A 72,089-nucleotide genomic window follows, 5' to 3' on the forward strand; every position below is an offset into this window, starting at 1 on the left:
AAAACAACAAAAATAAATGAAATAAAGAAAATGATACAACATAAAAGTGAAGCCAAATATATTAATTTTGCTTAAACATCATGAAAATTTGAATAAAAGAATTTTCACATCACATTATTGATAAGAAAGTCAATTCTATTAATGCTTTAATTTGCTCTAAGTCAATTTATAAATATGCTTAAATTCAAATAGAATTTCCAGCAAGGATATTTTATAACATGAGAAATTATTCTAAATTATGTGGTGAAAGAATATACAATAAGAACCAATATTATAAAATTAAACTGTGAGATATTTGAAATCATGATGACTATTAGAAATTAAACAAATCTGAAATGACACTCGAATAAACGTGCAAATGGGAGCGAATAGGAAGCAACAGAGACAGACCCAGATGTAAGAATTTACTGGAATAACAGATGACATTTCAAATCACTAAAACCTGAACAATTGTTCTATTTATGGGGTTAGGATATTTGCTCATGATTAGAAAAAAAAAAGATAGAGTTAAATCACAGTCTCATGCCTTATGTTGAAATTAATTCCAATATACAATATTAAAAAATTATACAAGAAAGAAAAATTAGATCTAGTGGGTGGTGGTGTTTTCTTACCTAGAAAGGAGACATCTTTTAAAATTATAATGTTAAAGAGAAACCATATACAAAGTATGATAAACGATATAAAATGTAAAAAACACTATATAAAAAGCAAAAGACAAACTGAAAAAAATTATAACAAATACATTACACAAAGTTATATTATCCATATAAACATGTATAAAGTAAAATAAAACGTTCATTATTTTATTTGGTATTACAGCACACAATTTGGTATTACAGCGCTTTTACAGTAAAGACATAGCACTACTCCTTTAGAAATATTGATTGATGCAGGGGTGGGAACCTCAGCCAAGGTAGCCCAAACACCTGAAAACTGACCAGCAATCAAATGGTGTTAGCTAAGCCAGGGCTAAGGAATCCTCCCTGGAATGTCTCAAATACAAACAGGAACAGTTGTTACAGAAAGTGTCACTTTCTGTCTAGATACGTAGAGAAAGCTGATCTGAAAGAATGATACTGATATGCCAGGACAAGCAGAAACACACACACACACACACACACACACACACGAACACACATATATAATAACTAGAGGCCCAGTGCACAAAATTTGTGCACAGGGGGAGGGGAACCTCAGCCCGTTCTGCAACCTCTCCAATCCAGGACCCTTCAGGGGACATTCCTCTCGCTATCTGGGACTGCTAGCTCCTAACGGTTCACCAGCCTGCATGCCTGATTGCTCCTAACTGCTTCTGCCTGCTGGCTTGCTTGCCCCCTAACTGCTCCCCTGCTGGCCAGATCACCCCCAACTGCCCTCCCCTGCCAGCCTGATCGCTCCCTAACTGCTCTTCTGCTGGCCTGATCGCCCTCAACTGCCCTCCCCTGCCGGCCTGATCATCCCTAACTGCCTCTGCCTCGGCCCCTGCCACTGTGGCTTTGTCCAGAAGGATATCCGGAAGATGTCTGGTCTAATTAGCATATTACCCTTTTATTATAGTACTAGAGGCCCAGTGCACAAAAATTTGTGCACTCGGAGGGTAGGGGGGGTCCCTCAGCCTGGTCTGTGCCCTCTCGCAGTCTGGGACTCCTCAGGAGATAACGACCTGATAGTTTAGGCCTGCTCCTGGGTGGCAGAGCCTCTGGTCGAGCTCAGAACAGGGCCAATTGGGGAGTTGGGGCGCCGCCCCCTGTCATGCACAGAGCAGGGCGATCAGGAGGTTGTGATGCCACCCTCAGTCACGCTCAGGGTAGGGCCGATTGGGGGTTGGGGCACCGTCCCCTGTCACACTCAAGGCAGGGTTGATGGGGAGGTTGCGGCGCCACCCCCTGTCACGCACAGAGCAGGGCCCATCAGGGGGTTGGGGCGCCACCCTCTATCACCCACAGAGCAGGGCCGATCAGGGGGTTGGGGCACCGCCACTCTCACACTCAGGGCAGGGCCGATGGGGAGGTTATGGCTCTACCCCGTCACACACAGAGCAGGGCCCGTGGAGGGGGGGAGGGTTTGGGGCGCCGCACCCTGTCACACACAGAACAGGGATGATCAGGGGGTTGGGGAGCTCCCCCCTATCAGGCACAGAGCAGGGCTGATCAGGGGTTGGGGCGCCTTCCCCTGTCACGAAGAGAGCAGGGTGGATAGGGAGGTTGTGGCTCCGCCCCCTGTCACACACAGAGCCGCAGGGCGATCAGGGGGTTTGGGCGCTGCCCCCTCTCACGCTGATCCCAGTGCCCGGAGGCCTCACGGGCTCCGCTGATCCCAGTGCTGGGAGTCATATTACCCTTTTACTATATAGGATAGAGGCCTGGTGCACGGGTGGGTGCTGGCTGGTTTGCCCTGAAGGGTGTCCTGGATCAGGGTGGGGGTCCCCACTGGGGTGCCTGGCCAGCCTGGGTGAGGGGATGATGGCTGTTTGCAGCTGGTCACACATCCTTCAGGGTGGGGGTCCCCACTAGGGTGCCTGGCCAGTCTGGGTGAGGGGCTGAGGGATGTTTGCAGCTGGTCACACATCCTTCAGGGTGGGGGTCCCCACTAGGGTGCCTGGCCAGTCTGGGTGAGGGGCTGAGGGATGTTTTCAGGCTGGGGGTGACTGAAGCTCCCAACCGCTCCTTTTTTTATTTATTTTTTTATTTCATTCTGGGCCAGCTTTAGCTTTGAGGCTTTGCTCCAGCTCTTAGGCCTCCGCTGCTGAAAGTAGGTTTCTGGCCTTTGTTTACAATGTTGCGATCCTGCTGGCTGAAGCCCGGCGGACTAAAGCAGGTTTCTGGGGTTTTGTTTAGCTTCTATATTTGTTACGTAGTTGCTTAGAGTTGCAGCTCAGAGGCCTACAGCGGCAGGTGGGGAACGTTGGAGTCCTCCGTCACTGAAGCAAGCAAGCCTCATGTTAGTTTCAAGCTGCCTGGCTGCCGGCCGCCATCTTGGCTGGCAGTTAATTTGCATATTGCCCTGATTAGCCAATGGGAAGGGTAGTGGTCGTACACTAATTACCATGTTTCTCTTTTATTAGATAGGACTAGAGACAGTGCACGAAAATCCGTGCACTTAGGGGGGTTCCCTCAGCCCGGCCTGCACTCTCACAATATGGGACCCGTCAGGTAGGGTCCCTAGGCCTGGCCTGAGATCAGGGCCAATCAGGGCTTTCATTCCCCTAGCTGCAGGCAACTGGCCCACTCCTGCCGCTGCCAATGCTTGCCATCTGTGCAGCACTACCCCCGCTCCCCTGCCACCAGTGACCTCCCTCTGCAGGCAACAGGCTGGAGTGAAATGGCTTGGCTGTCCTGGGACTCCCTCTTTCTTTGCTGGGAGGTAGGGCCAGCCCTGAGAGGGGCTGTCTGCCTACCTGATCATCCCTAAGCACTGGCCTGCCTACCTAATTGCCCCTAACCACTCTGCCTGCCTTCCTGATCACCCCTAACCACTCTATTGCCTACCTGATCTCCCCTAACCGCTGGTCTTCCTACCTGATCACCCCTAACCTCTCTGCCTGCCTGCCTGATTGCACCTAACTGCTTGCTGGGGGGTAGAGCCTACCCTGTGAGGGGCTATGGTGGTCTGGTCTCTGGTCGTTCTGGCTGTGACACCTCTGGCCTTTTATTATATAGGATAGATAAAAGCACAATATGCAAATTGACCGAAGAGCAGAACAACCATGTGGATGATCTTCAGGACAACCACCTATGACACACACTGGTGCCAGGCCAGCCAAGGCAGGTGAAATGAGATTGGTTGGGGTGCTCCACCATTGCCCCGCAGAGGGAGGCCCAGGCCACCCTCTGCAGAGCAATCAATGGAGGGGCTCTGCGATTGATCACCCCAAAGGGGGAGGCCCAGTCTACCCAGCTGGTGGTGCTGTGGCACGTGGGTCGGGCCTCCCTCTGCTGGGCAATCGATCTCAGAGCCTCACGATTGATCATCCTACAGAGGGAGACCCAGGCCAGCGAAGCAGTCGCACCCCATGCCTGTTGCAAGCAGAGGGAGGTGACCAGTGGTGTGGGAGGGGAGGACAGCACCACACAGATGGAAAGCAGTGGCAGCAGCAGGGGTAGGGCTAGCTGCCAGCAACTGGGGGAAGGAAAGCCCTTATAGGTCCTGATCACCCGCCAGGACTAGAGACCCTATCCAAGGGGTTCCAGATTGTGAGAGGGTGCAGGCCAGGCTGAGAGACACCCCCCCTCCAATGCATGAATTTCGTGCACCGGGCCTCTAGTAGTACTATAATAAACTCAGCTTTTAAAAAACACGATAGCAAAAATACTCTATTGATATTTGAATGAGCCAAGAAAACATATATAAACATGCATATATAACCAAAATTCACTGGTAACACTGAAAATCAAAACTCACTTAAATTGTGTAAATTACTTAACATTTTTAAAAGTCAAACTTTGCCCTAGCTGGTTTGGCTCAGTGGATAGAGCATTGGCCTGCAGACTGAAGGGTCCCAGGTTCAATTCTGGTCAAGGGCACATGCCCAGGTTGCTGGATTGATCCCCAATAGGGGGATAAAGGAGGCAGCCAATCAATTATTCTCTCTCATCATTAATGTGTTTTTATCTCTCTCTCCTTCTCCTTTCCTCTCTGAAATCAATAAAAAAATATTTTTTTTAAGTTAAATCTTTCTTATTTTAGTGCAAAGTATTCACTGGGGTAGATGAAAGGGAGTCTAACTCAGGTCAAAAAGATATTTTGGGAAAACTTTCCCTTTATGAAATTTACTTAAGAAACTTCACTTTCGCCGAAACCGGTTTGGCTCAGCGGATAGAGTGTCGGCCTGCGGACTGAGAGGTCCCAGGTTCGATTCCGGTCAAGAGCATGTACCTGGGTTGAGGGCACATCCCCAGTGGGAGATGTGCAGGAGGCAGCTGATCGATGATTCTCTCTCATCGATGTTTCTAACTATCTCTCTCCCTTCCTCTCTGTAAAAAATCAATAAAATATATTTAAAAAAAAAAAAGAAACTTCACTTTCATTGTTAAGTATCTCTAAGATTTTTTGGTGTCTGGCTTGTTATATAGAACTGTCAATACTAACTTTAAAGGGAAATTTGAGTTATTTCCACCTATTTTCTCTAAAATATTTAAAGGGGGGGTGGTAATCCTCATAGTCTCTGACTAGGAGGTATAAATCGAATTCTTTACTCTATACTCACAAGATTTCCCTGCTGAAGCATATATATTATTACAATTTGTAATGATTGAAGAATTTTATTCCATAAAATCTACATTTGTTTTATAAAGAATTGAAAGGTAATTATCATATTTAAGACAGATAAATTTAATCTTTTCAACATGCATATGTTTGAATGATTTTCCAAAGCATTCTAATTTTAAATTGCATTTATCAAATGTATCTATACTTCTATACTAATTCACATGAATAATATATATTTTAAATTATTGAAAGTCATGTGTTTTTAATGAGTTGTAACAGTCATTAATATTCTTTATCACATCCCCCCAATGATGAGCTAATCACTGTGTTTATTTGCAGTTAAAAATATAAAATGCATAACCCATTCTTGATGTCTTTGAAACATAACTCTTGGGATATAGTCTCTGTGTGAAATACATAAAATGAATTGCCTGTCAAACAGTATGCAACTTTCCTGTAATGAAACTTTTCTCTACAATAACATCCATCTTCTATTACCTGATGGGCCCAAAATAGTCAAGCCTTCTAACATTGTTAGATGTTATTTATTTTGAACTTGTGCCAGCTTCAGGTACCACAGAAAATGGGCAAGAGGCCGCAAAAAGCACATACCTCCACACACATGCACAAAGTCTAACATTATAGAAGAAGCTCAGAGGTGGGTAAATATGTTAGGCTTCCCTAGAACAATGCTTTCTTTGACGAGGTCTAATGTAAAGTATGACTGTGGCTTGAATGAGATGCCAGTCAGAGATATCATAATTCAATTTAGCCGTTATTTATTGTGGATCTAATTTTGAAAATAGTGACAGTGGGCCTATAAGATAGAAAGTCCAATCTAACTATGTGAAGAATATACTGCTGGATATTAGAGTATGAAAGGTTGTGTGGAAATTTGTAAAAACATATTGAAATATCTATACCTTTACTTCCTTACTTGAAATTCTTATGGGGTGATTGTGTACGTTGATTTGAATTTTCCCATGAACAAAAATAAATGAATGAGTGAGTGAATGAATAAATAAGTGAATAATAAATAAATAGCTCCATAAGATTAATCATTAACTTTAGTTCACATATGCTATAGTTTCTCCCAAGCTGTTTTCACTTTTTGAGTTGATTATTATATTTATGATTTGATATCAGTTTTGAACCACATGATGCCATAGATTTTTTTCCAGCACTTATGGACAATTGATTTTGCTGTTGGCATTATGAAGCTGCCTGTCACATGTAAATATTTTATTCTCATTTGTACGTAAAGCAGATAGGCATCACTTAAATTATTTATAAAGTTGTATTCATTCTGATAGTTACTGATTTATTATTCTACTTCATATGATGTTAGTAGTCTTGATCCACTAGCTGCCTTATTCACCACTGTTTGTAGTCTAATTAAGGTAAGTTAGAAGGAAGAGTGGTAGCCAACATGTGCCCAGAATATGAATTTTATAACGGCACATTAAGTATTAAAATAGCTTACAGAGAATATCCTGACACATGTAGCAAATATATATAATTCAAATTCATTCTTATCTTAATCATATATTCTATAAATTGGAAAACATTTAAATGTGTGAAAAGTAATGACACTTTTATTAACCAAGAACACATAATTAATATCTCAAGAATGTTGTTTATGTTTGTATCTTTGCAAAATTTAGGAACATTTGGGTAGAAGAACAAATGTTTATAGTCACAGAGGATATATATAATGCTAGGAAGTGGTTTTGACAAGAGAGGGGATTTGTATCTCCTGGATATGCTGTTGCCATAGGTAAGTGGGAACATGATCAGCTCTGTCCTTGTCACTCTCACAGGGCAATATTCAGTTCACAACACTGGGAAAACACTCACCAGCCTGGTCAGGAGAGGAAGGATATGCTGCGTTCCACTGGGCACAAAGCCCCTGTAGGGAAGAGACAGTGAATATTTTACTTCATATCCAAGTGTCTAGTCAATGTCCAGAACACAACAGACATCTATACAACTTTCATAGTTGATGTATGTTTCTTTTCCAGCAAGAAGTCCCAAATCTTGATTCACGTGGGGTGAGCCAGTGCCCAAATCTCAATAGAATGTCAGCACCATCCTCTAGACCAGCGGTTCTCAACCTGTGGGTCGTGACCCCTTTGGGGGTCGAACAACCCTTTCACAGGGGTCCCCTAAGACCATCGGAAAACACATATATAATTACATATTGTTTTTTGTGATTATCACTATGCTTTAATTATGTTCAATTTGTAACAATGAAAACACATCCTGCATATCAGATATTTACATGACGATTCATAACAGTAGCAAAATTACAGTTATGAAGTAGCAACGAAAATAATTTTATGGTTGGGGGTCACCACAACATAAGGAACTGTATTAAAAGGTCACGGCATTAGGAAGGTTGGGAACCACTGATCTAGACACTCATTTCAGTGCTCTGACCCCCTATCCTTGAAGGTCTAAGTGTAGTCCATGGGTTTGCAATTTAATAAGATTCCCAGGTGATTCCCAGGAACGTTCAGTGGGAGAAGCACTGCCCTATGAAATATGTGCCTGTCATCAATCTCCAGTCACCAGCAAGACGCAGCATACTGGATCTGTACCCTTGAGATCTCTACTCAGACCACTTGCCCCCAGGACTCACAGCCCGCCTGTTCAGACACTGTTGTCACTTCCCCCAGCCCCTATTGACACAGCAGCCTCACATCACCCCTATGTAGGCTTGACATAGGCCTCAGGTGTGGTGGTGGGATTCTCAGAGACTACCTTGTAGAAACAGACCTCTCTCAACAGCACCTTGTGCCAGGTTATAGTCCATTAATAATAGTTCTCACCTTGGAGGCAAGAGCGACACTTTAGAATGGAACGAGATGGCAGCACCTGAGAGAGAACAGAATGCTGTGTGAGCGACAGGCCCTCTAGCAATTGGGTTTTGTCCCAGGAAGCCTTCCCCGTAACAGGAGCCAGTTAGTTAGACAGAAGCAGTCAGTTAAAGCTGCCCAGGGTCCCCCATTGTGGTGGGGCCATTCTGTTCATGACACCATTTGTTTTGTTCATCAACTCCTCACCCGCTTGGTGAGTGAGGAAGTCCTGGCCTCGGACCCTAGACATGGCCATACATGACGCCTGACACTGGACAGATGAAATGGTCACATACGGTCACAGCCCAGGAAGGAGGACATCATATGTCGTGCAGGGCCACACAGGGGTGTCACTCGGGAATAGCTGGGGTTGTGGGAGGCAGGCTTTGTAGTGACAAGATATCCATGTTCCCAACAAGAGGATGTTTACTTGTCTAATTCCTCACCTGGAAGCCCATTGGGTGAGTCCAGCTGGTCCAGCTGAAAGGCACTAGCCAGAGGGAGTCTTCCCACTGAGTGCTGGGGACTTCTGATGAGGGCAGATAAACTTACACTAGGCCTTGGGGCCCTCTGAGGCCCAAAGATATCAACGTAGCACAGGAATCTTTAGTTCTTATACTACAGTACTTCAAGGGAGTCTACGAGAATTTAGACCTATGAATGGTAGCAACCAGCAGTAGAAATAGAAGTTATGGCAAGATTCTAGATGAAAATCGAAAAAAAGAAAACACGTGTCCTCCCATTTCTACTCTACTTCTAAGAAAGGAGGAGGAGCATGTCTGTAAGTCCAATATTTCTGTAAATATCAGGAAACGCACCATACCTTACAATATACTGTCTGTTTTCTAAGACAGTCTTCTAGAAGGCTGGGGCTGACATCAGTGTTGGATAATTAGGCACCTATTTTTATTTATAACACAAATTTATTATTACAGAAAATGGTCCCTTCATATGTGGGTAACTAAAATGTGGGTTCATCTTAGTGACTCTTATGTAGCAAGAGGAATGCTGAAGGAAGCAAGAGAGGAAGAAGAGGAAGAAAAAGGAATAGAGGAACACTTTAAAATTATACATGTGAAAATATTACCATTAAAAATCTGTTAGCAATCCCCAGTTTTGTGCACTTGGACCCCAAATATGACAATTTATAATTTCTGCATAAGTAATATATTAAGGTTCTAATGTTGCATTATCTTTAGATTTTTTAAAAGAAGAACTGAATGAAGCTGACTGAGAGGAGAATTCTAAATGAGCTCAGCGCTGTCAAGAGCGGTGTGAGCAGAGTTTGGAGGTAACGTGAAAGCCAACCCAAGGTGTGGGCTGACATCGCCAAGCACAGTGTGTCTCAGTGGCAGCATTGTTGAAATTATGGTGGAGGACTGTCCCACATGCTGCAGGATGTGCAAGGTCCCTGACCTCCAAGCACTAAGTATCAGTAGCATCCTCTAGTCATTGTAGTAGCCCAAACAACCCTCCCCACCACATCCCACACATTTCTAAATAAATCAGAGAGGGGCAGTGAGTAATGTTTGAAAACACTGCTTGGAGCCACTGTTTCTGACCAAGTTCCCTTTGGATATTTTCCTTAGTTTAAATTTTTCCTGAAGTCTAGCAGATCATAGACTAATGAGCTTGGTTTATCATGCTCTTGTAAACATATCTTTTGTGTTTATGTATATTGGTGAGAAGGCAAGGACATTCCCATTAGTTATCTCAAGCAAGCTTCCGTATTAGTCAAGAAACCTAAAAAGGTAAAAAAAAAACCAAAAAAATCTAATGTTTACTGAACACAACTGATAATAACTCTCTAAGGAGAGACAGGGATTCCAATCACTATTTATTAGTTTATTGTAACAAAAGTTAGCATCTTCAAGTGATATGCCTAACTTTCAGTGTAGAAGATGTTTTATACCATCTATAATAATAAGAGAGTTATATGCTAATGAGACCGGACAGCCAAATGACCTTCTGGCTGTCCTTCCAGACAACCCTCTAGACATCCTTCCAGATGACCTTCCAGATAAAGCCAGGCTGCAAGGGCCGAGGCAAACTACCATGGCTGTGAGGGCCAAGCCCCTTGCACAAATTTCGTGCATCGGGCCTCTAGTCCTATATAATAAAAGTGTAATATGTTAATTAGACCAGATGTCCTTCCAGACGACCTTCCTGACAAAGCTGGGGCTGCGAGGGCCAAAGAAGAGGCAACCACCACCACGGTGGGAGCCAAGCCACTTGCACTAATTTTGCGCATTGGGCCTCTAGTTTATAAATAATATTTGAGCTTCTTTATATCAAATCCTGTTCACAAATTAAAGTGTTCTTAAGAAAAGCTAGATCCTGAGGTTTAATGCATGAATCGAGGGTCTGAATAAATGACATTAAACTGAATGCTTTTGTTATCGCATTGCAGTTGTCTTCTCATGCAACAAAGACTCCCTCACCTCTGGACATTCAATTTTGCTGATTGCAGAAGAAAGAAAAATTACTTCTTTTGTTGCTTGTTATGTTTCCTCACACCCCTGAGATTGTTGTCACTTTACAAATTGAGTGTAAATAGAACTATGGGTTTGCAATTCTATTAATATTCATTTTCTATGCGACCATCCTTTATTAGCTTGGGGAAGCTCTATTATTCAAATTGTGAGATAGCATGGAGACTTGGATGATTACAAAAAGTGACTTTGTTCTTAATAATAAAGTATTTAATAATGTGAAAGAGTTACTGACACTGAGTAAAAGTTCAAATTTAACAACACATATTATGCTCTGACTGAGTTTGCAGTCTCTAAATCGATCAATTCTCATTTCAATTTCTGTCCATTAAGTAGAAAGGTCATTTTTAATATTGTTGTAAGTCTTTTCACGCATTCATGATAACATGATGAGGCTATATTTGGCTGGGGTTCCAGATCTCATTATCCTCTATCAACCCTAAAAGTGCCACAGATATTCAATACAAATATAGAAAGGGGAAATATTTGGGTAATTTACTTGGTGTATAACCTTTATGATCTCACAATGAGCCAGGCTGAGGGAACTGAAACCAGGAGGGAGTTTTTTTGTTTAGGTGCAAAAAATCTATATCGCCTTTCTAGCCCCTCCGGATCAGCACTGCCCAATTAAAATATAATGTGAGCCACTTGTGTGATTTAAACTTTTCTAATAGCTACATTAAAAAATTAAAAAGTAACACGTGAAATTTAATTACCATTTCATGTAACCCAGCATGTCCCAATATTCTCTTTTCAACTAATAGTCACTTTCGTGAGATGTTTTAACATTATTTCTTCATACTGTCTTTGAAATCCAGTGTGTATTTTACATTTACAACACATATTGATTTGGACGAGTCACATTTCAAATACTCAATAGCCACCTGTGGCTACTGGCTCCCTTACTGGACAGTGTAGCTCCACATCTACTACTATAAAGGGGAGGAAAAGGAAACCAAAGGGTAAAATCAAAAGAAAAGAGAGCAATCAAACCAACAGAGTCAAATACACTTCTAACATTCACATCATTGAAACTATGCTTCAATGTCCTCAGTAGACTAGACTAGATCAGTTCAAAGCAGCTTTTCTTAAGGGGCTCAGGAGATGGTGAGTGGGAACAAATGCAAGAAGAGAGAAGAGCTACGAGCAGCTCTAAATGGCCACATATTATACTAAATATAATTGGATAAGAATAAGACACACTAACGACTCCCCAAGAAATCACAATGTGAGACTGTTTTAGTTAATTTACAAGCTATTAGTAAACTCAAACTTTAGTAATGAGTTTAGTAACACTCACAGCTCCTAAATTCAAAAAATAAACAATGACAGTTTAGTACTTAAAATTTTTAGGCAAAATTAAAGAGCTCTAATGTCCAAATGCATCATGAAAAAATTTTTTCAAATTTATGCCCAGCATAGGGAATATAGTTAATATTTTGTGCAGTGACAAATGGCTACTAGACTTAACATGGTGATCACTTTGTAAGGTATGTCAATGTCAAATCAGTATGTTCTACATCTGAAACTAATATTGTATGTCAACTATATTTTAATAAAAATGCAAACATATGTATGTTAAATAAAAATTAGAAGAAAAATGTTATCTAATGGAAACCTATTGCTGCCTTTTAACCCTTCAGAATACAATCCTCACAAGTGTGATGTATGCTGTGCCTTTACAGTGCAACAGTATCTTAACAACTAGAAAAGACTTTACTAATTTATCTGTGGAGTTTTCACCAGTAGCAACAAACCTGTATTTCCCCAAGCAAGTACAATCTCAAAATTGCCAGGAAATTAAAATACCATTGAAAGGTTCTGTCTACTATTTAAAATGTTTTCCTACTTATTTATAAAACTTTTAAAATGAAAAATTCCAAGATTATAAACAGAGTACTTAGAAATCTAGCTTAGAGAGTCCAGACACAAATGACAATACAACTCCCAAATTACCAATGAGAAGAGATAGTATGGATTGGATCCTTGAGGGTAACTAAATATATTCAGATTCCTGACTGACCTGCCATTGGAAAAGCACACCCCCCCCCAAAAAAAAAATGGAAAATGCATTTTCCCCTGGAAAAATGATATGTAGTTCTGAATACAGAGCATACTTTCAAATAACCACTATAAAGCATTTGACATAAAGAACCACCTTCGTATGCCATAAAATAATTTAAATAGTCATTGTTAGAAATTCTAACCACATCATGACAACAATGAAGGTTTTCAATCTCTCTGAAACTCTTTTTAGAACCAAAAATTTTAAAAAGGCTTCAAAGCACCAAAAAATAATAAAATAAATGAAAAAAAACAAAGGAAACAGCACAAATGGACTCCCAACATAGATGGCAGGAAATCCCCCACCTGCCAGAGTGCTGGTGAGTGTGGGTGAGTCGGCATCAGTACTAGAGTTTGAGGAAGATCAGACTGTTCGTGGTGGGAGAAGAGGCACGTTAAAGAACACTGCTGTCTTACCCTACAAACCCCAGGTGGGGAAGCCAATTAATACTGATCTTAAAAGAGAGGACATCTCCTGAGCATGCAAATAACCTTCAAATGAGTATTATGCCCCAAATTTGTTAGTGAGTACAAAAAACTATGCACAACTACCTACAACTAGTAGAATCATCAAAATCCAGAACGCGGAGAACACAAAACGCTGGTGAGGTCATGGAGCATCAGGAACTCTCATTCATTAGCCTTAGAAATGCAAAATGGCGAACCCACTTTGGAAATCAGTGTGACAGTCTCCTAAAAAAAGTAAAGATGCTCTTACCATATGATCGAGCAATGGTGCTCATTGGCATTGACCTAGTGAGTTGAAAACCTATATATGCACAAAAATCTGCTCATGGATATTTATAGCAGCTTTATTCATAATTGCTAAAACTTGGAAGCAAACAAGATGGCCTTCTGTAGGTATTTGAATAAATAAACGGTGCTCCATCCAGACATTGGAATATTACTCAGCACTAAAAATAAATGAGCTATCAAGTCATGTAAAAATATTAAGGCACCTGAAATATATACTAGTCAGTGAAAGAAGCCCACCTGAACAGGCGACGTTAGCATAAATTAAGTATGGAAGAAAAGCGCCCTTCGTTGTTTCCACTACCCAAAGAATAAAATTGTCAACAAAGGAGGGCAAATATCACTTATGTGCTCAGTTTTAGCAGAATAAGATTTCCAGGAGATGTCTGAATGTCTGCAGTTGGCCATCAGCACAATATTCTCTGTTTTGTAAACTGTGTTAGGAAAGCTTTGAGCTTCTCCTCCATCTTGCTAGGCAATCTCTAGAACATCGGTTCTCAACCTGTGGGTCGCGACCCCTTTGGGGGTCAAACGGCCCTTTCACAGGGGTCACCTAAGACCATCAGAAAACACATATATAATTACATATCGTTTTTGTGATTGATCACTATGCGTTAATGATGTTCAATTTGTAACAGTGACATTGGGGGTCACCACAACGTGAGGAACTGTATTGAAGGGTCGTGGCATCAGGAAGGTGGAGAACCACTGTTCTAGAATGATCTCACAACAATGCCACTTCAGCTTCTCTCATCGCCATCTCTCAGTCAGAACCTGCCCATCGTGGTTCTGTATGTATTTGTATCTGCCCACCCTCTCTCACCCCCCCACCCCCCACCTGCTCTTTTAGATCAGATTCTTGGGGGGAAACATGATTATATTCTTCTGTTGACATATCTTCATGACTTTCATCTTAACACATATTAGCGTTACCTAATATATCATGATGACTTTCTTTTGTTAATATTGAATGGTTCCTTATATGTTCGGAAACGAAATTGTCTGCAGTTTCCTCCTGAAAATTACTGTCACTGTCTTATCAATTGTTTCCCTTTCTATACAGCAGGTGTAAGTTGCTACAAAGTGAATTCTTCACAGTAGAATGTATCTCCAACTCTAGCCACAAATCTATCGTTTTATAAGAAATCAAAATTCATTTCCAAATAGACAAATTTTTGTATTTGACATCTATGTCATAGTTGCTACATTACGATCTCTATCTGAAGCTTAAACTTGAAAAGAGATTAGAAAACCACTTATTTCCCCAAATTCTTTAGTTCTCATTTCAAACTTTAAAAATGTAGAGAATAGTCAAAGCAGATGAGGGAGCATCATGTAAACACATTAAAAATAGCAGAAAGCATCACGTTTAGTAATTTCTCAGAACTGCTAGACTATCATGACATAGAAATGCAGTAGTTGTGCTAATGTATTTGAATTCTTAAAAATCTTTTTAGAGATTTGCCTGCTACTTAGATTAAATCATGAAACTATTAAACATGGGAAGACACTAATTCTGGGAGGTAGGATATAATGCCAATTTCAGCAACTTGGCTGCAGAGAACAATGAAGCCAAGATCACCCTTCCTAAACGCAGTCTACTGAAGACTGGCTTCTCTCTCTCCATTGTTCAAGAGCAGATGATGAAATGTCAGCCCTTTGAAGTCCTGTGTACCCGTGTTCACCTCAACTCCAAAAGATCTTTCCATTTTCAAATATAGTATCTCACACATACGGCTTATTCATTCTACTCAGAAATCAGAGGCCGGGACACTGTTAAATATTTTGTCCTGCTGTATTAAGTTGAATATACTAGTTTAACTTGTTTGATAATAAGTTTTACGGGCTCATAATTTCTGGAAAATTTCAGACATTTGTCTACACTAAAGCGCGTGTCTTTCCTAAGCCCGCATTTGCATTTTGACAGTTATCTATGGTGGGAATGAGGGGAAAGAATTGTGGATGCCCTTTGAAGACTACTCAAGAGAGCAGACACTATTTAGTTTCTGGGCAAGCTCGACGCCAGCATGCTTCAAGGATTTCTTGGTGTTTTCCCAGTGAAGGATGTAGCGGCCTTTGCCTGCTGCAAACTGTGAGCGTTGAAAGTGCACAGGGAATGGAATCCTTTCGCTACCAAATATATTGGAAAACCACAGAGATGATTAAACTTGGTGGTTTTATGTGTTTTATCAGCCAGTGACATCATGACAGATGAGAACGTTCTGCCAAGAAAAGTCAAAATTTCTTAACATTAAGGATTTCACAGACAAATCACATGAACTAAATGTCATTTAATCTATACAATGATTTGAACATAATCCAGACCTCAGGCAAAAAATAAATTTAAAAATCCTCACCCACCAAGCTCATTATCGCAAGATGTTTGATTCAGAGCAACACACTGTCCCGGTTTGCAAACTACTAAAAGTTAAATAAAATACTTTTGATATGTTCAAAAAAGGATACATTCTTTCTTTTTACTATCTCATTTGATGAAGCATCAAACTCCCTACTGGGAAAAACAAAGAATTCTAGTAAACAGTACCTTGCTTTTAATGGTCCTCTTTTATCTATGAATCACAAAGTAATACAGGAATAAGTAAATTAGTTGAATGATGTACGCAAAGCACAGATCATTCTACCAAAATTGCTTAGAAATAAAAACTCGAGGATAAATAAGTGCAAGGGGAGATTAAAGCAAGTCAGCGAGCTCCACTGAGACAAATAGCATTACACTTCCCAGGGAAGGGCTGTTTATAAAATGTAGTCATTTAGATAAAATACAATCAAACAAATAAAAACCCAATGTGCTCGTCACAATTTTCCTGTTAACACTGAGTTAATCTTTAAAGGATCCTAGTCAAAAACAAGTTCCTTAAAAGCCATAGTGGGTGGACAATTGCCTAAGAGGACAATGACCCAGGGCTCCTAAATGGGTTCAATGAGCAGAATGAGGCCATGATTGGGTGTTTATTTATGAGACATGGAAGAGCAGCTGCAGGGCGTGTGCCACTTTCTGAAGCGCTTCCGCCTCCAGCAGTTGTCCAGACCAGATGGAAGAGTGACAAGCTCCACTTCATAATGTCAGAGCGTCAGCATGGTCACAACAGAGTCCCCAGCAAGTCTCCTACAGAACAGGAGCACCTGTTTAAATGCACCTCTTCTTTCTCAAACTGTCATTTTAATTTGCAGCTCGCACCTGAAAGGTAGCACACCTTTGGGTTCAAAGCTGCCAGGCCGCAAGTCAAACATGACTGTTGGAGGAGTTCAAATCTCTGTGGTGGAATTTGGGCAGTTTTAAAACTTTCATGTGTCCGAAGCTTGCTTTAAAAATGACCCAATCTCCATCTTCTTTTTAGAAGGAGATTATATATATATATATATATATATATATATATATATATATATAGAGAGAGAGAGAGAGAGAGAGAGAGAGAGAGATTATATATATATTATATATATATATATTATATATATATATAATTTCAGTTGGCATCTTATTTGGCTCTGGCTTCATTCTAGAACCAAGCTGATTAGCAACAGACTCATTACCCCCTTTAGTTATTAGAAACAGACTCTCTGTGAATTCTACTTTCTCTCAGTAGCAGAAATCTAGGCTGAAAAACTAAAGATTTGACTCTAGCCTGTGGCTATAACTTCTTCACAGAAAAGAGCATTTCATCTGGAATCTGGAGCCCCTTGCTGTTCATTATGGGAGTTCATTGGTGTCTCTAGACATCTATGATGGTTTAGCAATGATCGTATGTCTCATAGGAGAGGAAAAATTACTGTAAAAAATTGGAACTAACACATAAATCTAAAATCAAAGATAACTGACATCACTAGAACATCGATTCATATTACTCTGCTATAAATCTTTCACAGTAGACACACACTCTCTCTCTGAACCAAGACATTCAGCACAGAAATGAAGCAAAAGCAGAAAAAAATATTATTTGGATGATGAATTCTACACGAAATTTATGGTATAGCTCAGTTTTTCTATTACAGGTTTTATTAGGAGTCTGGGATTAAAATTGGGTCCCTTCAGGATCTAATATACAGAAAATATTTCTTGTGCTTTTTCATTTTGGCTACAAACTTACCCACTAAGATTCTAATGCTAAATCCAGGATTCTTTGTGTAGGAATATTTTTAAAGGGGAGTGAGAGGAAGTTTCATCGACAGAGTTGGAGCATTACATAAGTTAATTGGGGATTTGTGTAGTTGCCTATTTTTATTTTTTATTTTATTTATTGATTTATTTTATTTTGGTGGAGGGCACGAATTTAGAATGTTGTGTCCTGTATCATGTTGACCTGTCTGCCTATGCTACAGGGTCTGGAAGGGTTCATTAGTCACAAATATGTACATCTGTTCTTTATTCTTGTTTTAAATTTCTATCTATGTCATATTTATTTTTTCTTTTACAGAATCAACTTTTCTGCTCTAACATAACCAAAAAGAAAGAAAGAAAAAGATGCAGAGAAATCATTGGGATTGTTATAAGGACAACTGATTACTTAGAGCAGCGGTTCTCAACCTGTGGGTCGCGACCCCTTTGGGGGTCGAATGACCCTTTCACAGGTGTTGCCTAAGACCATCGGAAAACACATATATAATTACATATTGCTTTTGTGATTAATCATTAATTATGTTCAATTTGTAACAATGAAATTGGGGGTCACCACAATATGAGGAACCGTAGTAAAGGGTCACGGCATTAGGAAGGTTGAGAGCCACTGGAACTTAGAGTCTGAATGGCAGTGCTGCTGTGGGAGCTCAGATTGTCATTCTCTGGTTGAATTATGCATTATCAGGCGATCCACATCCCCAAATCATGCATGCCATTCCATTCACCAGCATCTTTGCTATAAGAATAAGCTAGAGACAACATATTTTAGAAGACAGAAATGCATCAGTTTAAAGTAAATGATTACAATGGTCACAGATAGAGTACACACACACACACAAACACACTTTCTTGCTCATGCACTCTCCCAAACTCCCATCATAAAGACTCCAAGGTCCGGGATAAAAGAGAAATTAGCAGGTAGCCTAATGCAGGCATGCAAGTTACGCCGTAGGCTGCGCTATGATCACCAGGAACCACCAGCTTTCTATGTTGGAACATATTTTTATCTTCCCAGCTAAGCAACTCCTACGGGGCCCGCAGCCATCATTTTGCACAAACAGGCTTGCAGTGAATCACTTGTCATCCCTTCACAGCAAGCCCTGCAGTGCTATTTCCCTACTTATGAGAAGCAGAAGGAACTCATCAGACATATCTTCAGGATAAGTGGTGAAAAATAAAATGTTCCTCATTGTTATGCATTCGCCCAAATCACACTAAAGTATTTCTGAATATTATGTCACAGAGATTCAAAGTATAAAAGAAAAACTACGTTTCTTTGGTGGGAAATAGGCTATCTCTCACTTAGAGAAAAACTTAAGAACAGTATTTCTTTTTATAAAAAAAAAGTTCAGGTTCCTTTTTTTTTTATTTTTGCCTTAACATTAGGTATTAGAGTCAGTTCTCTCATATATATAACAAGTTCATCATTTGTCAGAACATGACTAACAAATCTTTCTCTGAAAGGGAGAGTTGCTCTCACAATTAAACAAGGATTTGTTTGCTTAATACATCTATTTGGTTAACTCCTGATAATGGGAGTAAGACAATTTATTTTTCTCAAAAACATAAAAATGAATATCATTTTTATTGTTTGATATTTGCAAGGTGGTTTACAAGTCATTAACACATCCTCCCAGTATTTAATAACATTCTAATCTATGTCTGAGAAAGCAGAAAATAAAATATTTATACTGAGTAAATGCCACAGACTAAATCTTGTGCAACACAGCATCACTCTTGAATTGAAGTAATTCATTACCTTTAATTTAAAGTTTTTCCAAAATAAATAAGAAGTGGTAACCAAAACATTTTCAGATTGTTATTGTTTTTTGTGTGTGTGTGGTTTTCGTTCTATTTTCTTTTGTTTGGATTTGGTTTTCAATATGATGCGATAACTACAAGTTTATGGTAAAGTAAATTTTGCTTTAAAATTTCAAAGAAGAATATTTATTTTAAAAGTTGGGTTATTTTCAGAAAATATTTATTATATGTTTTATATCTGTGTATAATTAAAAATAAGGGTCATATTTTTATTTAATTATTCATGCCATCTTTTTGTTTTAAATAAATTAAATTACTTCAAAGTAGTTCTTAGAGTCTATATTGATCCAGTACCCACCTGAGACTCTTTAATACTATCTAATAAATGGTATGTTACATAGGTTTTATGATTGTTATCTACAGGGATCTTGTCTAAGTGTACTAACTAGTAGTGTCATATTGAATTGCTCTAATCAACTGAGCTCCCCGGCCAGGGCAGTAACATATTTTTAAAAAACAATTATCTGAGCCCTGGTTGGGGTGGTTCAGCTGGTTGGGCATAGGACCATGTGCCAAAGAGTTGTCAGTTTGGTTCCCAGTCAGGACCTATGCTTGGATTGCAGGATTGATCCCTGGTAGGGGGCATATAGAAGGCAACCTAGGGTTGTTTCACATCAATGTTTCTTTCTCTCTCTCCCTCTCCCTTCTTCTCTCTCTAAAAATCAATGACAACATAAAATAAAATATTTTTTAAAAAACACAATTATTTGAAGGCACTGGTTGGCAATCAAAATTAAGCCAAAACAAGAAATAAGGCCACGCTTAGCACACAATTACAAGTGGTGAGATCTGCATCTTTTTGCCACTCTCCAAACTAGACAGATCAGGATGGCAGAAAGCTACATTTTTTACTTCAAGCTTCAGAGAACAGAATTTCAGGTTGACAAAAATGATGGGAACATTCTAGAGGAAAGGAAGGAGCTACACAAGGCTTGAACCTCAAAATCTGTGTTGAAGAACGGCCCCCGTCCTCCTGGACAGATCCGTTCCTGGGTCTTCATTCCCACGATGATGCCTGTTCTACAGTGAATTCCTATCAGTCTGTCATCATCCAGCACCGATGCTTCATCCACTGCTTGACTACCGGATGCTGCTGGGGACACAGAGAAGGAACTGATGCGTGCGTCACACACGATGAATTCACTCCCACATTGCTATATAATTCTTCACTGTCAAATCCTCCTATTTTACCAAGGCAGAAATAGCACCTCGACTTCATTTGCCACAGGCATCTATAGCTTCTAGGAGGCAGCACAGTCCACACAAGCGATAGCACTCCCCGCTGCCTGAGCGGCTGAATGGAACATAGACTCTCTGGTGAGGGCGGCCTTGTGATAAGTCCAGTCCAGCCAAAAGCTAGGCTTCTCTTTCCCCTGATCTAAGGAGGGTGCGCATCCTAAGAAACACTCCCACATACATTTCCCAGAATTTTGATAGAAGAGACCAGCACCATCTTCGCCTTCCTTCTGTTACACCAGCCGTTTCCCAGGCCGGCCTCTGTAATGGACTCCTTGGGGCACGCTAGCGTACGGAGGCAATGAAGTGTGGCTGAATAGCACATTAGAAGAAATTGCTTCTTTTGCAGCGTGGCTTCCTCCGGCCGGATTGTCGCGGGGCATTCCAAAGTTTTGTCACATAGAGAAGGCGAGACTGCTTCTGCCGATCAAGGAGGCGTGGCCAGGCTCCAGAATTCGGGCCATTTGGAGACATTTGGATCTTCCCAAGTGTCCCATTCTCGCCATCAGCTCCCCATCCTTTCCTGGTCAATAATCTGGCTTTGATTTTTTTTTTTATTTCCACTCTTCTCTGCAAAGGATATTATAGAATGGTAACAAGGGCGCTGTGCTTTTTTCAAGACTCTGTACTTCACACTGAGATCTTGAAGAGTTAACTTCGCTAATTTATTTCTAGTTAAACACATCCGGCACGCCCCATATATGTTCCTGGCATGCTTCATGCATTTATGCATGACTCCAGGGGCTCAGTTTGCCACTGGGTGTTCCCGACGGCCAGAGTCCTATCCACAGCAGGAAACCAGTCCCCAGTTTCCGGAGATCAACTACTGTGCCACGGAGGGTTCTCTGATGGAAGCAACAGAATGCATGTTTTGCTTTATTTCGAAAATGAATTTATTTAAACATTGAAATTACTACACGTCATTCCCAGAAGGGCCTAAGAATCAGCTAAAAGTCATCCACGTAGGACCATTCCCAAGCTGACCTGCCAGCTTAGTTTACAGTTAATCCCCAGCCCTTAGTCACTGGTGTCTGATGCTGCCATGTCTGACTCTTGTCTTGGAAAGCTCTTTATCTCTCCCCCTGTCCTCTACCATTCAGAGACTTTCCTTGCCTTTCTCTCTTCCCAATCCACGTTTCATGTTGGTTTAGGACCAGGGTGGAAATTAAGTCATGCTTGAGCAGGAAGGCTGGGGAATTGGGTTTTACTGGGGTGACCAGGAGGAGTAGAGAAGTGAGAATGCTCCAAAGGGAAAAAAAGCCATTTAAAAGGTGAACAAACTACACATGTGACTGAGTCCTCTAATCGGCACAACCAAATGGTCTGCTCAGACTTCTGTTTCTTGGTTGATCATGTTTAAATGTTACAGAATTTACCAGGCAACCGAACGATTCACAGGAGTACTCAGAGGTCCAGGATCAACCCATTTATTTTCAGATGTTTCACACGTACCAGTACAGTGACTCAGGGGGTCCTTCTCCAAATCCTGGGTGAGTGTCTATGGAGGAAGCTTTCGCTTTATACCCTTCGGTTTGTTTTCTATCTGCTTCCTAACTACCAGGCTTTTGTGGTGGCTTCCACAGCCCCTCCCGAGTCAGTCAGAATGGGGCAGTTAGACTGGGTCTAAATGCCCATCTGGGTGGTGTCAGTGACCTCCCCTGGAGCCAAGCTGGTACATGCTTTGTTTATGGCTCCTTTGTAAATTGGGAGGAATTAGGAAAACAGGTCTTGCTAGAACAGATTGTGGAGAAAGGGGCAGTGACTTAGTTATAGGCTATCAAGGATGCACATTAGGTTATGGCACAGATTCAGATTGATAGCCCCCCAAAAATGTCTTATTTTCCCATCATAAAGAGTATCCTTAGAGTAGATGACTGTGAAGTGGCGGACAGGAGCCTGAGGTGGAGGACACTGAGCATGCTGTTCTCCAGAACAGAGATCCTCCGCCCTTTGTTCCCTTTTTACATTCCTCCCTCGTACACCTTTTATCCTGGACTCAGTAGGCTCTGCTTCTCTCGCTGTTCCCCAACCTTCCTGTAGGAGCTCTCTCTAGGCAGACAGTTCCCTTGTTTTCCAGGGCTGCACTCAGTTTAAAATCTGTGGAGAGCCCGAGCTGGTTTGGTTCAGTGGGGAGAGTGCTGGCCTGTGGACTGAAGGGTCCCTAGTTCAAATCCAGTCAAGGGCACATACCTTGGTTGCAGGTTTGATCCCACACATGCACATCGATGTTTCTCTCTCTGTCTCACCCTCTCCTTTACTCTCTCTCTCTCTCTCTCTCTTTCTCTCTCTCTCTCTCTCTCTCTCTATATATATATATATATATATATTATATATATATATCCTATCTAATAATAGAGAAACATGGTAATTAACTGTAACTTCGCTACCCTTCCCATTGGCTAATCAGCAAGATATGCAAATTAACTGCCAACCAAGATGGCAGCCAGCAGCCAGGCAGCTGAAGTGAATAGGAGGCTTGCTTGCTCCAGTGATGGAGGAAGCCAAGGTTCCCTGCCTGCCGCTGCCGGCCTCTGAGCTGCACTCTAAGAAACAATGTTGCAATTATAGAAGCTAAACAAACCCCAGAAACCTGCTTTCAGCCTTCAGAGCTGGAGCAAGCAGGACCGCAACAGTGTTACAATTATAGAAGCCAAACAAACCCAGATACCTGCTTTCAGCAGCTGAGGTCTCAGAGCTGGAGCCGAGCCTCAGAGCTAAAGCCGGCTCTCAGCTCCAGTGACAGCCATAAAAGGTAAATAAATCCTAGAATAAAAAATAAAAAATAAAAAAAGGAGAGGTTGGGAGCTTCAGTAACCCGCCAACCTGAAAACGGCCCTCAGCCCCTCACCCAGACTGGCCAGGCACCCCAGTGGGGATGCCCACCCTGAAGGGGGTGTGACCAGCTGCAAACAGCCATCATCCCCTCATCCAGACTGGACAGGCACCCCAGCAGGACCCCACCCTGATCCGGGACACCCTTCAGGGCAAACCAGCCAGCCCCCACCCCTGCACCAGGCCTCTATCCTATATAGTAAAAGGGTAATATGAAAACTGACCCTAACAGCAGAAAGACTGGGAATGACTGGTCACTATGGCACACACTGACCACCAGGGGGCAGACTCTCAATGCAGGAGCTGCCCTCTGGTGGTCAGGTCACTCTCACATGGGAGGAGCTCTGCTCAGCCACAAGCCAGGCTGATGGCTGCCAGTACAGCGGTGGTGGTAGGAGCCCCTCCTGCCTCCTCAGCAGCACTAAGGATGTCCGACAGCAGCTTAGGTCTGCTCCCCGCTGGCAAGTGGACATCCCCCGAGGGCTGCCAGGCTGCCAGAGGGATGTCTGATTGCCATCTTAGGCCCAATCCCCTAGGGAGCAGGCCTAAGCCAGCAGGTGGTCATCCCCTGAGGGGTCCCAGGCTGCGAGAGGGCACAGGCCAGGCTGAGGGACCCCCATCCCCCCCCCCCCCGAGTGCACAAATTTTTGTGCACCGGGCCTCTAGTATATATGTATTTATCAATGGAAACATATCCTTGGATAAAGATTAACAAAAAAATAAAATAAAATCTGTGGAGCATCCCAGTTATCCCTACAGGTTAGTGCGCAGTGGAGGGAGCCCCTGTCCGCATGTCCACACTAGCCCAGGTGATCTGACTGCCCTTCTTCAACTCCCTTATCTGATGTCTCCCCACAGGTCTTTATTTTTCACTCAAGGTTTAATGATATTATGAATATGCTCTTATTTTTATGCATGTGAAACAGTGTTCTCATGTAGTTCCTCTTTTTTTTTTTTTTCAGAGCTATTTTGTTTTCTTATGTCAATTCAGTCCTCTCCGTTCTCTATATTCCAGGCATGCTTTGTGTTTTACAACATTTCCACTGAGGGCACCCTTTCTTGCACTAGATCTATATTTTACATGTTATCATTCATACATTAAACAAAGCTGAGGTTTAGAAAACTGAAGCAGTTTGCCAAAGGCTGATAAGAGATGAAGTCAAGATTGGAACTCAATAATGCTTCATCCCAGAGCCCAAGATATTAACTACTGTGGAAGGTATTTCTCACACAATATGCAATATTATGTTGCTTTAAACTCATTATTATCTTCCGTACAATCTCTATTCAGCATTCTAAAGATCACTGTTCATTTGAAATTGTGAACATTTTTATCATCGAAGATTGGCTGAACCAGTATTCTACCTAGTTAACTGTAGTAGGCACTAAATTCTTATCTAACTACAGACCGATTTATTTCTCACAGAATGATGTTTCCCTAGTATCAGTTCTTCTCTCCTGCTCAAATAACCAAACCAAGTTTTCATTTGAAAATTTATTCTTCTCTCTGATTTCTTTAGATATTTGAATATAATGAAAAGTAAGTCACAGCTTGCCCTCATCCCCGAGTATTAGAAGAAACCATCTTCCCCTCTTACAGGAGGAAAAAAAGCATTTCATTCAGATTTAGTAGACTACATCACTAGAAAAAGGAGCAACCCTCCAATTTTCACCAGCAAAAAGATCTGTTTACTTCACTGGAGTAATTACTCCAAGTTACTGAAAAATGTGAGGTCGTAAAGCAGGGAGAAAAATCACACTCTGGGCTTCCTAAACAAAGGTAAACTAGAGAAAAAATGAGTTGGCTTGGAATAAAATGAATCCTGGAACCTTTACATACACTGAAGTCAGACCATCTTGTCAAGTGGGTATCCGGGCAAAGTTGTTTAGTCGATGTTCCTTTGTTTGTTTGTTTGTTTTGTTTTTTTGTTAGACACACTAAAACACTTAGCTTGCAATGCAAGCTATCACAGAATCATGGAGCTATAAAAGGACCTGAACAGAGAGTGACCTTCTGAAAGGGGCCTTGAAAGTCAACTGTCATGAAAAAAAGCCAACTGCCTACTCAGCCATATTTAATATGCAAATAAATACATCCCTTAAAAACTTGCTTGCAAATTTCTGCCTATTAAGCCTATTATTCCATTTATCTGCATTAAAAAAACACTGAAGGGTGCATACCTACAGGAAAACAAATGTCCATGGGACAAAATTAAGGGAGTGTGTTAACCATTAAAATAACTTTTAGTAAAGAGAAGCAATATTTTTGCAAGTAACACTTAGCAACATAGTTTAAATGCAACAGCATAACAGAATTTTAGTCTTTAAGATATGCAATAAACACAACTTTATTGCTGGAGAAATTAAAACACTTAAGTATGAAAACATTGCAGTTAATAAATTACTGTATTTTACTTCAGGAAAGAAGTAAAAACCAAAACCTGCAAATTATAAAAATTAAAGGGAAAGTAAGATCAAGTTAAAAGGAAAATTTTTAAGAATTTGAAACCAGAGATATACATGTTTATCATCTAACAATACTGGAATATTCCTGAATCCTATAAAACATCATCAAAACCTTCAAGATTAAAGTTTATGGGTTATAAAGTCAAAAGGAGAGGATGCTTTAGAACTACAAGAAGAGAGTCCATTCAAAATTATTAATTATAACTTGTAAGTGTAAATGTCTTAACCATGTCAAAAGCAGCCTTCAGATGTAGCTTAAATGTAATGATAAGAAGCTTACTTCTGCATTGCAAAGAAATAAATAAAACACAGCTGAATATATATATACACACTAGAGGCCCGATGCACAAAATTTGTGCAATAGTAGGCCTTCCTTCCCCCAGCTCAGTGGTTCTCAACCTTCTGGCCAGTTCCTCAGGTTGTGACTCCAACCATAAAATTATTTTCGTTGCTACTTCATAACTGTAATTTTGCTACTGTTATGAATTGTAATGTAAATATCTGATATGGAGGATGGTCTTAGGCGACCCCTGTGAAAGGGTCGTTCAACCTCCAAAGGGGTCACGCCCCACAGGTTGAGAACTGCTGCCCCAGCTGCTGGCACCAGCTTCCCTCTGGCATCCGGGACCCAGGCTTCCTTCGCAGCCCTAGCGTCATCCAGAAGGACAGAAGGACATCTGGAAGGATGTCTGGTCTAATTAGCATATTATGCTTTTATTATTTTATATGTATATAAAATAATAAAATTAATATATATATTAATAATTTTCACCTAAGGCCTTTCTTAAATTTTCGGCTAACAAAATATCTCATAGTTTCATGAATGCTAATCATAGCATGATGCCAGCTGTTATACACACTGTGAATACATTTAAAAATATATGAATGATATTACAAAGGTGTACTTTTCATGCATCTATCCCAGGTGTAGGATCATATCTCTGGCTCCTGAATATCCATATATGATTTAAGACCCATCAAATCCTAAATTATTGTTTTATTTTTTTTAATGAGTATGATATCACCTCACTTTCATTATCAGTCATGTAGAGCTATCAATAGTAAGTACCTCATAAGATTATGGTAAGGAGCAAATAAAATGTTTAAAATACTACTCTATGGGTATGAGATGAGATGCTGATGACACTGAGACAGTGATAATTACTAAATTCTGCCTCCTACTTGAATCTATTCCTACAAGATTAGATATGTGTGCCTGGTATAAATTTACCAAATTTTGCAGTTAAAAACACAAGAAACCCATTTAAATTTGTATTTCTGATAAATGACTAATGGATTTTTAATACAAGTTATGCAATATTTGGGACATACTTTAACTGAATTTCAGATAAATAAGCAATACGTTTTTTACTATAAGTATATCCCGAATATTGCATGGGATATACTTATTCTAAAAGCACATCCATTGCTTAGCTGAAATCCAAATGACAGGGTGCCCTGTATTTTATCTGGCAAATCTAGTATAGCACAGGTCAGTAAATTTTAAAACTTTGTTGTGAAAATAGATTTGTGGCATTATTGAATTAGTAATTTGAGGCATATTAATGAATCTAATTATATCACTATGCAATCAATCATTTGATAGTGTATAATATTGATAAGGCAATATTATTCAGTAGGAATTACACAGACCCTGGAGTGAATCCTGGATCTATCTGTCATGTAAGAGCTGTGTGACCTTGACCAACTTAATAACCTTGATGAGCACAGATTTATTCATGTTTCAGGTGATTATTACGACTATTGAAAGGAAGGAAGTATTGCACAGAGCATGACTGTCCTATGGCAGAAAGTCACCACTGTGCATTTTCTCCTTCCCCTCTCAAACATAAAACAGTTCCTGGAAACAGTACCTGTATTGCTTTTTAAATTTCTATTGTAATTTGCAAATATGAATCTTACAAAGGTGAAATTAACAGACTGATTAAATGAGTTAGATGCTGAAAGAGGAACAAAAGAGAGAGGTCAAAAATAACTCTAAGGGGTGGGTAATGGAGGAGGAACTGGATCAAGTCACTATGAAATTGAGTAAATATAAAGGAAGGCATGTTTGAGAGGGAAGACAGTGAGTTTTAGACACATTGAGTTTGAAATAATAATGAATCTTTGTGGAGCCTCCCACTGGTCTCCTCAAACTTGATCCTCATGATCTTAATTCCCTCATTTCATTATCATTACTCATCAACAAAGGGAATAATTCATGTAAAGCACTTGAAATATTACCTGGAACATAGTTAGTCTCAATTAGTGTTGGCAATTAATCAGCTCATGCTAGCGCTTATTATTTTTATTATCTTTTCAACTGGCCAATTGACATTGTGAAATCGTTCTTGTCTCATTTTTAATACCTCCTGATTTTTTTATATAACTATCAAGTTTGTACTGATCAAGATAGGAAAACCCAAAATTCCCTCCTCGATCTTTCTTATGCCTACAAAAAACATCCCTATTTTCTTGATCTCTTATTCAGACCCATAATAGGTGTATGCTTAAAGATATATAAGCATATTATCACATATATTTAACAGGTAACTATAATGAACTACTTACCCATACTCAGTACAATTTACAAAGAACCATATTATCTCTAATCGAAAATTCTTATTGCATAATCAGATATAAGATATTTAATTTCTATCTCAAAACATGTTAACAGACATGTCATTGATGTTCCTGCTTTCGTATGACCTCTTCTTTATTCAATTACTGGTCCTATTTGCATCCCATCCCATACGATGCCATACTTCTTTGTACCTTTTATTGTGATTCAATTGCCAAAGGCAAGTCTTTTCCATAATTCAACCCACTCAAATCAACATAAAACCTGATTGAAATTCTCTTGTAAAATCTCTTCCTTTGAAAGGAATTGAATTGTTATCAGTATAAAAGATAGAATCAGTACTGGCTTCCATTTTTTGTGGGTGGTTTTTTCCCTCCAAAAAAAGCCTAAATGCTACTTAATGGCCAGTTCAAATGGATCATGAAGTCAGCAATCTATAGCTATCTAGGCCTCAAGTTCATTCATGTGGGTCAAAGGCTAAAACTGCTGTTGAAAATTACAGAAATGTAAAACAGATTTATTTACTTAAAAATATACTATTTCCTTACCATGTCCCAGGTACTATGCTAGAATTAGAGGAAAAAAAAAAAACATTTAACAAAGGCCAGCTTCATGCTTTATCTTTTAACTGGGCTCATGCCATTGCCCCAGTGCATGCTAGTTACAGTTTAGAGAAGTTGTTCAGAAATGTTGAGTATGTCTGTGTGTAGGAGAGGGAAAGGGAGAGATCAGTCCACGGTAGCATTTTCTCTTCGGACTCTGATTAAACAGACTGCGTCAATCTATGCCATGATGCTGAAGAAATCGATGGTTCCATATAACCTGTTCTGCCATTTCTTTAGTTCTTTCTTCTACAGTCTCTTCAAATCTAGTGTCTATTTCAGAAACCTTGTCATAGTTCAATTTAGTGGAGTTAAATGCTAGTCGGGATTGAAAATGGTTACACAGGTAGTTTGGGTGTCTGCCTTTTTATCACCATATCACCAGGGTCCCTTGGAGCTGAGATTATCTAGAAGTGTCTACAAACACAGAAAACTGGAGGAAGAGGAAACAAGAGAATCCCACACTCTGCAAGCGTGTATAAAACTAGAGGATGGAGCAAACGAGTAGACATTTTCACGGCAATGTGTGTTCATCTTTCATCAGTTATAAAAAAGCTGTTTCATGTGTGCTAGGATCACCTTATTTCTTACTTGAATGTATCTGTGGAAAGTCTCATCTGCTCTAATGTTGTCATTAGAAACACCGTGTTAGCAATTTGAGGCACTGCTCAAAGGAACAGTTGACAGGGCTCTCTACCGATGAGTCAATATCACTAACATTATTCATCACAGACTATTTTGCTTTATTAACTTATCAGCAAGATGACCTCAAACACTGTATATTACAATAAAACATAAGACATCAATTAAAGACAAGAATAAAGGGGGGAAAGGTTATGTTTCTATTCTTCACATTTCTAATTTTCTCACACTCCTCTCCACACCTAAATCCAAAATGACAACAAAAAGAACTTTAACACAAAAATATGTAAGCTTCCGTAGATCTCCTAGCTCAAATGCCTGGAGAGAACATGGCCGCCTTTCTACGACAGTTTCCCATGGATATTAATAGGTGGTCCCTGTGACTCTGTGCTTAAAGCTTCTCTTTTGCCCACAGATCTAATCAAGTAAGGTCTCATGAAAACTGCTTAATAAGCCCTTTGCTTCTGCTGACATCTTCAGTCTGTACCACTCAGCCACCAATGCCCATTAAGAAAGTGTTCCAAAGGCCCAATCTCATATGCAATTCTATTCTCTAAAGATTTGTTGAGGGCTTACTATCAGGACCCTATGTGTAAGTAGCTCAGAGTCTAGAAAGACAGATCGATATAAAAGGCAGAAATGCAGCGCAGTGTGAAAGCTTAGGAACTAGCAGTCTGCATAAGGTAGAAAGGTACAAGAGAACGTGAGTGGGCAGGGAAAGTGTTCTCAGAGCAATTGCCATCAAATCTTAGTTTTGAAGGATGAATAAGTATTTCTCAAGGGGTCGAGAAGGAAAAATTCTTTCAAAAAGAAGAAAATAATACTGTCTTTTTCATTGCAAACCATGGGTGTGCAAATCAATGTAAATTAACTGGGAATCTAAGAGTCTAAAGTGGAGCAACTGGGGACTGAAAAGTAGAATATGAGATGGAAAAGTAAATATGATAAAAATTGGATTTTATCCACTTGGCTGGTGTTGCTCAGTGGTTGAGCATTGACCTATGAACCAGGAGGTCACAGTTCAATTCCTGGTCAGGGTACATGCCTGGGTTGCTGGCTCAGTCACTTGTAGGGAGCATGCCAGAGGCAGCCAATCAATGATTTTCTCTCATCATTAATGTTTCTATTTCTCTATCCCTCTCCCTTCTTCTCTGAAATCAATAAAAATATTTTTTTTAAAAAAAAACCTTAACTGTTGAGGTACAAGGAAAAATAATTACAGCAGACTTCCTACCAGAAAAAGTGAAAGAATACAGTAGAATTAAATATTTTAATGTTAAAGAAAAACACCGCCAACTTAGAATTCTATATCCATTGTAATAATTCTTCAAAAGTGAATGGAAAACGAAGACTTTCTCAGACAATAGAAAGCAAGTTTTCAGGATGGGGGAGGGGGACTGGATGGACTAGGATGAAGGATTAGAACAAAAGAAGAAAAAACTCATGGACAGGGACAACAGTGGGTGATTGCCTGGAGGGGAGGAACAGATGGGGAAAGGTGGAAGAGGTTATAGAGGGGATAAATGGTGATGGTCAAAGACTTGACTTGGGGTGGTGAACACACAATAGAGTATAGAGATGAAGTGTTGTAGAATTGTGCACCTAAAACTTGTATAATCTTATTAACCAGAGTAACCCTAATAAATTCAATAAAAGGGGGGGGGGAAAGTGGAACCTTATCTATTCTGAGGCCAGGAAACACTTTCTAAAAGACATGTTAAAAAATATAAAAATAAAAATAAACCTGAGGGATTCATCGCCAGTAGGCTGCCAGCAAGAAATGTTAAAAGAGGTTTTTCAGAAAGAAGGTCAGTTATACGTCAGAAATTTTAATCTTCATAATGAAAGAAAAGCATCAAAAAAAGAATAAATGAAAGTAAAATATAATCTTTCAGTTTTCATATTCTTAATCTAAAAGAAATCAGTTTGTCTAAAACAATAACAGTATCAGTGCCTTGGGTTATACTGTATAGATAAGTGAAATGAATGACAGCAATGTCACAAGAAATGGGAGTAGGGTAAAAAAGGAGCATAATGTTATAAGGTATAGGCACTACTAGTACATGGGAGGTGGCACAGGATTTCTGAAGGTGAACTTAGAGTAGTTAAAATGTATATTGTAACTCTGGGGAAACCACTAAATTATTTTAAAAAAATAGAACTGATATGTTACAAAAGAAAAATATAATCAAACTAAATGCTCAGTTAAAACCATAGAAAGGAGAAAAAAGGAAAATTAATACTTAATTTTTTTCTATATATTGGGCCTATCTCTAAACTTTCATTTATTTTTATTTTTTGAAGCAATTACATTAAAAATACAAAATTTTTATTACATTTGTAAGATTCTTATTAAATAATTTAGGAAAACAACAATATCTTGGTCATAATGAACTTTCTTTTGCTCTATTTAGTGAAGTAATATTTCTCTCCACGATATTTTATGGATTTATAGCTTACACATTTTTAGTTCAGCTAATTTGTTAGGATTTCTACTTCCATTGCTGTTATACAGTAATCTTCAACCATTTAGTTTTCAAACGTCAATCAGTTTCTAAAATTTTATTTAAGTGTATTATTCACATAGTCAACAAGCTATTTTATCCTCCTGTTAGACACAATACTAATATTTGTTTCTCTCTTTTAGAAAGACAGTCATATTTTCTGCAAATAATATAAATTCAATCTTCCTAATCTTTAAATTTTTTATCATATTTCTTAGGATCTCCAGACTGCTGTTATATATAATGATGCTTACAGGTATTTTTATCTAATTACTGAATTTAAATTAACTGCATTAATGTCTTACTGTAGGTTTCTTTCACATATTGAATCAAAAAAATCTTCATTCAGCACAGAATTTGTTCCAGTTGCTGCTGACACAATCAGCCAGACAAGATGCCTACCTTTGTAGAATTAGAGTTGCTATCATAAATCAATAATAATTACATAAATAGCCTAAGCATTGAAGTAAAGATGTATCGATTTTGAGATTTTACCATTATTTAATATAATATGCTAAATAAAAATAAAGTGCTAATTGGACAATTACTCAAAAGCGATTTAAGACATATTCTGACTTTTTGGGTTAAAATCAATAAAAATAATTGAGATAGCTCAAATAAATTAAATGTGGAAAATATCAGCTAGTGGAAGGAGCTATTCAGATAATTAAAATAGGATGAATTTTTTTGGTGTGATGGTAAATGGTATTGCTTTTTTAGTCTCTCTTTCTGTAAGTTCATTATTAGTGTATAGAAATGCCATAGATTTCTTGGCGTTAATTTTGTATCCTGCTTCATTGCTGAATTCATTTATTAAGTCTAATAATTATTTGATGGAGTCTTTAGGGTTTTCTATGTACAGTATCATATCATCTGCGAATAAGGGCAGTTTTACTTCTTCTTTTGCAATTTGGATGCCTTTTATTTCTTCTTCTTGTCTGATCACAATGGTTAGTACTTCCAGTACTATGTCGGACAGGAGTGGTGAGAGTGGGCATCCATGTCTTGTTCCTGTTCTTGGGGGAAACTTAAGAATAAACTTAACTAAGGAGGTAAAAGACCTATATGCGGGAAACTACTGGACCCTGAAAAAAGAGATAGAGGAAGACATAAACAGATGGAACAACATACTGTGTTCATGGATTGATAGAATCAACATCATCAAAATGTCCATACTACCCAAAGCAATCTATAGATTCAATGCACTCCCCATTAAAATACCAATGGCATATTTCACAGACCCAGAATGAACTTTCCAAAAATACATCTGGAATTAAAAAAGACCCTGAATAGCTTCAGCAATTCTGCGAAAGAAGAACAAAGTAGGTGGGATCTCAATACCAGATATCAAGTTGTATTGCAAAGCCACTGCTCTCAAAACAGCCTGGTACTGGCATAAGAACAGACATATAGACCACTGGAACAGAATAGAGAACCCAGAAATCAACTGTCCCAATTATGCCCCAATTAATTAATTACCTGTCCAGACTTAGTGGGACAAATGCAGGTGACCAGGAGCCAGCAATAACAGCCTAGCCCCTGGTACTTCAATGTCTAGACAGCTGAGCTGAACCGGAACACAGGAATACACAAGACAGAATTAGTACGCAATCACACAAGGTTTATTTACCTATTTCTAGTGGGTCCTAGGCTCCAGCAAAGGCCACCTGGCGATGCACACCGAAAGACAGACGATGAAGATGGAGACAGACAGGCGGCCACAGTAGGTTCAGGCTCACACAGCGGAGCAGTCAATCAGGGGCTTGTCTCATGAAGCGACGTGGAGTCCGCCTCTCATCAGGCAGGAGACATGCACTGGAGAAAATCTGGTGCTTATATAGCCAGTGGTAAACAACTTGTGTCTTATCAGTGTGGGCCAGACGGTGTGCCTTTGCTAGGAGACAGGTGTTTACACTTTAAGGGCTCGGGGCGTTCACATCAAGATCATGGGGCATTCACTACATTTTGGAAGTTACAGAGTATTGGGGTCTTCACACAGCAAACATTTCACACATAAATCATTTCACACAATAATTATTTCCACATATTAGAGGCGTTTCCTTATGACCATAACATTATTGTAACATCGACCCAAACCACTATACTCAATATTCGACAAAGGAGGCATGAACATACAATGGAGACAAGACAGGCTCTTCAATAAATGGTGTTGGGAAAACTGGACAGATACATGCAAAAAAAATGCAACTAGACCACCAACTTACACCATACACAAAAATAAACTCAAAATGGATAAAGGACTTAAAAATAAGACAGGAAAACATAAAAATACTAGAGGAATCCACAGGCAGCAAAATCTCAGACATATGCTGAAGCAATTTCTTCACTGATACTGCTCCTAGGGCAATGGAAACTAAAGAGGAAATAAACAAATGGGACTACATCAAAATAAAAAGCTTTTGCACAGCAAAAGAAACCATCAACAAAACAACAAGAAAGCCCACTGCATGGGAGAACATATTTGCCAATGTTATCACCGATAAGGGTTTAATCTTCAACATGTATAGGGAACTCATACAACTTAACAAAAGGAAGATAAACAACCCAATCAAAAAATGGGCAAAGGACCTAAATGGACACTTTTCAAAAGAAGACAGAAGAAAGGCCAAGAGACATATGAAAACATGCTCAAAGTCACTAATCATCCAAGAGATGAAAATCAAAACGACAATGAGGTAACATCTCACACCTGTCAGAATGGCTATCATCAACAAATCAACAAAGGACAATTGCTGGTGGAGAAAAAGGAACCCTCGTGCACTGCTGGTGGGAATGCAGACTGGTGCAGCCACTGTGGAGAACAGTATGGAGTTCCCTCAAAAAACTAAAAATGGAACTCCCAATGGACCCATTGATCCCACTGCTAGGAATATATCCCAAGAAACTAGAAACAACAATCAGAAAGGATATATGCACCCCTATGTTCATAGCAGCACAATTCACCATAGCTAATATTTGGAAACAGGCTAAGTACCCATCAGCAGATGAATGGATTAAAATAACTGTGGTACATCTACACTATGGAATACTACACTGCAGTAAAAAAGGAGTTCTGACCATTTGCAACAGCATGGATGGAACTGGAGAGCATTATGCTCACTGAAATAGGCCAGTCAGAGAAAGATAAATATCACCTGATCTCACTCATTTATGAAATATAATGAGCAACATAAACTGATTAACAAAAACAGATCCAGAGACAGAGAAGCACTGATCAGAATGACAAACCTCAGAGGAAAGGTAGGGGAGGGTGGGGGTAAGAGGGAGAGATCAACCAAAGGACTTCTATTCATTCATATAAGCCTAACCAATGGACACAGACAACAGGGGGGTGAGGGCATAAGTGGTGGGGGTGATGGGGGGGATAAGGACACATATGTAATACATTAATCAATAAAGAAATTAAAAGTCAAAAAATAAAAAAATAAATAGGATAAAAACTTAAGTTCACCCATTGGTTCTTATAGACTGGTGGTCGGAAATGGCTTCTTGTTTAGGTGATGGACAAGCAGAGATCAGAAGAGACCAGAGACAATAGCACTCCAGGCAATGAAAGTGTCTAATGAAAAGACTCCAAGGGAGAAACAAGCTTATCGCTGTGAGGAACAGAGGAGTTCATTGTCACAGACAGTGAGGGGAGGGAGAGAGCTGCTGCCAGATGAGATCAGAGGGTATGCTGTGTCCAGGTCTTGCGTGATTGCTTTCTCAGTTTAGATTTCTCCCAAGAGCTGGGAGAAGCTGCTGAGAGGGAGAGGGAGTGAAGAGATTGTACTAATTATTTTATCTTTTAAAAAATAATCTAAGCAAAATTGATTTAGTTGAATAAGAGTAGAAAACGGTAAGAGTAGTAAGCCTCCATGGCTTTCATACTTTTCAAAAGGAAAATCCAGCATTTCTGGGATGTAAGGGCAAGCGTTGCTGAGTCTTAGCAAACCAGACAAAGTCCATTTGATTATTGTGGTCTAGTTAATTTAAAACATGAGCCGGATGTTTCAATGAATCCATATCAAATTAGCCTCCAGACTATGAGATGAAATATGTAATGCATTTAGGGTAGTACCTGGCATATAATAAGTGACCAATAAATATTATTATTATTAATTTTGTCAGCAGTGCTTGTCAAATATGAAAAATAGAAAATGATGCTATGTGAAATCTATTCATCATTGTGAAAGCATTTTTATTGTCTTTTTGAAAAGAAAGCAATAATGTTGCTCTGTTGGGTTTGTTTCCTGCTGCATTGTGGAGCCTGTCATTAGAGTATTACTGCAAACTCATGATGACAAGCCTGGTCATCAAAAGCATAACCAATGTCAGGAAATTCGGTTAACCCCATAGCCTGTTCTTCCTGGAACGTCTTAGATACAGTTCTGTCTTTTTAGGTGTGAACTAGAAATTGTAAAAGTCAGTCCAAGCATTACTCATACACTGTGGCCTAAAGTGTAAATTGATTAAGTCTTCTATCAGGCAATTTGGCAAAACTTTAAACTTTATCAGAAAGTTTGAACTAACAACTTTCCTTTTGGAACCAAGTATATTCAAATATATTTTCTGGGAAGCTATTTATTGTGACACCAGCACAATATAAACTGAAAGAATCGAATGACTGCTGATAAAGTGATAATTAAATAAATTTTGGCAATAATATATATGCATTAATTAAAAATAATATTTTATAATATGTACTGCATAGATTCATGATCTATTAAAAAGTTTAGCTGCTGTTATAAAAAATTCATGTGATCCATGTTTTATAAAATATAAAAATAAGAGATAATTGATAGGAAAAACTAGAAGGATATATATACTAAAAGGCTAATAGAATTAGCTCTGAGTGGTGGTACAGAGTTTTTTAAATCTGTATTTTCTAGCTTTTTTGTAAATGTATTCTTGGTTTTACTTAGAAAAAAAAAGGGTTTTTTTTCAGCTAAAATGTAATAGATAAAATTATATCCATATATATATATATATATATATATATATATATATATGAAGACCTACTTTTGAAAACACATTTTATAATGTAAAACTTAGTTTACTTATATCATGCATACTAATAAACATTTAAAACCAAGACAAGTAGAGAAAACTAGAATATAGTAAAATTAATAAAAATACACAATTTATAATTATTCAGAATCAGTCAAATATTGAAGATACTTTAGTGGGGTTAGGAATGCAAAGTCATTTATACTATTTATAAGGATAACAGTTGGGTACCATTATCATCATCATCATCATCATCAATTAACATTCATTAAGTCACTCCTCTAGGGATCCAAACCTCTTTTCAGAAATAGGGCACATCTGGAAGTAGAATTCACTTCTCCAGGGTTCAAGAGGACTACTTAGGAAGCTCCAGTACCAGACACTACATAGTACCTCGTCTCTGAAAGAGTTAATGTAGTTTCCAGAGCAGCCTGGCATATTAAGTAGTGTCAACAGAAAATGAATGGATTATAAAACATCTTCCCTGAACAACTTCCCTTCCATCCCGAGACACCAGTGTCCTCAGAGCAGAGCACCTCAGGGTGCAAAGCAAATTTACAACCTGTCCATTGAGATCCGAGGTAAATAATGTACCAGGAAAAAAGCCAAATTTCAGAGAAACTTTACATTTAAGAAAGGCTTCAAAATTACTCATTCAGAACGTAGTTTCACTGTGAAAATGAATATAGGTGTTTAAATATGCTTGGTGGCCTTTGAAGGCATATCTTCTTCCAAATAGTAATTTTTTTCACAAAGTTTCTTAAATTACCTAGAGATTTAATTTAATTACCCCAGTTGAATAGACAATGTGATTTATCCCCAGAGAATAATATATAGTTGTTATTTTTCAAAATAAAAAATAAGTAACCTCTGCATTGTGTGTGGCCACTATGCAATGGAACATGTTAGTTACAGATATGAAGTCTGGAGGCAGACTGCTTGGGGTTGAATCCCAATTCAGCCAGTTACTTAATATCTCTATACTTCAGGTTTTTTATCTGTAAAATGGGAAAATACCTATGTATATGTGAGGAATAAGTGAGTTAGTGCATATAAAATCACTTAGAAAAGTGCCTGCAGGATAACAACTACCTTATACTATAAATGTTTATTATTTGCTGGCCATAGAGTAGTCATGGCAACATAATGAGTCCTGTTTTTAATTATCATCCTGAATTTCCATTTCTGAGGAGGATTTCAAACCTCTTATCAACTAATGTGGAACCTTTGGTGACGCACCAAGTACTCTCTCCTCGCCTTCTCCATTATCACTTTCCCCTTAATTCCAACAGAGCCACAGTCATGCTTTTCAAATTTACACTTCGCTGGCCAGAGAGAGGTAAGAAATCTGTTGAATAACACACTCAAGATTCAAAATAATCTCCATACACTAGAAGGCTGAACTATGACCAAATGCCACATGAATAAATAGGCTGTCTCCCATTTGGGATCACAAAAATCAAATGCACAAGTATAAGATAATGGAGATCTAGGCCTAAACATTTAGATCCAACTAGGTATTCATTCTTGTTCTCCTGAAAGCAAATCCGTTTGTATTAATGTGGAAATTTTCATTCTAACAGAAGCAGAAAATCAAGTTGACTAAGGTACGCAGGGTGGAGGAGTTTAAATTCACTTTCAAACTCTCAGTGAAGAAGAGGACATTCTGTTATCACTCTAAGCATCTTTATACATGTATACAGAACTACTGTCTTACACAGTGAGCATAAAGTGTACAGGAATCTCTGTGCTGAGCCCTAAAGATCTCCAATATTTAGGAATTAAATAAAGAAAGAGCAGCTGGCAAAGGACCTTAAATGAAACTGTTGAATTAGCAGCAAAGAAATGATAGTGGCATATCCTGAAAGCTGAGAGAAGAAAATGTTTCCAGGAGAAGGTGGTTAACTGTATTGAATGCTGCTGGCTGCGATCTACTAAAACAAAGACAGAGAGGGGCCTTTGGGTTTAATACTGTGACAGACATCAGTAGTAGCAAGTTAGTGGCGTGATGGGGATCATGTTAATGTTGGATAAGGAGGAAATAGGCAAAAAATGGAGGTATCATATGTAAAAGATTAGACAATTTAAGAAATGTGGCTATAAGAGGATTAGGACCATTTTTAGAGGAGCTTATCGAGTAGAGGAAGGATATTTGCAAAAACAATAGAGAGTCTGAAATACTTTTTAAAATTATTATTATTAAATTTATTGGAGTGACATTGGTTAATAAGATTATATAAGTTTCAAGTGTACATTTCCATGATACATGGTCTGTATATTACATTGTGTGCCCACCACCCAAAGTCATGTGATCCTCCATCACCATAGATTTGATGCCCTTTACTACCCACTCCCCCCCTCTGGTAACACTAGACTGTTGTCTGTGTCTATGAGTTTTTGTTTGTTTGTTTGTTTTTCTTATTTATTTATTTGGTGTGAATGCTGATAAAGTGATCTTTTAGAAAAGCAAGAGTTTGAGAATAACAGATCCCCACTGTCCCTAAATAGAAGAGATGGGATTCAGTGCCTATTGGGTAGGGTTGGGTAAACAAAGGCCCACATGGCTTCCCTGAGCAAGATTTGTCAGAACAGAAAGGGAGTTTTGACATTTTATGATATGTACACTTTGGGTGATATTATTAGAGCTTCTTGAAGACAAAAGTACAGCCGTCTAGCCAGGTGCAGTGGGGTCGATTCAATCTGCCACGTGAAATAAAATGTAGTGCTTCCCTGATCCATAGTACTTCACATGAGAATATCCTTAGTGTTTTATTGCCTTTTTCAACCTTTTAATAATAAGAGCTACCATTTATTAAAACCCTATCATGCCCCAGGTACTCAAAATAAGTACTTTCCATATATTAATTTGAATGCACACAGCAATTTTACGTTATAAAGAAAAAAGTATAGGATCCAAGCCAAAAGCAATTTTCCTTCTATAGTCTTACTCTCTTAGTTCAAAATATCAAAAAAAAAGGAGAAAGAACCTAGCATTTTAAAGTTCCTAAATCAAAGTTTAAAATGTATAATCATTTCAGGCAAATGATAGCAATTGGTTCATTTATCATGATATTTATTGAATATATATTGAATGCCTGCTATTCCAGAGTGGGTCAAGGTGCTAAGGATTAACTCAACAGTTAAAAAAAATGAAGTCCTTGCTCAAGCTATGACTTTAAGAATATTTCATCCACTTGAGGCTCTCCTCCATCTACTCATTACTGATTCAGTAGAACTCTATTAGATGCTAATATCAGAGTAGACTTTAAAATAATAATGGATTTTTAAAGAATGTACCACCAATATGCATATAACTTTGCCCAAATCAAAATCAAACAATATAATGCACTCATACCTTACAATTTAAGGTCACAGACAATTAAGTTAAAATCCAGACTCTAGAATGTGGGAAAACCTATAGTAAGCATTTACTGTTACCAAATAAAGTATTATTTACCATTTTCCTGTTTTCTCAATACTTTTTAGTAGAGTGTATAAACACAAAGTAATTGAGATGAAACCATGAAGGTGAAGCCAAAAAGTTAACAAGGAAGATTGTTCACATTATCAAAAAGTAGATTACCAACGAATTCCCTAGGAAAAAAATTAGTTTGGTGCTAATGCTATAGACACAGTAGCACTCAATAGAAATGAAAGCAATTTGAGGGGGTTCGAATGCTTACACTCCAATTGAGAAAAGCAACACTTTATGGGAGTGAAAAAAAAAGATTGAATAGAGAGCTTAGGCCACAGAGGACAGATGGGAGGATATTTGTGTTTCATTTCAATGTTCTGCAAAAGTTAGCACTTCCCTCAGCAGAGAAATACCCCCAGGTTCCTGGCAAGTGACAGGAACATTCCATCCTGAGTCCTCGGCAGGAGCTGAGACCCGGGGAGGCTGAACCCATCTGGAGCTCCAGTTTTCCCTTTGAAATGAGGCAGAGCAGGACAGGGCCCCAAGGAGCCTACCAGGCATCCACCCCAAACGCACCCCTAGCCCCAACCCCCCAAGTTCCATGTTCTGATGAATGAGAGGTACCAGGTTCCGTGATCCTGGCTGCTCTTCCTTTGGGGGCTGATTTGGTGTAACGACTCTTGACATTCCATCTTGCACATTCTGAGCATTTTCACGGCAGTGAGAAAGAATAGCCTCTCTCCCTGACAGCAAAGAAGGTTTTATCTGATGCTGTCAAATCGAGGCACAGTTACGGCTCTCCTCCGCCCTGACTCACAGCGTAATGGGGGGACATCAAGGCTCATTATCTCCAAGGGCCCTGGAGAGGGATTCACGGGCTGTGCCGGGGAACGCCCCCTTCAAACTTGACACTCTCCTGTGTCTCCAGCAGGAAGGAGGCTCCTAGACCGTCCCTCTGCTCCTCATTTGAGTGTGGAAAGCTGTCAGGAAGCGTCCTTTGCAAAAGCTGTGATCCGAGGGACTGTCCCCACGCGGGGCTGTGAGGAAGGTTTGGCCTCTCTGGCGCCTGCGTGGAGGTGGAGGCAGCTCTTGGGAGGAGAGACCACACTGAGTGTTGGGGCACCTGGTGGCAAACCCACGTCTGGGGCTGCTGAGATCGGCAGCAGAAAGGGTGTCTCAGGGCCCAGCAGCTGGCCGGGGAGGCCAGGGGAGGGGAAGGATGAATGACCTCTGAGACTTGTTCTCTTTCTGAAATGCCAAACCGTGCAGCCAGGTATCCGTCAAGCGAGTGAAATAGACCGGTGGGTGGATGCGGTTGGCCGCCGTGACAGCCAGCTCCACTTCTGAATACTCCCTTCAAACAATTTTGACTGTGCACGCTGGAGAAAACCAACAAATAATAAACCTGTCGCGGCCCTCGCCCAGCGCTCGTAAATACAGGCGCCTGCCAGGCAGCTGCAAAGGGAAGCCGCTCCCCAGCCTGAGCCATTGTCAGCGCTTCATCACTGCCTCTGAGATCGCTTAGGGCTTCAGCCTCGCCTCGGGAGGTCAGTTCTCACTCAGGGCTGCGATGCAGGGTGGCTCTCACCCCAGCACTCGGGGGCAGGAGCCCCCTGCTCCCCACACAGGTCAGCAGTTTGGGGTGCGCGCCCAGCCATCCGGAGGATAAGCAGTTCTTTGAGCTATTTGTTTCACCAGCCGTGCCACCAAAAAAAAACTAGACTCCCTGCTTATTGCACGCTTTTGGTGACAAATTTCACCGGCAACAAATGCACTTAATGAAAACCATAGGCCTCGGGGCTACACACTGCACCCCAAGCCCCGTATCCTCCAGGCGGCCTGCATGTGCCTCCTCCTTTCTCCTCCCACAGTCCTTCTCCTTACGCATCATCCCCAGAAAATGTTGTCCCTGTCTGTCCAGGTCTTGTCTGTACCTCTGCTCTTCCCTAAATAAGCCCTTGACAAAAAATAAATAAATAAAGGGAAAATTCTCACACAACCCTGACAGGAGAGAAATGAGAACTCCTCTATCAGAGAGGAGGGTGCTGAGTGGACACTTTTCAACAGCATCTTGTTGCTTTCGTGGGATTCAACTGGAACAACATTTGTGAGCCAATTTTCTTTTTAAAGGAGGACAGGGAAGCCCTGACCGGTTTGGCTCAGTGGATAGAGCGATGGCCTGCCGACTGAAGGGTCCCAGGTTTGATTCCAGTCAAGGAAATGTACCTGGGTTGCGGGCACATCCCCAGTGCGGGCTGTGCAGGAGGCAGCTGGTCGGTGTTTCTCTCTCATCGATGTTTCTAACTCTCTATCCCTCTCCCTTCCTCTCTGTAAAGAATCAATAAAATATATTAAAAATAAATAAAAAATAAAGGAGGACAGGGAAGCTGTCTGCCGGGAACTGTGGAGGGTTCACTGTGAACAGGAACAAGTTGCTTCAACTGATCACGGTGGAGTCTCTCCCTGTTCACAGGTTCCCGTTTCCCGAGAGGAGCCAGGCCACACGTTTTGGTGTTCAAACTAGTAAGTCACCGGATTTGGAAGTGACGGCTACAGCTCACATCCCCAGGAAGGTGCTTTTCGGTAGGAAACGGTGGCTTGCTCGATGAGTTTTCTTTTTCCACATCGCCTTTTTCCGCATCTGGACTGCAGGAGAGACAGACACAGAGAGCCCGCTGCTGGTGTTCTTCTGTGGTGCTGATATGGGTCATCGCCAGTGTTCCCAGGCGGCTCCTCCCTTGTTCAGCCTCCATTTGCAGTTGTTTTTAGACGATCCTCCCTCCCCCGATTCCCTCTGAATATAAGAGATGATTACTGTACAAAGGAGAAGATTCCTTAGAGTGATTAAGCAGCCATCTAGGGTTAGGAATTGATAAATCACTCCCAAGAAAGACATCAGACTAAATTATTCATGGCTTTCCATCTACTAACATGACAACAGGCCACCAGACCTAGGGACACTTCCAAGAAGGCTGAGTGCTGACAAGAAACTCTAATGGTAGCTCGTCCGGATACGTGTTGGACCGTTTTCAGTGAATGCGTCAACAAATGAATACTCAGTTCCAGCCAGTAAATACTCAACAATAGTGACCGCAAAATGTGTTTCTCTAATAACATAAAATAAAGTGATGTTGCTTTGCTCAGACCTTCTATGGAAATACTGGTTCATACACTCATTACTCTTTACTAAATACGTAAAATAGAGCTATACAGTATACCAAAACCATTCATTTCTCCCAGTCACTGCCCTGACAATAATTTAATAAACAATGATTTATTGACTGATTTTATCAGTTGCTAAAGCCAAAAAATATTTGGAGTCCTATTTGAACTTTCTCACATCTTAGCAATCTAAAACCCAGTGAACTCCACCTTCAAAATACATCTTGCATTTGACCAGCTCTCATGACTTCTAGCCTTCTTAGCCTTCTTTTGACTGTTGCCTTTTCAGTAGTCTTCCTGCTCCTGTCTTTCCCCCTTTAGTTGATTCTCCACACAGCAGCCAGTAGGGTATTGGTAAAACATAAGCCATTTCTATTTCTGCTCAAGCATTGCAATGCAAGTAGTAAATTACTTAGTCTTGGTGTGCCACACGATTGCTGATGCAGCGACTTACATTTGCTATTGTAGCATGAAAACTGCCATCAATAATGTATAAATAAATGGGTGTCTGTGTTCTAATAAAAACATTATTTCCAAAAATAGCAGTAGACAAGATTAGACCTGTGGGCCATCGTTTTCTGACCCCTGGTGTATACAAACATATATTATCTGGCTTTTGGCTCCCAGTGCGAATATTCTCCCTCTTAAGAACTCCTCTCTAATCAATGGTCTGCCTGCTATTCCGGAAATGTGCCAAACACGGTCCCACCTTGGTTCCTTTGTATTTGCTTTATCTTCTTAAAATGCTTGATTTAGATACAGTACACATTGCTGAGTATTGGTATCAAAACTTAGTGGCTTAAAACAATAAAGACATTTATTGTCTTTTCTGGTTCTGTGGGTGGACTGGGCTCAGTGGGGTAGGTCTTCTTCTAAACATGGTGTCAGGTAGGCACATAGTCCTTGAGAGGCCCAATGAAGTGGGAAACCCTGCAATGGCTCCTTCTCCTGCCGGCAGCCAGTGCAGGCTGGGTCTGGGCTTTCCCTCCAGGGGCTCCCTCCACGTGACTTGTGCTTCTTACAATATGATGGCTTGGTTAGAAGAGACAAGGCTCTGAAACTACAAAAGGAGCTCCAGGTCTTCTGAGTCCCAACCATGGAAGTTACACAGCATTACTTCTTCTGACTAATGCTCAAAGCAAGTCATAGGGCCAACCCCAGTTCAGGGGAGGAAAACAAACTCCATCTTTCAACAGGAATTTGCAGTCATCTTGGTTCTACCACAATGCCCTTCCCTGCCGGAATATGTGTCAGAAATTTCCTGACATTCAGAGTTAGAGACACATATTCACTTTGTACATGTGTTTTGGGAAAATTAGAATAAGATGATATATATATATATACATCCTGAATGCAAGCATCACATTTTGTTATGAAAAAATCATTCTTAGTCTATAGGTATAAAAATAAGCCAACATTCCTGTTTGATCCCTCCTCTACATGACTAACTGTGTAAGTAGAATATATTCAATTTATATTTCCTCTATGAATATATAATTACTATAAACATACTTATATATTTTCTTCTCATAAAATCTTCATGTTCATTGCTTGAAATTCATTTATTATACTTTTAAATAAAACTCTCTTCTCTTACTTTTAACTCAACAGCTAATAATCAATCAGGAAAATAGATTGCCTTTGATTTTACTATGAAAGATTTACAGTTTATTAAATGTATCAAAGTTTATACATATTTGTTATTGTATTTATATTTAAGAAAAGATCATCCAACTATATGATGCTAAATGATATGTCAGGCCTTACACATATTATTCCCATTATTTCTCATTATCATGCTGTGAGATAGCTACTTTATTTTTTAAAATATATTTTATTGATTTTTTTACAGAGAGGAAGGGAGAGGGATAGAGAGTTAGAAACATCGATTCAGCTACCTCCTGCACACTCCCTTCTGGGGATGTGCCTGCAACCAAGGTACCTGCGCTTGACTAGAATCGAACCTGGGACCCTTCTGTCTGCAGGCAGACACTCTATCCACTGAGCCAAACCAGTCAGGGCAAGGTAGCTACTTTATTATCCACATGAGAAACCCTGGCTCAGAATAGCTAAGGAAACAGACCTACTAAATAGAAAAGCCAGAATTTGAACCTTTCTCCTCAATTTAAGACTCATGCCCTCTACCTCTTCCTTGAAAATCTCAGCCCCAGATTCCTCAGGAATCTTATAGACCAGGCTTAGGGCCTTACCTGGTTTTGTAAGTTCCAGAGATAAGAATTGTTTTTATATTTTTACATGATTAGAAAAAAAAATTAAGAAAAAAGAATGGTATTTCATAACATTTGAAAATTACATAAAATTCAAATTTGTGTTTTTATATATGTATGTTTTATTGAAAAATAGCCATGTTCATTCATGTATGCATTGTCTACAGTAACTGAGCTAATAATTATGGCAGAGAACATACTAGTACAGCCTGTAAAGCCTAAAATATTCCCAGAAAAAAGTTTACTGAGCTCTGCTATAGACTACAGATTATTTTCTCTCCCTCCCCCCCTCTCTCTCTCTCTCTCTCTCTCTCTCTCTCTCTCTCTCTCCAGCCTATTCTTGTAACTAGATATTTAGCCATTGCTCTTAATTATGATACTAAGGTCACTTTTATTTTTAATTAATTATTTAATTGAAAGATCCTCACTCAACCATTTGTTCCCTTCCAACCAATAGCCTTACTCTTTTTTTCTTCACAGCTAAATAATATGGAGAGTTTTCATTATTAATCTCTATTTCCTTCCCACTCACTCATCGACGCAGAGCACAGCTGGCTTTAGGGACAATCACTTTAACAAATATGGTTTAGATATATCAGTTCTCATCCCCCTTGTCCTTTCAGAGAGATTATATGCTATTGACCATTCTTTCATTCTGAAGCAAGCTCTTTCCTTTGCTTCTGAGTGTAAATATATATATATCTGCTTTTCCTCCAATTGTCTGGCCACTCTTTATCTGTCCCCTGTTCAGACCTAGTAAAGGTCTGGTAAAGGGGACTTTACCAGAATTTAAGTAGTATAATTCAAGCCCCTGGGTCTTCTTTTCTTTATCCAATCTTCCCACCCTCCACAACATCTGTTATACACTCACAGTTTCAATTCCTAAAAGCCAATAGCTCACTAATTCATGTCTCCAGTTTAGACTACTTGTTAACTGTAGACCTATATGCCCAATCTGAAATCACCTCTTAGGTGTCTCAATGAACTTTAGCACTTCAAAACACAGCCCATTTACTACTATCTAGAAGTGGGCAGATGAAGAGGAGAAAAGACCATTCAGGAAAATCACCTTTCCCCTCAGGGGTCAGGCTTCAGGTGACCAGAGCACCTACTATTCCTCAATGCAGAGCAGTGCTGTACTTTAAAGAAAAATGTCGCAAAAATTTACACAGACAAGTAGAAGCTAACTTTTTTGATCTTCCCTCTTTTTTCCTACTCCTTTCCTATTTCCTTACCATCTTAACTCATTCATTCTGGTACTAGAACAGTCCTCCCTCACTTCTATTCTGAATTGAAATAGTCACTTAAAGATCTGCAATGAAGGGCCTCTCATCGCTGGGCTCATGGACCCTTTTATTTGCTGTTGTTGAGACACAACTCTACTATTCAATTTTTACAGTTCTTCCTTTATAATGATTATAATAATGAGTGCAATCCTAGGATAAGCAAAAAAATTCTCAGAGAGCATATTTCATTCCTCCAAGGAATATAAATACTTCCAAGAAAATGGGATCTCATTAACTAACTTAACTGAGAACACACGCATAACAGCATCAGGCATTTTAGATGGTAAGGTGCCAACCCTGGATTCCAGAATAATCTGAGAAATAGCCTATTAAACTCTCTGTCTAATATGAACCACATATACTGTAAAATAAAATGAGAATACAGAATACAACAGCTATGACTCTTTAGATAGTGTGATGGCTAATTTTTTGTGTTAACAGGCCTTGGGGAGCCCAGATATTTGGTTTAACATTATTCTGCCTGTTTCTGTGAGGGTGCTTTTGAACCTAATTAACGCTTGAATTGGTAGACTTAGTAAAGCAGACTGCTCACCATAATGTGGGTGGGTTTCGTCCAATCATTTGAAGGCCTGGATAGAAATAAAGGCTGATATTCACTTGAGTAAAAGAGAATTCTGCTGCCTAATGGCCTTCAATTAGGACATCAGCTTTTTCCTGATTAGGGCGTTTACTACAGCATCATGTCTTCCTGGGTCTCCAGCTCTCCAGCCTTCCTCACCGTTGGCTCTCCTGGGTCTCCGGCTCAATGACTTGCCCAGGAGATTGTAGAACACGTGAGCCCATTTCTTATTTTATAGATGTATATCCTGTTGGGTCAGTTTCTCTGAGGAAGCCTGATTAATACAGATAAAGTTCTGAAGTTATCACAAATAGAATTCAAAACACAAATCTTTGAATTCTATTTAGATTTCCAAAAGATGGAGTAATTTTTACCCTGATAGTCTGCTTTGGTAAGGTTTCTGGATCCTCCTCTTTATTTTTTACTTCCAATTTCTAATAGATAATCATTTAAAAATAAGATATTACCTTGTTTAAGGAAATGTGAATATTCATCCATGGAGTCAATAGAGAAATGAACAGTGTAACTTCCTACCTCATAGAATTTTTAGAAAAACAAACTTAAAAAGAAGCTGATGTACAGCCTCAGTGTTTGGAAGAGGACGGGTCTCCAAGAAGATGAATATGTCTCCCAAGATAGTGCAGCTCATCAGCGCTAATGCTCAGACTCAAATGCAATCTCCTAATTCAAATCAGAGTTGGGCTAAACTTTGCACAGTTTGATGTTTGAGACATCTAAATAAAATTTACAGACTCATCGAACTCTACCCGATTTCAGAGTTTCATGGCCATAAATGAGAGGAAAAATAAAATTATATAAAGAGATCCTCCCTTGGAACCTTTCAATTCTTCTCTCCCAGCAAAGCAAAGCAGTAACGGGTCATTGTCTCTGAAGTTGGTTAGAAATCTATTGATAATATTTCATTACCAATAGTGCATCAAGGACTTTTTCAGATTTTAGCTCACAAATGTGGAGAAATTGAATTCTTCTGGATAATGATTCATTTACTTCAACTCCTCCTTTGCCCTTTTCCATTTGGTGAGATTGATTTCCTTTCTCCATATAATTTCACTTGTCACGATTCATGACTTGAGAATTGACCCACTCTTCTCTGTACTTTCCGTTATGAGCTAATGTCTACTCTTAAAAATAATTGAAATGCACATTAATAAAAAAATTAAAGATGGCATTTATGAAAATGCTTGCTTTAGATTATTTTTTTTCCTACCAATAAAAAGTTCTTCACTTCAGAAACACCAGTGAAAAAAATCATGTTTCCACCAGTACTCAAATAGTCTACAAAAATCCAGGTATCCAACTCTCGCCCTCATACCACACCTACCCCAATAGGAAGTTTGATCTTCAGTCCCCTTTTCTCCTGAAGAAGGAAGAAATGGGAAATAATGGGATCTCTGCCTCCCAGTTTCTAAGGTGGTGCTCAAATTATTTTTTATATATTTTTATTTTATTTTTTTTTAATTACAGCTGACATTCCATATTTTTTATATTAGTTTCAGGTGTACAATATCATGGTTAGACATTTATATAATTGGTGACCCACCAATATTTCCAGTACCCACCTTGTACCATACATAGTTATTGCAATATTATTGACTATATTCCCCATGCTGTACTTTACATTTCCATGACTATTTTGTAACTGCCAACTTGAACTTCTCAACCTCCAATCCTCCTTCCACCTGGCAACCATCAGTTTCTTCTCTATATCTATGAGTCTTGTTTCGGTTTTGTTTGTTCTTTAGATTCCACATATAAGTAAAATAATATGGTATTTGTCTTTCTCTGTCTGACTTATTTCACTTAGCGTAATACCCTCTATGTCCATCTACATTGTCAGAAATGATAAGATTTAATTCTTTTTTTTGAGACTGAAAAATATTCATATAGATAGATACCACTAACTTGTTATTCACTCATCTATCGATGGACACTTGAGTTACTTCTATACCTTGGCTATTGTAAAAAAAAATGCTGCAATAAAACAAAGGGTGCATATATCTTTTTGAATTAGTGTTTAAATTTCTTCAGATAAATATCCAGAAGTGGAACCTCTAGTTCTTAAAGTAGTTATATTTTTAATTTTTTGAGGAACCTCTATATTATTTTTCACAGTAGCTGTACCAATTTACATTCCTACCAACAATACATGAGAGTTCCCTTTTCTCTACATCCTCACCCACACTTATTATCTGTTGATTTATTAATGATAGTCATTCTGACAGGTATGCTATCTCATTGTGGTTTAATTTGCAGAGATTATTTTCATATGTCTATTGGCCATTTTTAAAAAGAAAAAAAACCCAACTTAATAAAAGCTCCCTTAAGACTTTCAGGGGAAATGGGCCTTCTAAAATGATGGTGAGCTGCAGGAACTCCCTTAAGATGAAGATTGAATCTTCTTGGAGCTGAAATTGGTTGAAATAACTAGTAGAGTTTGATGCTGATAAAATTTCCTTACGTCCAACTATTATTAATTAATATTGTTCCAAACTCATGATATTTAGGACATATTCACCTTTGCCTGACTTAAATTAGCAAAAATCAAACTAGGTATTTTCTGTTATTCCTCTCCACATAGTGTTACTATATATACTATATTACCAGCCTGAAATACCTTTGTGTCTTCTCTCCTTACCTAACTTGGGCTTCCCCTTTCAGATTCAGCTCATACCTCACCTCCTCTAGGGAACTTTTCCCTGACATCCAAGGCTGCATAAAAGTTTCCTCCCCTGAAATCCCATAGAGGACTCTGCATATTTTTATCATTGTGCTTATCATATTCCATTAAATCTGTTTGAATGAATTGACTCTATGCTAAACCATAATATCCTGAGTTACCCAAAAGTAGTTCTGGAGGCGAAGTGAAGTGGACTGTGTAATTGAATTGGGAACACAGAAGGGACAGTCTGGAGGAAGTCCTGTATTCGGTCTTAGATATATTGAGTTTGTAACAGTGGTAGAATATTCAGGTGGAGATTTTGAGAACTGTTTGAAAGTCTGGCCAGTGGGAATTCACATTTGGGGATCAGGAAAGAGGTCAGGATAAGAGAGATTATCTGCAAACTTCTGCGATGTATTTGGAAGCAGCCCTTTAAACATGAAGACATAATGGACAAAACTATAGATTAAACAGGAAAGAAGGCAGCAGAGAGACCCTTCGGGGGTACCTACATTTAACCATTTCAAGGAGCAGGAGGAGGGTTTGGAAGAGACCTGAAAAAGATAGTGTCACCAGTGCCAAATCATGGTTTCAAAAAGGAGGAAGCTATGTTATCATTTTTATTGTGTGTATGGTTCAGCAGCGGTTCTCACCCAGGATGATTTTGTCTCCCAAAAAAATATTTTGCAATATCTGAAGACATTTTTGTTTGTCATGACTAGGAGGTGGAGATAGGGTGCAGGGAGAGAGATGCTTCTGGAATTTGTGGGAAAGTGCCAGAGATGGTGGCTGTATTCATTTCCTGGAACTGCCATAACAGAATACCACCCACTGTGTGGCTTAATGCGCAGAAATTTATTTTCTCCTGTTCTAGAGGCTGTAAGTCCAAGATCAAAGTGCCACCAGGATTTGGTTTCCCCTGTGGCCTCTCTCCTTGGCCTACAGAGGGCTGCTTTCTTGCTGTGTTCTCAAGGGGCCTCTTCTCTGTGCATACACACTCCCAGTTCTTTCCGTGTCCTAATCTCCTTTTCTTATAAGGACACCAGTCAGATTGGATTAGGGCCCACCCAAATGATCTCAGCTTAATTATCTCCTTAAAGGCTCTATCTCCAAATATAATCACATTCAGAGGTAGGGCTTCAACATGAATTTACAGGGGACACAATTCAGTCCACAACACTTTACCCTCTGTACCCCCAAAACCCATGTCTTTCTCACAATCAATATATATTCATCCCTATATCAAAAGCCTCAAAATCTTAGCCCATTATAGCATCAGCTCTAAATCCCAAATATCATGCAAATATCATCTAAATCAAGGGTGAGTCAGACTCAAAAGACGAATCATCCTGAGGCAGAAATTCCTCTCCAGCTGTGATCTTGTGAAACCAGACAAGTAATGTGCTTGCAAAATATGATGGTGGTACAAGCATAGGATAGACATTCTCACTCCAAAGGGAGAAATAAGAAAGAAGATAGGGCTCTGGGGTCCCAATCAAGACCAAAACATATCAGGGAGAATTCCATTAGACTATAAGGCTCAAGGACTATCAAATCACATTTTCAATGCTTTACTTACAAATAGTCTCAGCTAAATATCTTAGTTCACCATTCACAAATTCAACCTTCCACCAAACATTAGAAGGTGATTCAGCCAGGTTCTTTGCCACCTTATAACAGGGTCACCTTTCCTCCAATGTCAAATAACATGCTCCTCATTTCCTTCTGAGGTCTCACCAGAAACACCTTACTGTCCATATTTCTCCCAACAATCTTTTAGATACAATCTATGTTTTCTAACATGTACTTCAAAACTCTCCTAGCCACTTCCATAGTCAGTTCTAAAGTTTTAGGTATTTGTTACAGTAGCACTTCACTTCTTGATATCAAATTCTGTATTTCTCAGTGTTCTCCATAGAAACAGAACCAAAAGCCTAGGTATATATGTATCGAGTAAGAGGGATTTACTTTGAGAAATTGGTTCACACAATGTGGAGGCTTGGTAAATTCAAAATCTGATGGAATAGGCTAGCAGGAGACTCAGAGAAGAGTTGCAGTTCAATCCCAAGGGCAATTTGATGGAAAACATCCTTTTTGCTCAGGGAGATGATTCTTTATTCTATTTAGGCCTTCAGCTGATTGGTTGAGGCCCATCCACAATACGAAGAGCAATCTGTCTTACTTTAAGTCCACTGATTTAAATGTTAAACGTATCTATAAAACACATTCATTGAAACATCCAGAATAATATTTGACCAAATATCTGGGCACCATGATCCACCTGAATAGACACACAAAATTAACCATCACACTTCCTCGTCCAACAATGCATAAGACAGTTCCCCAAACAAAGAATTATCCAGCCCAAAATGTCAATAGTACTAAAGTTAAGAAAGCTTGTTCTTAATTTCCAGAAATATCAAGAAGACATTGGAATAGGCATTACATGAATAATGGAACCTATAGAAAAAAGAAGAAAAAATATGTAATTTAGACACCGGAAGGCAAAATTTTTGGTATATTCGCTTTAGGTCATTCCAACATAGTTTCAATAGAAATACTCAGGAAATAGTGGGCACACAATAAATGCCACTGGTGGACAATAAGGGTGCTCTATGAGTGGGAAAGTAAGAAAAGAAAGATCACCAGTAAACTTTACTTAGTTTCATAATATTTCATTGGAGAACATTTTTTTTTGGCCATGGGTTTAGCATATACACTTCAAACGTTTACTGTTAAAATAACAGACATGGCTTATTTTTTTCCCCCTCTCAGCCTAAATCACTTTATAGTGGGTTGTTGTTGTGTTTTTAGTTGTTGTTGTTGTTTTTTTCATCAACCTGAGAGTCTATTGTTGCCTTAAAGCTAAATTAGGGGCTTTATCTTTGAAAATAAGGGTAATTTGACTAAATTACCTACATAAAATCCAGACATTCCATAGGTATAAAAACTAGGATTCTTGCAAATAATAAATTAAGTGCACATTCTTAAAAGGACTCAGTTTAAGTATTATCAACTAAGAAAACATTTTTAAAAATTACTAAGAGCATGACTCATGGGGTTATTTATTTGGCTTTCCCCAGTAATAGCATTGCTTTATAAATACTTAAATTAAAAAGAAGTGTATTTATTATTCTAAAATATTATAGCCTTGACTGTCTTAATTTCACACATAAGAAATTTCTCAAAGCAATTTCTGGCCTGGCCATTTTTAGTAGCTACCAATTTATTATGTTAGGTAACCAAAGTTCTTCCACTGGTAAAAAAAAACCAAAAAAAAAAACAACATCCACAAAAACTGTTGCACTTTCTGTATAGTCTTTCATAACTCATCCTGATCGAAGCAGTAAGCAGAGCCGAGAGCATGAAACCCACAGAGGTTTTACAAAGTAATCAATGAAGTACCAATGATATCTCCAAAAACAGCTGCAAGGCTATCAGTGCTGCTTTATGGTTATAAATATGCTGTCAAAAAATAGATTCTCTTTTTTTCCCTGAGTATCACACACTTGCTTCTAAGTATTTAACGGACCCCTTTATCTCCACAGTCCTATAACTTTCACTCACAGAAAAATTGAATGATTGATTTTGCTTATGGACTGATTGCTGGCTGTACTTTAAACTACCCATCACTTCCTTACCAAATACTATTATCTGCAAATTCTGCCCTGAGTTATTCATACACTTTAAGACAAATCTTAATTTTACAGGACCTTCCACAGGCTGGTTCATAAAACCTAAATGGTTCTTCTTTGGGCTGAGCCATATAAAAAAAATTATGATGAGCATGTCCACATTTTTTTTAATTAAAATAAACATCTACAAAGTGTAGTGTGTTCCTTGCAAACTTTGAGTCACGTAAAAGTACAATAAGGAAGGCATAAGAAAAGCTCATTGTTCTGGATCAGTGGTTAAATCCTGACTGGTTGTCAATGAGTTCAGCTTAGAATTAGGGAGACAAGATAATGTACATTTATATCTGACTGAAGGCCAAGCGATACTTTGTATAAGCATCACAGCCATCACTGGTTAGGACAATACACCTCAACTACACACCACAGGAAAAGTACCTGGCTCTGAAGCACAGTGAAACCCACACATGTGAATTTATTTCAAACCATCATTTGCCATGCCAATGTTTCCCATTTGAAAGATGTCTTTTCTAGAAAAGTTTCTTTTTATTGTTCAGATAGTTAATGGCATAGTAGTCACATTTTTCACAGAAACAGTAAGTCTGACTCATAGCAAAGCAGAAGTAAAACCTACAGCTTTCTTTGAGTTGAATTGTGTTCTTTTTAGTTACTAAACTTTTTATTGTGGAATCATTTTAAATTTCCAGAAAAGTTGCAAAGATAGTACAGAGAGATCCTGTATATCCCTCATCTGTTTTCCCCTATTATTAACATTTTGCATTACCGCGGCACATTATCCAAAACAAGAAGGTGGTACATTTACTAGTTTCCTAAGGTTGCTATAGCAAATTACCACAACTTGTCTGGCTTAACCCCTAGAGTGCCGGGGAACGCGATCGCCCTCCTCCTGTCTTTCCCCAAAAGTGCCAGGAGCGCTATCACGCTCCTCCTGCAGAGTCACTATTAAATGCTAGTAGTTCACTCTTTATTGACAGATGGCACCTAAGTGCAGATTACTTATGATGCCGAATGTTTGTAGTTCTAAAATTGACCACTGGAATTTATCTGCCTAATTTTTTACAGGCACAACGATTTTATGAAGTTTCCTCAGATTTTGTAGCCCTACAGCTTTGAAATGGCGTCCAGTTCTAAGTCTGCTTTTATTAGTGATGATGATATTGCTAAATATGTCAATTCTTGCTGTGAAGATGATGATTTTGTGGAAGATATTGGAGAAGGTTGTCCCTCTATTTTAACATTATATGTTTTGTTCAAAATTTTTTTCTACTAGTATTTTATAATACAATCAGCAAACAATATATGTCAAAGATGGAAACAAATGTAGTAAAGGTTTCCTTAAGTTTTTGAATATGTAACTTCATTTACTTGGAATTCATAATTTTTTTCCTAAACTGCTGTAAAATCAGCAAAAATGCCTTAGCAATTTTAGCATAGTTCCTAGGATATTGGTTGGCACTCAAAGGGTTAAAACAATACACATTTATTCTCTCACAGTTTGGGGGGCTAACAGTCTAAAATTAAGGTGTCCCATGGCCATACTCCTTCTAAAGATTTTAGGGGGATCCTATGCTTTGCCTCTTCCAGCTTCTGGTGGTGGCTGGAATTTCTTGGTTTATGGCTCCAACCTCCACTCTCTGCCCCTGTGATCACACTGCCTCCGCTTCTCATGTGTCTACCTGTGTTTCTCCTGTAAGGACACTTGTCATTGGATTTAGAACACCCTAGATAATCAAGAATGATCTTATCGCAAGATCCTTAACTTAATTACATTTACAAAGGTATGTTTTTCCCCAAGTAATGTAATATTCACAAATTCTAGGGATTAAAACATGGTTATAACCATTCAACCCTCCACATTTTATTATTATTAATTAAACTCCAAATAGTCTTCCCATCAATGTCATCTTTCATTCCAGGACCCAATCCAGGGCAGCACAATGCATTTAGTTGTCCTACCTCCTATTTCCTCTTGTCTGTGACAGTTCCCCAAATTTTCCTTATTTATCATAGAGAATCTTGGGGTGTACTTGGCCAGCTAGCTATCCCATAGAAAACTCCCCAGTCTGGCTTTGTTTGATGTCTTCCTTATGATCACATTGGGTTTATGGGTACAGGAGAAAGAATATCACAGGGAAGAAGTGCTTTTCTCCTCACATTGTATCAGGGGAGCATGGTATCCATACAATGTCATGGAGGGCTGTGAACTTCCATCTCTTGTTTAGGCAGTTTTTGCTAGGTCTCCCCACTCTAGCATCACTATTGCTTTCGTTTCCCTACTCGGTTCTCTGGAATCCAGGCACAACGTTCAGCCTATGGGAGTGCGGGTTGGGGGGATTAAGCTTTACTTTCTATAAAGCAAAATAACTACATATATTACTTGGAGTTCTATAACTTCTCCCCCATTTATTTATTTTTAATCATTCATTTATATCAGTATACACACGTGTTTATTCATTTTATACTTTAGGTTGTAATTATCCATTTTTTCACTTAATTTGTTCCAACTTTGGCCATTGGGTCAGACTGGCTCCTGTGTCCCTTGAACATGCCCCCATTTTTTTGTTTTGTTTTGTTTTGCTTTTGAAAACTTCTTTACATTCTGGTACTACAAGATGTCCAAGGCTTATCTTGCATTTTTAGCTTATTATTATTAAAGCCAGATGAAATATAAAATATGCTCAAACTCGTGTTGCGCTTCTGTGGAATGAAAATAGACACTGTCCTACCACTGCCTCTTAGACTCTTGCTAAGGAAAAGCAGTGTCTCGGCTTCATAAAGGGGTGATTAAACAAACAGGGAAGCTAAAGAGTTATGTGAGATAAGCAACTGCCTTTCGTACAGCTACAGCGTCCCTGCCTCAAGCAGAAGGCAGGACAGTAACACTGAAGCCACATAATAGAGTTAGCAACCTTTGACTCCAACAGGACCTCAGCTGAGATTGCCAGTTCCCTCTTGATGCACACCCTGATTGCCTGTGGACGTGGAACTCCCTCCTCGTTTGTTTTTAACCTTTGTCGGGTGTGTGTAAATGTACAGATGCTGCTCTCACATAAAACCACCAATTGAATAATACATAATTTTCATATACTAGTTTTGGCACTTGAGACCCTAGGAAATTTTACAGGGTCTCCCAGACACGGGGTGAAACAAAGTCCGCGAGGACACTTTTGGAATAAAGAGCAAGCACCACTCAGGATTCCAGCTTGTGTGTTTGCTTCTATTTTCCCCAGAAGAGGGACGTGAAAAGAAATTTCTCTGATTTGTGTTGGATGTGTAGAAGGCAGGCTACATTTACCTAGCACTGCTTGGTCAACAGCACACTAAAAGATGACAGAATTAGGTATTCTACAGCAATAAGGAGAACTTCAATAACATAAGGTGTTCTACTATTTTCAAAACATACACACCCACCAATACCAATATGTGTGTGTATTTCTGTGCCTATTTGCTTATTTCATCACCAAATATTTCTGCCAGAAGGGCAAGGAAAGTATTTATTATATTATCTCCACTTCGGGGATGAGAAAGCTGCAGTAAGACAGGCTGAATGTGTTGGTGCAATCATAGTTACTTATTTACGGAGCACAAGGGTTCAGAATGTCTTCTGAATCGCTTGGGTTAGCAATACATGTACAAAAATTCACAAAGTATGGCGTAAATCTAAAACGTTCTTTAATGTTCTACAGAACATACAAGGTCAATCCCAATTACAAATTTATAAACAGGTAGAAGGAGCCCACCACCCTCTAAACTCAAGCTGCATTGACATGACCCAGTGTACTTAGAGCCCGATTAACCAGGCGGTTTTCCACCATGTAGTCTGGCACATAACGAATCTTCCAAGTCCTTAAAATGGCCCTTCAAGGGAACGATGCATTAAAGCCGAAGTGCAAACTGTGTGTTCCTTCCTCTAAAAGGAGTCATTGTAATAAAAGATACTTTAGCAAGCTGTGCATGGCAAGATTATAAAGGGGCTCTTTTGTTTTTTGGTTTTCTCATGGAAGATTTTTTAAACGGTGTGCTTTGCCTTGTTCTTTCCACAAAAGCACTTAGCAACCCGTTATATTTTTAACATCATATCTTGACAAGACAAAGAGAAGAGTAGTCTGTGGGTGGCACTCAGAAGTAATAGTTAGAGGGTCATCAGAAAAAAAGAGCACGTTGGCTGTTAGAAGGCTCCCCAGCTTCTCTGAGAGTCAGAATCACCGTCTCTGTGATTACTTATGCTCTAGAGCAGTGGTTCTCAACCTTCCTAATGCCGCGACCCTTTCATACAGTTCCTCATGTGGTGGTGACCCCCAGCCATAAAATTATTTTCGTTGCTACTTCATAACTGTGATTTTGCTACTGTTATGAACCGTAATGTAAATATCTGAAATGCAGGATGTATTTAGGCGACCCCTGTGAAAGGGTCATTCGACCCCCAAAGGGGTTGCGACGCACAGGTTGAGAACCGCTGCTCTAGAATGACTTTACTGTTCACACCCAAAGAAGTCATTCATGCCACAGGGCAAGGCCTCACAACGAAGGTGGCCACCTTGAAAAGAGTAAAGAAGGAGAAAATTAAGCAGTCAGCTTTAGGGTTTTTTTCTCTTGTTGGCACATTAGTCTTATTTTATTCTTCCCTTTAAGACAATGTGATCAGAACAAATATTCCTGAACATGGATTGTCGGAAACTCTCTGAAGAATTACTGTAATGTATTTTGATGTTTGGTCTTTAAGTGCAATTGAGAAATGACTATCCCCCACACTGTTCAAAATGCTGAAACCGGCATTTATTCTACTCCTTCCAGCCTAACCATGTTGATGAATGCTGATTCTCCTTGAATTTTCAGATGATAAAAGCAATAGCATATAAATCTTCACTGCTTTTACTTCTGCCATAGATATAGCACGTGTTGGCCTAGTACATTTTTCTGCCTTTTTTTTAGTTTTAACCTACCTGAGTCTTTAAAATGTAATTCAACATATAGTTGTGTCTCATGTTTTTTACTCACCATGATAGTCTCTTTATTCGTTCAAAAAGACATTCAGATTTAAAGTGATTATTTATAGAATTGGATTAATGTCTAGCATGTTTATGACTGTTCTATTCCTGGTATTTGTTCCTCTTCATTTGTTTCCTTTTTTTTCTGGCCTTCTCTCATCTTAATTGACCTTTTTATATGATTCTATTTTATCTCCTCTCCTAGCATAAAAGTTATACTTCTTTTTAAAAATTTTATACACTTTGTAAAGTATATAATTGTCTAACCACTATGAGGCATTCACTAGCATGCTACACTTCTGCTCCACCACCCTCACACCACTCACCTGGAGACTTGTTAATAGAACTGGGCGAGGATAAAAAGATCACTTCTGCATTTTATCTGTCTGATTTTAGACAATTCATTGCACCTCTCCGAGCCTCTGGTTTATCAGCTGAAGTATCTTTTCCAAGGCCCATTTCAGCTGTTTATCCCCATGATTCTTATGACGCCTCTTGGGTCTGCCAGCTACTTTGTTCTTTCCGAGAATACAGTTTTTAATCTGCTCTTACCTGCAAGTGTTCTGAGGCTCTACTATCAACATGTTACTAAGCATCTGGAAATAGTTGCTTACAAACAACAAGTAAAGCATCAAGTATCTTCTTTGAAACATCTTTGTTCAAGACCCCAGTTCACAGCACTGCGCCTCTTGGTGTGATTTAAAAGCAAAAACAAGCAAAACTGAAAAATGGAGGAAGGTTATAAATTGTGCCTGAAACCTTCTAACCACTGGCCTCTTCCCGAAGCATTTTAACAACAGGAATGATCTTTAAATTATGTTCTGTGTTAGAATCCTCTGATTGAAACACCAGAGAAGATGCGGGCTGAAACCAGTCCAGTGAGAGTGAAAGAAACTCTGGCTCTCTCTCAGCCTGTGGCCACGGCTGGCACAGGAAAGTGGCACCATCCCAGTCACCCCATTTTATCACCACAATCCTCATCACAAGAAGAGCCGCCTTGATATCTGGCCGAAGTGCATAGGCCTCTGACATTCTGGACCTTCTTCAGTTAGATCAGCTGGCTGTTTTTACTATCTCATTTTACAGCTTTCAGAAACAACTCACCTCTGACATGTGGAACTTTGAAAGGGGCAAAGCAGTAGATCACATGGGAAGGGACATTAACCGTGAATAATTTACACCTTGATATTATATATATACAGAATAGCTAGAAAGTTTTATTAGGGGTGAAAGAAAGTGAGAATAAGGTTATTCTTGTTTTGATTTTAGTTTCGTTTATTTCACAGATCATGGATCTTGAGCTGCTGGTGAACACCATTCCTTTTTATGATCTCTGCATGAGCACAGTCATGCCAGTTCAAGGCCAGTCAATACCTATGGTACGTCACTTGTTCAAATGGTGCATTTCTTCTCCTGCCCATTGTGAGAATGCTGAGAAGCTGCACTGCACAACTCAACAGACACTATGAGAAAATGAGTAGGGACCAACAGATAAGCTGAGTCCTCAAACTCACTTCCAAAATTAAAAACCATCCACCTACAATTTACATTTCCTATATCTGCATACTTTCTGGTAAAACATCTCATAAGATAAATTTATATGTTACTATCCCTGTCCAAAAGCTGACAATACTCTTTCTTAAGGCCACATGACACTAAGATTTGCAGATGGAAGATGTGATGGATATGAGTAATTTCTAGATTTGGGACATCTTATGAAGAACCCAAACTCATTTGTATGTATATTCAATAGACCCCTTCCCTTTCCCACCAACACATGATCAAGCGGAAGCTGAGAATTCACCTTGAGTAACAAGTATATTCCCTGGTTAAGCATAAAACATGGGCCTTCAGGTCCTTTATCCCCAAATGCTGCACATTTGACATGAGACCGCTCCTTACTGAAGCCTGCTAAAACTGTCAATCCCCTTGCTGAGGCCAAAGGGGGTCAAATGGACCGATTTGCTCTTCCATTAACGATCAGATTTTGTCAAACAAACAAAAATTAAATGCAAGCCCTGCCATGAAAACAGAGCTTACTGAGTTTGCCAGGAGCACCAGCAGAATTGAGCTTGCTCACAATGCCCCTGCCTCTGGCATCTCAACATTGGCCAAATGTGGACTCAGAGCATAACCAAATCAGAGCTCTCCCAGCCACCTCTGCTCTTGCTGACACAGTGGCTGCTTTGGGGTAAGTGGTGTGTTTGTCAATCCCCAGTCTGAACTGCTGACCATGAAACAGATAATGACCAACAATGAGCTCCAGAAGAGAAATTTCATTTGTCTGAACTTTCCTAGTCCTGGATGTTGTTGTTTTTTGTTTGTTTGTTTGTTTTGTTTTTTGGGTTTTTTTTTTTTTTGGGGGGGGGGCCCTTAGGAAAAGTAGGAAACTTCATCTTACCTCATGTTTTAATACTTTTCTGGAGTCTATATTCTCTAGATTGGTTTGCTTTCATTTGGGATTAAAATTCTACCTGTGTTGTCATTAATAATGCCATTCTGCCTGCTAACTTATGATAGTCAAGAATTTCCTACTCAAGAAAATATCAAGGATTAGATACAGAAGAACAAAGGCAGGCAGGCATGGAAGGTATACCAACCAGAGCACTTCCTTCCTGGGTGTTTCAGGTCCACCTTTGCCCCAGGGTAGCTGATGTCTGTGTGATGTACTTTGAAGGCTTATGGGTGAGCTCTGGGTGGAATTTAAGATTTCTGCATAAGTCTCAGAGTTCTCCATTCCCTTCACATAAATATACCGAAGGACAGATGGCTTGGAAATTATTCATCGTAAGGATAGATAGAAATAGAAATGACCTTTTTTTCTCAGTTACTAATAATCTTTTGATGTTGGCTAATTTGAAAGTAGAAAAATTGGTTGTGTCCACCTTTAGTCATAACTCAGGATCCAGAGAGGTGGACATTGAATATCATTTTAACCAATTATCCCTGTTTATCTTTTGCTTCCAACCAAACTCAATTTCAATCTTGCAGGCCATTGAAGAATTATGTAAAATAATTATTATTTTACTTTTGCTGGTTATAATGTGTCAACCCAAACTCCTACTCCCAATGAGGCTGTGTTATTTATTTATTTATTAACCAATCAACTATTGAAACGGAAAAAGAATAGTTCCTATAGCTTGAAACTATGAATGCATTGCTTATTATAACTTGCTAAAATTTACTGTAAACATGGTGTCAACTTAAAAATATAAATTACTGTAGAATTAGAATATGAAATTTTAAAATATAATTCTTCAAGTAGCTCTTCAAGTTTTTCTTCCAAGAATAATCCTCTTTAATTAACTGGTTAGGTGCTTATTTAAGACATTTCTTTACATCTCAGAGCAGAGGCAACAATCTATGTTTAATTTGTTTTCCAAAGCCAAGTGGATTTGAACTGGAAATTTAAAGGTAAATATAGCTTTCAAACCCATTTTATGATGATTTGCAGTTAACAAACATTAAACAAATACTACAAACATTTGAGGGTTAGCTATTACTGAGAATAGTGTACATTCACATCTGCTTGCGGATTTTCATCTTGTTTCTAAACCTTAAGAAGTTTACTCCCTATCCTTTTTAGATATTTTTCAGCCTATTGAAGTAAAACAAAAATCTGTTCTGAAATCATATTTGTTCTGAAATTAAATCTACCCAGCTATTAAATGCTGCCTCCTTTCTCTACACTTTGCCTTATAATTCTCTCAAGGCATCTGGGTAATTACTTGTTTGACCTTGAAATTTTGGCACCTTTTATTTGTTGTGAGCCTCTGAATTAAAAACCTTAAGGATGCCATTACTCCCACATTACATCAACCACATCACAGAAATAAAAGTGGTAAATATAATACACTGAATGTTACGGGTTTTCTACTGAAGGTGCCCCAGCGACACCAAAACAAAGCACAGGAAGGGAGAAGGACCCTGAAGTGGTCGAGGACGCAAAGAAAATACGTGAATATAAGTTCTGATCTATGGAAGCTGAAGGAACAAGCAAGGACACAACCTGATTTTATGGCTTGAGCACTTAAGGGATGGAAGATAAAGCAAATCTGCGATGTGCAGCCAACACAAAACACACCATCCCTGCTGATAGCTGGCATTGTAACTGCCTTCCTTGGAAAACCCTTCCTGAACTTTGCTTTTGCTGTATTCTGTGCCAGCGATGCTCAACCCCTGTGCCGCAAGAATTTTTAAAACATGCAATACCTGACTCCTGAGTCCGGGGCACTGACCTCGTCTCCCTTAGATTGTCAAATTTTAAAAAATGACAACAGCCCTGACTGGTTTGGCTCAGTGGATAGAGCATCAGCCGGCGGACTGAAGGGTCCCAGGTTCGATTCCGGTCAAGGGCACATACCTTGGTTGCCGGCACATACCCAGTAGGAGGTGTGCAGGAGGCAGCTGATCAATGTTTCTCTCTCATCAATGTTTCTAACTATCCCTCTCCCTTCCTCTCTGTAAAAAAATAATAAAATATATTTTTTTAAAAATGACAACAGCCAACATAACAGTAGTCATCTGGTGTGAATGAATCAAAATTATATCTTTTTTTAATATTGGCCAAAAATATATATTTTAGTGTGCCGTAGAATCCTAGCCCACAAGAAATTTACTGTAGCCTTAGATAAGGACCCGTGTAAGAACTTAACTTCAAGTGCTCATATAGCGTAAATAGAGTTTCTAAGTCTTATGGAGACCCTGATACCTAAGATATCTCCCAGTCAACTTGGAGCTCGTGAAAAGAGAATAGAGGCAAGCTGCTAAGTGTAATTCTGTGTCCACCTCATGAATAATGGGAGGCAAGTGTCCACTTGCTCCCAGGCTGTGGACTCTCCAATACACTAGACATTGAATGGGAGAGCGCTCTCTGCCCTTCACAAGCCTGACCGCAGGATCCGCAGGCGTCCAGGCAGAGGAGTTGCTGGCCAGCTGCACCAAAGCACAGCGCAAGAAAGAAGAGCAAGTAAGTCCTGCCTGGAAAGTGAGTAGTTATAGCTGCTGAGGATGCAAAGCGGAACCGTCACTTAGGAAGACAGCCTGCTGGTTTCTTACAAAACCAAATGCACTCTTACCGTGCGTTCTACCAATCACACTCCAAGTCTTTGGGATTTACCCAAAAGAGTTCATCTATGTCCACACAAAGACCTGCATACCGCTGTTTATAGCAGCTTTATTCATAGCTGCCCAAACTTGGAGGGAACCAAAAGGCCCTCAGTAGGTGAGTAGAAAAACAAACTGTGGTCCATCCAGACAATGAAATATTATCCTGCACCAAAAAGAAATGAGCTATGCAGCCATGGGAAAAACATGAAGGAACTTAAATGCATATCAGTAAGTGAAATAAAGCTACATACTATATGACATTCTGAAATGGCAAAACTTTTATAAAGAAAGTTAAAAAATATCAGAGGTTGCCAGCAGTTGAGGGGTAAGGGAAGAATGAATAGAGAGAACACAGAATTTTCAGGGCAGTGAAATTACTCTATGATATCTATGATATGATATTATTGTAGTGTACATATATGATTATACACTTGTCCAAATGCATAGACTGCACAACACTAAGAGTGAACTCTAATGTACACTATGGACTTTGGGTGATAATGATGTGCTAGTGTAGGTTCATCAGTTGTAAAAATGTACCACTCTGATAAGGGATGTTGATGAGGAAAGCTATGCATGTGTCGGGGTATAGGAAAATCTCTGTACCTTCTTTGTATTTGCTGTGAACCTTAAACTACTCTCAAACAATGACGTTTTTATTTTCTTAAAAAATACAATGTAGATTATCTCACATCAGTCCTGTCCATTAGAGAACCTTGGTCAATGAATGCCAGGCTATTAGCAACCTCACCTGTTCATCAGTACATCTCCCAAGAAGAGAGGCACACGTTACAGACTCAGTGGTTCTCCAGGGGGTCGGAGACCACTGAGGGAAAGTAAGGGCTGAAATGAAGGGGGTTTGGGTTCACACCCTCACAGGGATGGATGTTAAATTCTCCTGAAATGAGAAGCACAGCCCTGGGCAATGAGGAATTGCCGAGCCCGATGAGCCAGCAATGCCTCTGGGAAGAAATGGTAGCAAGGTGATAAGGAGCACCTTCTCCATGCTGCCACTACAGCAGCGGTTCTCAACCTGTGGGCCGCGACCCCTTTGGCGATTGAACGACCCTTTCACAGGGATCGCCTAAGACCATCCTGCATATCAGATATTTACATTACAATTCATAGCAGTAGCAACATGACAGTTATGAAGTAGCAACGAAAATAATTTTATGGTTGGGTCACAAGAGGAACTGTATTTAAAGGGCCAGAAGATTGAGAACCACTGAACTACAGACTCAAGATCACAGCAGACAGTCCTTTATGAACTAAGAAAAGTAGGGGCAGGAGGAGAAGCATTCTCTCTCTCAACTCTTACACACGCCAATGATGGCTTTTATCTGAGCTCATGAAGGTCTCCCAAGGAAATATCAAGTGCCTAAAAGCACAAATTGTTTCATACATGTTGAGATATGCAAGAGGCACAAGGTATAGTGAGAAAGAGGGAATAGTGGGAAACGGCAAATGGCAAATAATGTGGAAGTAGGTGCCTGAGCTGACAAAGCATAAGAAATTTAGTGTCCTGGGTTTCTGAGTCAGAATGCATGTGTGGTAACCATTCTGTAAAGCTGAAACTCAGTCTGTAGATAACGGAGAGCCACTGGCCTCTTTGGGTTGGAAAAGGTATGTAAATGCTCAGAGAATCAACAGATAAATGGCTGAAACCGTCAAAGCACAATTTGGAAGGCCACCTAACTGTGAGCCCTTATTTCTTGTCTGCAAGATTCAGATCAACACAACCCTTCATAGCCTTAGCATGTAAATGTACAACTTGCCTTCTAATTATTTTCCATTTGCTCCAAAATTATTCTCAACTCTGAATCATAGAGCCAAAGCAAACCTTGGCTGTCATGTGGTTCAACCCTCCCATTTCTCATAGGAGGAATCTGAGGATGAGAAAGTTGAAGGAGTTTTTAACAAGCTCATACAAGCAGCTAATACCTTCATGTGTACAATAAACTCCCTTAATTAGGTAAGTTTCTTGAAGACATGTACTATGACTTAGGGTACTAATACAGGGTTATTGAAATTTTTTAAACATCACTTAATCCAGCACTTTGAATCTGATCAACCTTTGTGGGAGTATGTGGTGCCCTGAAAGTTGAATGATTGTGAATGACATCTTGTTAAAAAAATAAAAAGGCAAAAAACCAAAATCAGCTGAACAGAATTCCAGTTCATTCTCAAACCAATCCCCAAAGGAAATTCTAAATTCTCGTGTTTTCTCTATGGACATGTTTATAGACGCTTTCTAAATGAGCTAATTAGACTGTCATTTTTAAACATCGTGGTTATGTAATAACAAAAACATCAACCTGTTTCAAATCACAACGATTTATGGCATTAAAGAAATATTTCCTACAAATATAAAAATTACTGACTAGGAAAATAAGTCAATGAATAATAGTCATTGAACTAGGATATTAAACCTAAGAACATTTTGTTCTATTTGCCAGACTCGCATTAGTGATGAACTACCCTGAGTGTTTGAATTCAGCTTTCCTTTCTTTCTGGCAGCTCTGTATTGCTGGTACTTAACTCCAGGTACTTAATTCTTGAAGTCAACTTTTGGGAGGTTTTCATTATCTAAAACTAAGACTGAAGCCTCTTCTAATTTCTAGATTGAAACTTTTGCTGAATAGCCACATCCACACCACTTCAAGATACTCTCGTAAACAATGCCCGACATCCTAAATGTGGAATTTTCGAAAAAGCTTAATAGAAAGATTCATACAGCCCTGGCCAGGTAGCTCAGATGGTTAGAGCATCATCCCAATATGCCAAGGTCAGGGCACATGGAAGACTCAATCATGGATGCATAAATAAGTAGAACAACAAATCTCTCATTGTCTCTCTCTCTATCCCCACCCCTTCCTCTCTCTCTAAAATCAATAAAAATATTCCATTGGGTAAGGATTAAGAAACTAGTTATTTAAAGCCTAAATCTGTATCTCTCAGAAAAGGATTCAGGATAGCTGACAATTATAATTAGCTTCAGGTACAAATAAACACATATTGCCCATTAACGACCTAGTAAAAAAGACCCTGCAGTTCCATAAACAATCCTTTAGGCTGAGCCCTGAAGTGTCAACAATGGCAAAATTAATGAATCTTTTATAGACCCTAGTTAATAGTAGACTTTACATCTCTCAGGTGCATGTTCTAGAAACAAGCAGAAATCCTAGCACTGTAAAGCTCTCTATCCCATTCACTGATAGTATGTTGGCTATGGGGCCATTTTTCCCAACAAAGATAGCAGCATGTCTTTGGATTGATGATAAAACTTTTCAAATGTATTTGTATTTATCTGGGACTCACAATAGTTATTTTAAGCTAAACCCCTCCAACTCCCCATCCCGCCACTGACCTGAAAGATAAGATGGATGCCACAGAGGTATAGCTAGCTCGGTGAGGGCTTGGGCTCCACAATCAGGTAAGTTAGATTGGAATTGCTACTCTGCTTGCACAGCTCTAGGTCCTTAGACAAATGACTGGCTCTCTCTGCCTCTGTTTTCTCATCTGTAAAATGGCCAAAATAATAGTGCCTACCTCATGGGTTACTTTGAAGATCAGTTAGTTCATGAAGGTAATGACCTGAGAATAGTGCCTGTCGCATATTATTAAGTCCTTAGTACATAAGGCATCAGTAATATTGTTAGTACATATTAGATTTACCATGCCTCCTGCTTAACTAGAGAAGGAACAAAAGAGAAAAACTTCGCTTTGCCTATATCCAATTGTAGTTAATATGGAAGAGAAGCCATCATTTAGAGTTGCATGTTGTAAAAAATATTAAGTTAACTAACTTGCTGGAACACTTAAAGGATTTAAAGTTTCTCTGAATTTTTTTTTTTCAGAGAGGAAACTATAAACATCAATGATGAGAGATAATGATCAATCGGCTGCCTCCTGCATGCCCCATAATGGGGATGGAGCCCACAACCCGCGCATGTGGCCTGACAGGAATCGAACCATGACCTCCTGGTTCATCGGTCAATGCTCAACCACTGAGCCACACCACTTGGGCTCAAACAGGACCATGATCATGTTGGAACCTTTGTTCTTAGCCATTATTTCCTTTAATAATGTGATCAAGGAGGCATCATTTACAAACCACAGCAAGAAACTTAAATCAAAATACCCTGTTTTTCAAAATACATTTGTTTCTGGCCTTTCCCAGGGCCCAGGTTTCTCTGCTTAGCAGTAATGTAATTTCTCTTCTAAGCTGTTCCGTGTTCACTTTGACCATGGCCTTCATACCTTGTCAGATTTGCTATTACAGTTTCTGCTGATCTCCATGAGCACATTCCCTGACAAGAATAGAGAGTCTGGACCATTAACCCAGTCAAGGGCACTGGGCCACATTTTAGACATTTTTTTTTTTAAATCACACACCTTTGATCCTGAGCAATAATTCTCAGCTGACAGTTCACTGAGAATTTAATACATATGAAATGAAGTTGACGGAAAAATGTTCACCCTAGCTGCCCAAAAGGATTCCCTACCCCAGAGATTCTGGTTGATCCCAGAAAAGCCTGGGACCTGACAAGAGTGGGCTTCAAAAACATATTTCCATACAGACAATGGCTCATGGGTGTTTCTTTCCCTTGAGTAGATCATACGTGCAATAAAAAATAATCAGGATACTGCTACCGTGAATTAGCCTGTGACCTTCTGAGTCGCTATCTTTATGCAACATAACCTTTCCACTCTAAACATGAAGAAAGACTGATCTCCTGTCTATTGTAAGTGATTTTTAAAAAAATAGCCTGAGCTTGAGCTGGTGGAGCTGGGTGGCCCAGATCTTGGAGGTCTATCTGAGTACACCGTTGTCCCTCGTTAGCAAGCAATCAGAGGCTACTGGATTCATGTATCCACTCACCCATTGATTCCAAAATTGAATGCCTCGTATGTATTAGTCACTTCTATGGGCTGGGGATACAATAATACAGAAAAAGGAGGCTTGACTTTCCAACTCAGTGTGCCTTCAAGAACTGATTTTATGGACATAGTACTTAAGCTTTTTAAAATTTCTGACAAGGTTAGGTTTTCCAGGCAGACATAAAAGTTAGCTTGAAAATAAGAAGAGGCGGGATTTCTTCTCTTGTGAAAAAAAAAAAAAAGCCAAAAAAGAAATAGAAACAGTAGCTTTTTCAGAAAACTAAAACTCCACTGTACATTTTCCAAGAAGTAAATAGCCTTAATCCAAATACTACCTACAAAAAGACCAGTTTCAGATTGGGCTGAACACTGAGAATTTTAATATTTGAAACATATTCAGTATTAATAATTTTAATGAGTTGAGCTCTATTTTCTTCAATAAAGTTTCTAAAACAATAAGCAATAGTCTATCAACACACAGTAGTCAGCGTGAGGTGAAGAGCTATGCAATAACATGTTGTTTGCCGACACCCGGGGAGTGTTTTTAATTGTTATTCCTGCAGAGAAAAACTGTCAAAGAGAAAGCCCTCAAGTTTCCTAGAGGCTGCAAGGGCTGTAATACATGATTGTAATGCAAGCTCGTACGTCAACGAAACCCTATGCCCCAGAGTGATCATGCTGCACCACGGACAGCTGTACCAAGCTTGCTACACACAGACGTAGCTTTCAACATCAGGTAAGGCAAATTTAAGAACTGCAAACTAAGAAAGTAGATGTGGACAATAAGACCCCCATTTTAAGTCAAACAGCAGTTAGCAGTCCTCCTGTTGAGTGTGCAGATGGTAGTAGTTAACATTTCTCCATAATTGTGCAAATGAGGGCATGAATCCAGATTGCACTAACTGAAGAAAACATACTTGGTAAAACACAGTAACTTTTTTAATTGTTGCACTGTTTACCCTCTCTTGGAATCAAGATTGTAAGAATTAAGAGACTCTGAAAAGCTAAATACAGCTCAAGGCAGTCTCATATAGAAAACACCATATAAAATTGCCTCTGCTTGGGTAGCACAAGGACACCTTAAATTCACATATACAAAAGTGAATTTTTGATCATACCACCTTTCAAACAAGTTTTTTGTCAGTGCTTCCCAGCTCAGGCAACAACTCTGCAGACACTACCCAGCAGTCAGAGCCAGAATCTTGGCCATCAACTTTGGTGCCTTGCATCCTCTTGTTCCCCAACACTATCCCATCATCATCAAGTCCTGCTGATTCTAGGGCTAGAAGGCATCTGAATCAATCTGATCACTACCTTAGCCCACTTCACCTGGCAGGGGGAAGAGAAATCATCCCTGAAGGAAGAGAACATCATATGGATCCACTACAATTATTTTATGCACAGCAAGTGGTATTCAAATTAAAAAAATATATACTAGGAAAGACAAGAAACAGGCTTTTTTTAACTAAAAATACAATAAAGAAAACAGACAATAGAAACAGACCTACAGGTTCATCAGATATTGAGCTCAGAAAGTGAGAAATCTAAAATAATTGTGATTACTATCTCCAGAAAATAGAGGGGAGGAAATGACAGAAATAAATGAAAAGATGAAGAATTGCTTCTGACTGTGGGGAATAAGAATACAATATGAATTCTAGAATTAAAAGATACTCTAACTTGAAAACCTTAATAAATGCGTTTGTACATTTGATGTAGAAGACTGAATTAGAAAGCTGGAACACGGTTCATTAGAAACTAAACAAAAACACACATTAAAAAAAAAGAAATGAAAAATATGAAACCAAGAGTAAGAGACAGATAAAAAACTATCAAAAATTTCCCAAGGAGGAGAAAAAGAATGAGGAAAAAAGGTTAATATTTAAGGAGACAAGAATTTTTCAAACTGAAAAAAAGATAACTCACAAATTCAAGAACAAGCAGGATAAATTCAAAAGAAACACCTAGACAGATCACATGAAAATGGCTAAAAAGAGAGGGAGGAGAGAGGATTTTAAACAGCAAAAGAGAAAAGATGTATTACTCTCAATGGAGAGAAACTTAATACTGGAGCTGCCTTCACAATAGAAGTTAATGGGAGTCCAAAGAAAATAGAATCTTTGAAATGCTTTGTAAAAAGAATAACTGCCTAATTAGTATTCAGTGTCCAGTATAAATATCCCTTAAAAGAGAAAGTGAGATAAAGATGCTCTCAGACAAATATGTATATGTATATCTATACTAATAAAAGAGTAATATGCTAATTAGACCCGATAGGCCAGACGTCCTTCTGGACAAAGCCACAGTGGCGGGGCCAAGGCAGAGGTGGTTAGGGGTGATCCGGCTGGCTGGGGAGACCGGTTAGGGGCATCAGGCAGGCAGGCAGAGGGGTTAGAGGTGATCAGGCAGGCAGGCAGGTGAGTGGTCATGATTGCAAGAGGGATGTCCAACTGCCGGTTTAGGCCCAATCCCACAAAGGATGTCTGAGTGCCGGATGTCTGACATCCCTGTGGGATCAGGCCTAAATTGGCAGTCAGACATCCTTCAAGGGGTCCCGGATTGGAAAGGGTGCAGGCTGGGCTGAGGGATACCCCTCCCATGCACAAATTTTGTGTACCAGGCCTCTAGTATATAATAAAAGTATAATATGCTAAGTGTCTGATCGATCATCGACCAGTCGCTATGACATGCACTGACCACCAGGGGGCAGATGCTCTGACTGGTAGGTTAGCTTGCTGCTGGGGTCCAGCCAATGAGGGACTGGGTGAGAGGGTCAGACATGCCCTGGAACCCTCCCACAGTCCCTCCCCGACTGGCCAGCCCCCATTGGACCAGATCTGGGACTGGGTGAGATAGCCCTGCCAGCCAGGTCAAGGGACCCCACCCATGCACGAATTCGT

This window comes from Myotis nattereri (assembly GCF_964212035.1).
Source record: "Myotis nattereri genome assembly, chromosome: 2".
Taxonomy (NCBI): Eukaryota; Metazoa; Chordata; class Mammalia; order Chiroptera; family Vespertilionidae; genus Myotis; species Myotis nattereri.